This window comes from Archocentrus centrarchus, chromosome 7, assembly GCF_007364275.1.
Source record: "Archocentrus centrarchus isolate MPI-CPG fArcCen1 chromosome 7, fArcCen1, whole genome shotgun sequence".
Lineage (NCBI taxonomy): Eukaryota > Metazoa > Chordata > Actinopteri > Cichliformes > Cichlidae > Archocentrus > Archocentrus centrarchus.
Window position 1 is genome coordinate 16,885,373 of NC_044352.1, and position 57,260 is coordinate 16,942,632.

At 43.2% G+C, this 57,260-nt stretch overlaps 1 protein-coding gene across 1 annotated transcript; it reads right to left on the minus strand.

Annotated features, from left to right (window-relative positions):
• Positions 1 to 5,895: 5,895 nt before the first annotated feature.
• Positions 5,896 to 20,349, minus strand: LOC115783024 (deoxynucleoside triphosphate triphosphohydrolase SAMHD1-like). Its single transcript, XM_030733614.1, has 16 exons — positions 19,992 to 20,349; positions 19,801 to 19,867; positions 17,787 to 17,859; positions 16,927 to 17,087; positions 16,257 to 16,372; positions 15,846 to 15,916; positions 14,598 to 14,756; positions 13,488 to 13,588; positions 13,272 to 13,380; positions 13,097 to 13,188; positions 12,870 to 12,985; positions 11,616 to 11,755; positions 11,068 to 11,163; positions 10,770 to 10,874; positions 10,471 to 10,608; positions 5,896 to 7,353 (listed from the first exon to the last, which is right to left on the minus strand). The coding sequence occupies exons 1-16, from the start codon at positions 20,170 to 20,172 to the stop codon at positions 7,204 to 7,206; spliced, it is 1,875 nt and encodes a 624-aa protein (XP_030589474.1). The 5' UTR covers positions 20,173 to 20,349; the 3' UTR covers positions 5,896 to 7,203.
• Between the last annotated feature and the right edge of the window lie 36,911 nt (positions 20,350 to 57,260).

A 57,260-nucleotide genomic window follows, 5' to 3' on the forward strand; every position in this document is an offset into this window, starting at 1 on the left:
AAAGAAGCTATCATGCATTTCTTGGACTCTTCTTGGACTCTCACAACACAAAATGTATCATTTATTTTTTAATTGTTTTTTTTTTTACTTGAAATGTGTCTTCAGTGTGGTGAGGGCTGTTGTTCATGCATTTTTGTGGTCTGATTTTGTTCTTCTTTAAAAGATCTTCGCACGCATGTTAATTTGGTGCTTCTAAAAAAGGTTTATAATCTGTAGACATGTTTATAGTTTTCAGGAGACAGTAATGCTCATCTGTTGGGCCTCAAATGTAGAATTAACTTTCCTTAGTCAAGCATACCCACAGATCCCAAACAGCTGGGTAAATCTTGATCCCCTGTTGTGGGACAACAGACAGAAGCCAGAGGGCTTTCTGTGGGCCCCATAAGGTGCTCCACCTGGGGACAGAGACCATCATCCCCCCCTCTGGAGACATCAGTCAGACTACAATCAAATCACCGGAGGTCTCTGCTGCCACTTTGGTAAGAACGCACAGTGCTGAGCTCTGAGCAGATGGCACAGGTGTAATGTCACAGGTTGTGTTCTATTTACTTCACATCCAAGTAACCTTTTTTGCTTACAGGGGGTTTCCCATTTGCACTTTCACAAACATGCTCCTCTATCCCTCCCCCTTTTTGGCCTGACCTGCTATCAGGCACACAACTCATCAACACAGAAATAACACCTGATATAAAAAGTGGGAATAATGTGTGTGTGTGTGTGTGTGTGTGTGGGGGGGGGGGGGGGGGGGGGGGGGTAAAGTAGATAAAACATACTAGTTAAGTAATTACCCACAGACCCCCACTGTTTTTGGCATAGCTTTTCTTGGCTGAAGCTGCTTGGATAAAGCAGCATGATTCTTCGCACTTCAACAGGTGTGGAGAGAAGAAAGAGAGTGAAAGATGAAAAGAAAGGAAAAAAAAAAGAGAGCACCTGTTTTGGACTCCCATGCCTTCCCTCTGCGGGCTGGGGCTTGCTCTGCCCCGCCCTTAACAACACACTTAACGTCTCACTGCCTGCTCAGCAATGTGAAGTAATGCTGGGGTCAATTTTCAGGGGTTAGAGGAAAACACAAATGGGAAAATGGTCAAGTAAGACTGGCAATTATGGTCAGTAATCACCGCTGGTGAGGCAGTACAGAAGAACTGCAGGCCATTTGCTTTGTTTTGTCATGCAGTTGAATAGTAAGGCAATGTGAACAGGGGGAGGACATGCTGCAAATGTGTTTTACTTTAGCTTGAAAGCCAATCAGCTTCATTTGGTCGCTCTGAAAAGGTTTGATCATCTGCAACTGAAAAAAGTTTGCAGCAGCCCAAAGAGGCCACATGATTTGAGCACAATTTGCAGGTGTATCTATGGGAAAATACAGGTGTGATAATACTGTGATAGCTACAAAAAAGGGGGCCATCAATTTATTCATGATTGATTTGAAACATGTTCATGTCACAAGATACGAGAAGAAGTCTTTTAAATTAATAGATTTTCGTTTTTCAAACAATTTCTAACGCTTCTGACCATGTTGTTTGGCCTCAGCACAAAAAAATATTCACATTAACATTTTTAGCCAGACACTTACGCCTGCTACCTGCTCAAAATCTGATAAAAATGTTGAAGCAAAACAAATAATTACATATCCATCTCTAATGATGGTTAAATGTTGATGAAAAAAAATCAGATGCTGATCATTGACCACGGTGAGACATACAGTTCCTTACACATGACAAATACAACTGAGTGGGTGATATAAAAATGGGTGTGTACTTTAAAAGGTAACTCATTATTGATTAAAGTTTTATAAACATGATTGGACGGAGCCGCTGGTGCTAGTTTCACTGTTCGGGAATGATTCCAACATGCTGCTTCACCCAAACACACACAGGCTTGTCATGTGGTCTAAGCACTACAAACTAGGAAGTGTCCTTCTACCTCAAATCTAACAACACACACACACACACACACACACACACACACACACACACACACACACACACACACACACACACACACACACACATATTAACAGCATATTTTAGGAGCTCACTGAGGCTCATTAACCTCCTGGTGGGGAGTGTGGGGGTCAGGGGCATCAAAGTGGCAGGATCACTGCAGACTCACCCAGCAATCCTACCATGGGGGTCTGGAGCCACAGCGTCTCACCCCCTAATGAGAGGCCATGACACGCACACATCCCCACACAGTTTCACCCCTCAGGACCAGCTGGAAAAGAGAGTCTGACATGCCTGTTCCTACCACCCTTTCCTCACCCTCCTTCCTCCACTTGCCTCCTCCATTTCTCTGCCAAAATCCACACATTCCAGACACAGTGCAGCAGCTCCTCGTCACCACTGGGCCGGTTACATCCCACCTCTCTAACGTACCTCAATCCAGAGAACAGGAAGGATTATTTTAACTGGATATTTGTCTGCCAGTGACAGAAATCTGAATAGAGCATGCATGTCCATGAGGCTAAAACTATAACAATGTGATGAGCAAATATATCATTACAAGTCTTTTAAATCTGTTCATAAATTGGAGCATCGTTTTGAGTTTCAGGTGATTATTTCTTTTAGTTAAAAAAATACATTTTATTCCTTGAGTGGCATCGTCAACAAGACAGAAAAAAAAGAGCAAAACAAAACAAAATCACACCAATCTATCAATCAGCACAGCAACTGATGGTAAACTCACTCTGAGGCATGTGGGAGGAGGGGAGGGGGTGAGTAAAGCGAGAGAAAGGCAAGGAAGGGGAGGAGGGCTTTGGAATAGCTTTAAGCCAGAAAGGCAAGTGCAGCAGCAACAACAGCAGCAGCAGCAGCAGCAGCAGCAGCAGGGTGAAGGAAGGGTACGGGGTCAAGGGAAGAGGCACCTTGCAACAGCTGGTCTCAATTATACATGGAGGCACTGCTGAGTGTACAGGAGCATGTGTGTATATGTGTGTGTGTGTGTGTGTGTGTGTGTGTGTGTGTGGTGTGTGTGTGTGTGTGTGTGTGTGTGTGTGTGTGTGTGTGTGAGAGAGAGAGAGAGAGAGAGAAAGGTTGAGGCATCACAGGGGGGAGAGCTGAGCCCAGTGGCGCCAGGAGGGGTGCAACAGGTCAGGGAGGATGAAGATTATAAAAATACTAGCAGGCAGTTGGCCTTGGTCCTGCCGGTGCACAGTGTGAGTGTGTGTGGCAGATATTCCTTGCCTGCTGCAGTGCCACAGGATGTGAAAGAGTATGTGCCCATGGTGCATCAGGGCGGTGTGTTTCTGCATACATCCTGTGAGATAACCTTCCTGGTTGAGTAACAGGGGCTCATCCCATGTTTTCTTTTTTTTTAAATCAATTATTGTTGCAACATTTGAGGAATTTTTTCAAAACGGTTATCAGTCACTTCAATCACAGTGAGAACCCAGACTGACTGTGATTCAAATGATTTTTAGTGAATCAGTAAAGATTTGTTCTACTGGTTTAATAAAACAAGCAAATAAACAAATCCTTTATTTATTTTTCTGGCACAAAGAAAAAATGTACTTCTTACTCACATGAAATACAAATATTAAGAGAGATGTAAACCCCATATTTCTGAAATTTGAAGAAAAAGCACAGTTTTATTACATGCTACTTATATTACATTACAAGATTTTTTTTTTATGTTAAAAGAAGTTCAGCAGCATCTAATTTCCTGTTTAACAGCATTAGGACTTTCTGGCTTGGGACAAATGAGCCTATGAGACCCTCTGGTGTTCAACATGTGTTAATACAAGTGAACAAAAGCGTTTAATTTTCAAACAAGGAGACAAAAATCTATGATATTAATCCTCTCATTTATTTTTCATTGGTGTCTTTTAATTGCAACATCATTTGTACTGTACAATGTTCATTTACTTAAGTACTTACATACTAATACATAATATTCATTTTTAAAAATACTTTTACTTCAGTACAATTCATAGAACTACCTTAACCAAACAAGATTTATTACACACAAATATAATTACCTGCCTCTCTCCCAGTGAATTTTGTGGGAAGCAGTGGGAAGAGCCTTGAAGTTGTGGGTGCAGAAGAGACAATTCTGAGTTGTCGGGGGATGAAGCACCTTAATCTGCTGGGTTTTCTGCTGTGTTATATAAGCTGGTTGTTAAAAAAATGAATAAAAATTATTTTGTAGTACTGAGATAGCTTGTGATGTGAGGTTAGAGGCTGGAAAGTCTCACACCAGACTCAACCAAGGGATCCCACTTTTCTGACACCAAACTGGAAATCTGAACTAAATCGATCTGCACAAACAGGTTGTCTTCATGGGGGTTTAAATTACCTTTGCAAAGGGGTCAAACAACGGTCCCCGAATACAGAAGGTACCCGACAGTGAATAAAAACAAGCACAGAATCATTTATCGGAACCAGCTATCTACCCACCATGGTCACAGAATACAACCACAACATTCTGTGTGAAGGATAACATATACAGACGAGTATATCTTGTAATAGAGGAAACATGATACTATGGTGCCTTCCATTTGTGGCAGTGGGGCAGTGGGTAGGCGCTCGCCTTGCAGCCGGAAGGTTGCAGGTTCGAGCCCCTGTCCCTGTGCTGTGCTGTGTTGTGTCCTTGGGCAAGACACTTAAACCACTAACGGTACCTAACGGTAGCGCTGGTCTCTGGCTGCATGACTGTAAATGCTCGTCTCTGGATGTATGATCTGGAACGATCACTTCGTTGTGTGCCTTGTGCGCACAATGAGTTGAATCTATCCATCTAAATTTGTTTTTTTAAGAATATAGACAAAATGCAATGAAATTCAAGTTGGTCTTGTTAGGAGAGATAGCATCCATCCCATAGAAATCCGGCTGAATTTATGTTATGTGTTTTTGAGCTATAACATCTTGGTTTAGACTGTAGTCAACAGGATTTATGAAAGGCTTATAAATAAAATAATGACCTGTTTTGCAACAGTATGTTTATGACTGTGTTATTGTATCTACATTATAATCAAAACAGTCTTTCTGGCCACATCAACTAATCAACTATCTTTATAGAACTGTGATGTTATATTTGTTGCCCCCTTGGCCAGATCTCTCTGAAAAAAATGAGAGTTTTATCCTGATAAATAAAGAATATATAAAAGTCCCTTTGCCAAAATGTGATTACAGCTTCTACCTTTGACAGGTATTCATCCTCACTCAAAATGAATCAATAACATTCATGACAGAAATGTTTGACAGATTACAGGCCAAAGAGCCATTTACACTAGTTTAAATACATGAAAAAAATCACTTGTTTTGGCAAATGCCAAAAATCAGTTTTTGGCACGACAGATAAAAAAGTGCAAGAAAAAGATAATACATTTCTTATCATTTTGTTTGGGAGAACTGTGATTGCTTCTCTACTGTAGCAGGTGATACCATAGTAGACATTCATATATCCACAACTAATTTGAAATGTATAGTTATTTACAATTGTGCTAAAAATCTATTTAAAATGCTTGGAAATATATTGTAGAGCTGTGTGCATCAATGATTTGCGTGCATTATGTTCAGACTTGTTGAATGTATACAGCGTTTGAGAAATTACACTTGTTGACTGTCTGGCGGAGTTTGGTCGATGTGATGTTGTGAGCCACTAAAAACTGACAGAAGTTACTGTGCTTGCCATGAAATATCTGAAACGCTCCTGCAAACTGATAAAAATCTATTAAATTTTGTCTTTTTGCAGGTAAAAAAAAATACAGTTACTGATTTTGGATGCACTGACTAATGTCTGGAAGTGCCAAGTGTTTGTAGTGTGCTTCTGACAACACTGAATTCATGATAGAGTCCCTCCGAAAATTACTAAACCTACACAGAAATGTTCTGGAGAGTTTAATTGACGTGGAAGAAATTCTGAGCCTGTGTTTTTTTTTTAAACATTTCAACTGCTTTTATTATTAAATACCAACTCACATTGTGCATTTCTTTATAATTTGACTCTTGGTTTAAAAGATTTTCCAATGTGGAGTCATGTTTCTTCAAGGCTGAACATGTAAGTACAGAATTCTGAGATTGCTTTTCAGATTAATGATTTTTGCATTCCACAAAGAACCCACAAGAAATGAATGACAAAGCTCTTATAGTACGTAGTAAGTTTGGACACACCCTTTCAAATGAATGCATGAGTGTGTCCAAACTTTAGACTGGTACTGTACATGTATATGCGAATACCTCAAGCTGATCACATACTTAAAGGCTCCGACAGTCTTGTTTGAAGAAAAGAGGTAAAGCAACAATCAGGCCACAAAACAGCCGTTTACCCTGATATAAAGTCCTTGCCTTGACTGAATGAACAATGCCCTCTAGTGTTCAAAAAGATCACTTGCAGAAGGGCATGACTGAGAGAAAGCATTTATTTTGACAAGATTATCTCCACCACTTTGGTACTTTTATGATTCACATGTTTTATAAAATACATATGTATTTTTCAGCAAATTATTTCAAGCATATATTGAGCAAAGACCTGATGATGTCACCATATCCTGGCAAGACAAAATCTTTTTTAAAAGGCACCCCAAACACCACTTAAAATGTTGCATTGAAACGTTGAATTAAAGATGGCAGTCAGCAATCTGAGCTATAGTAAGAAGAAGAATAAATAAAACACTTCAAAACACTCAACAAAGAAAACATGCATTCAAAGTAAAAATCAAACCAACTGTCCAAACAATCCAATAAGTAAAAACAAATGCTCACTTTAAATATGATCAGAGGGTCATTTATAACATTTTGATGTGCTTCTTTTGAAAGCCTGAGAGTTCTGAAAAAAACAAACAAACCCTCAAACCTGAAAGTTCAATAAAATAACATAAAATGATAAACTTCAACACCAGCTGTACAAATACTGCCCTGAAATACAGTCTGTGTAACATTTTACCTGACTTGATTTATCAAATCATTTAACTACATGATGAGAGGCTTTTGGACAAGAGTTCAGTTTCCAGATAAGTAACTTAAAACCAGGCTTAAATGATTAAAACACAAAGATGTGTAGTGGTAACAAGAACCCAAACAAAACGAAACCAAACAAAACCCTGAGAACAAGTTCTTAAATGCTGCTTTGCTTCTTTTTTGAATATTTGAAGCCTTTTTGTTATAAAACAATTTGCTCTGCTCATCAACACACTTGACAAAATATGAAAAATATGACACACTGTCTCATCTGATCTGTCTCCAAATGTGAACCCTCACTCTCTTATTAGAACAGCTTAGTTTTGGCCTTCTTTTGTCCATTTACATTGACAGAGTTTGCTTCTGTGGATACACCCTCTTCACCATCCTCGCCTTCACTGGGGCTCGACCAGCTGGGTTTCAGAGGAGTCAGCTCAGGGGCTATTATGTCTCCATCCTGCGTGTGAACAGAAACAAAAGATACCGTTGTTGAGACGGGCAGTAAAGCAAACAAGTCATTGGTGAGAAGCACGGCACTGCAGTTCTTATCCAAACTCAGTAAGCTATGCTGTGGCTCTGCAACACAGTTCTTCTTTCAAGCCCAATGATGTAATGTGGATGTGTGTGTGTGTGTGTGTCTGTGTGTGTGTGGACCCTAACCACTAAATGGTAAAATAATTTGGACACGGGCTTACAGCCTTTAGCCCAGTGAGAGCAGCAGTAAGCAGGTTAAGCCTTTGTACATAAGCTTCATATGACAAAGTCAAAAACTGAACTGAGCTGCTTTCTTTCTGTTCAGACTTTTTCCCGTACACTTTGGCACCCTTCCTCCACTGCACACTATGTTTAAAGATCTCCTGAGTGGGTTCAAGAATGTGTGCCCTTACAGCAGGTTCTACATGACTGATACTGAATTTTAATTAAAGCCACTTTTATCTCCATCACTTCCTTCCTTTAATTCTCTCTGCTGTTAATCGGTATAAATGCAGCAACAAAACAACTGTTTTTTCCCCCCATGTCCCCTTTACTGTAATCCCACTGTGCCATGGAACTGCAAAGCATAAATGTATAATAAATAAATGAATATGTGCACATTTCTTATAGTTTTTTTTTCTATATAATTGTCTTTTTATTAGCTGCTAAATGCCAAGTTATTTACCATTTACTCATCAACTTCAGCCTCATTTGTATGTCTGTTACTTGTACAGTAAAAAATGCACCACAAATTACCAACTGTATTTCACACAGACACCCTGTGATATTAGCCCCATCTGAAATGGCATCTCCAGTGATGTTGAAGTCTTTTTGTTTCCAAGATTTTTGATCTTCTCTTTTCAATTAGAGAATTAGGGAGCTCATTTTAGTAATTACAATATTTTAATATGTGGACAGCATTTTGGGTGCAAATACAGGAGGTTTAAGTCCTTAGAAAACATGAGGACCCATTTATAGGAAAAGCGAGCTCAAATCCATCAGAGGACATTTCTAAATCAGATGAGAAACCCTGGAAATACCAGCCCCCATGGAAAAGGTGTTCGTCTGCTACTGTTACTGATTATGACTCATTTTCATTTCTGACTGAGCTGGATTTTCACTGTGGGGGTGGCTCCATCCACACACAGCGACATGAAAACCAGGTGAGGCAAACGTGATGTGTTATTTGAAGCTAACAAGTATTTTTTTGACAACAGAATAATTTATGCCACAAAGTTTTCCTAAAATCATAACACAGCATTTTAAGGATGGACTCTATAAATAAAAATTTATTTGATCTAAATTTAGTTAAGAACCTAAGAGAGAGTTATTGTTTTGTTTGTGCTTTTTTTTTGGTTTGACTTCTTTTTTATGCTGAAAAATGCGCTATTGTGAACCTATACCAAGGTCTTCTTATGCAGAAATAAAACACCTCCACCACCATGCCATACTGCAAAACTGGTAGTATCTTAAAAAATACTATCATACAAATATTTATTCATACAACACCTCCAGCTCTTCTGGAGGTCTCCAGGGATCTCCTCCCAGTGAATCAAACTCAGAACACACCACTTAGGAGGATCCATGAGGCATCCTAGACTTCAACCATCTCAGCCGGCTCCTTTTGATGTGGAGGAGCAGAGAAGCTGCTCTACTCTGAGCTCCTCGCCCATCTCTGTGGCTGAGTTCAGGTAACCTTCCTTCTTTGTCACCAAGAGATACTTGTTCTAGTCCACTTGTAGCAGCCACTCCTGCAACCCAGATTTAGCAATGCACCCTTTTCCAAGTGTACTGTGAACCACTGCCTTAGATTTGAAGGTACTAATTTTCATCCCGCTGCTTCACACTTGGCTGCAAACAGCTCTAGTATGAGCTGGAGGTCACTGCGCGATCAAGCCAGCAGGATCACATCATCCACAAAAAGCAAAGACATGATCCTGAAGTTACTGAAATGGAAGCCTTCCACCCCTCAGCTGTGCCTGGAAATTCTGTCCATATAAGTTAGGAACAGAATATATGACAAAGGAGCCCTGACACAATTCAGCACCCACAGGGAACAAGTCTAATTTAATGCCAACAATACAAACCAGTCTCGTACAGGGACTAAATAGCCCCTAGTGGGCCTTATACCCCATACTTGCCAAACCCACTCCCCTGAACATGGTCACATGCCTTTTCCAAGTCCAGAAAGAAAGCACTGATTGCTCCCACACACCCATCCCACGCAAGTTTCCTGGAGAGGGTACAGAGCTGGTCCAGTGTCCCAAAGCCAACATATAAAGCACTATAAATGTGATGGGGCTGCTGTTTGTTTTTTATTTTAAAACACTGTCATTTCATACAAGTGATAAAAATATTCATTATAGCGTGATTGAATCAGCTAATCATCTAATGTAACTTTCCTGTGCACACTGCAGGTATACCATGTCACTAATGGCCTGTAAAAGGACACGATACATATGATCCAGCTCATAAGCTGCATGCAGAGTGTTCAGAAACACAGATTTTATTCAAATTACCAGATAATCTGAGCTGACACTTGGAGGTAAACTGCATGCAGCCAGGAGAACATGATGAGATCTAGCAAGAGGTGATGTGCTCCCAACCCACTGTCAGACATTCCTTTATTCCAGTGGTTCTCAAATCCAGGCCTCGTGGCCCAGTGTCCTGCAGGTTTTAGATGTGTCTCTGCTTCAACACACCTGAGTCAAATATAGAAGTCATTAGCAGGACTCTGGAGAACCTGACTGCATACTGAGGAGGTAATTCAGCCATTTGATTGAGGTGTGTTGAATCAGGGACACATCTAAAACCTGCAGGACACTGGGCCACGAGGCCTGGATTTGAGAACCACTGCTTTATTCACACATAATAATGTACGGATAAAGGCAGTTTGGACTTAAGCCCACCCAACTCCAAAGACTCTCACATTGCCACTGCAAGGCTAGAAGGGGTTCCCGACACGGACCCATTCATTACATGATTCCATGCTGCTTGGTCTCAGCATTTACTGTTCTCATTCTTAAAGTCCTCTTTAGTACTCGAACCACTGTCACTGCATTCAGCTGTAATTCTTTACACTGCAGCAGACAAACGTTACCTGAGGCTTTGAGAAGTTCCTGTCCATGCACCACTGCACAAAGTGCTTCCTGGCAGCCTCCAGTGTCTTCTCATCCGTCTTCTTACAGTAGACCCTAATCAGCTGCTCCACAAAGTGCTCTGGGAGAAATTTAGACACCTGACAAGAACAGCAGCAGACAAATTATAGAAGCAGAGTCAATATGAGACTATGTCTATATAAGAATATATGAAAAACCCAAGAAGCATACACAAATTAAAGCTCAAGGAAAAATGTATATGTTAAGGCTTGAAACTTTTGCCTTTTGCTTCACTTCTGACCTGATTCTTGAGGATCTGGATGGCTTTAGTCACGTCGTTCTTGCAATAGAAACGCACATTGTTGATGGGGTTCTTCTCCTTCATCCCATAATCCATAACAATAACCTAAAAGAGATGAAGAATCTTTTAAATCAATAAGTGTCTTAAGACACAAAAGGACTGGCAACACCTTAATGTCAAACATAACTAAATCCAATGACAAGCAACAAAAAATATATTCACAATACAAAGAATCCTCCTCTTCAGGGTCACAGGTGATGGCCAATGTGAATGAGATTAACAGTAATTAAAAACTTACACTAACTATGAAGTCCTCTGGCTGCAGATTGACATCCTGGCTCCCACTCTGTGGGATGGCTCGAGCCAGATCTGCTTCCCAGCTCTTAATTGTTTCCTTATACAAAGTGAACAATGGCAGAATCAACACAAGCTACTCATTCCAGCTTTCCACCTTTAAGTGAATTTTAGGTTTTTGCATCATATTTTTTTTTTTCTGTTAAAACATCATAATTAGCAGAAAGTCTATAGATACACATGCACCGTATAAAGTCAGTGCACAACAGAATAACATGGAAGTATTTAAACACAAGCCAATCAGCTGATTGCAACACTTTTACAAAACATTTTGTTGCTGTATGCCTCACTGCACAGAGAAGATCGTTTAGTTTGGAATGTTTCGTTTCTTAATTGCGCAAAACAAGTAACTGTTAAAGCTCATCAGCTGTCATATTACATTCATTTCAATATTACCGTAGCTGAATATCTCAGGATATGTAATGTCTCCTCATCACCCCCCCCCCCCCCAAAAAAAACAAAAAAAAAAAAAAAAAAAAAAAACAAAATTACCTGGGTGACAGTTATGGGTTCTTCTGAGGTAGTTTGGCCCAGACACTTGTAGAGGCGTCGACAGACGATGTTGCGCAGTACCTGTCGCGCCTCTGCCAGCTCGGGTGAGGACGAGTTGAGTATTTGTTCAAACACATTATCTACAAGGCAAACAAGCAGGGTACAGGCAAACAGAGAGCCAAAAACATCAAAGTCTAAATCATTTCAAACTTTTAAAAAAAGCCCCTCAATAAAAAATGTGGTTTACCCAAAAAATTCGCCACAACTAGTCTATTAGTCAAATTTTTGACTCATCTGTGTTACTTAACGAGCACAGCGCATACTGTATTACAGTGCATAAGTGACAAAAATGTATTAGTTTGATCATAAATTGAAATCATAAATGTTTCAATTTTTTCATTGCAGGATTTAATAAGTGAGGCCACTCCTTGACGCAAACAGATGGTTACACAAGTTCACCACTTGTTTCCACGCTGTGCAGTGAGGTTAACTGAGAGGAAAAAAAAAACATTTACTTAGTTTACCAAGACTCCATAGTTACTACACCTGCATGTAGGCACATGAAAAAAAAGTCAGCTTGCTCTGCAGATTATTAACAACTAAAGCACTAGTAATTAATTAGTTGGGATTATCAATACCAAGAGATAAAGATCTTTACTAGATAGACATCTTTATTGATCCCACTAGGGGAAACTAATTTGTCGAGCAGCAGGGTATTTCAAGCAATTTACAGGTAGAGATGATGCTAAAGACTATATAGGACCCACTTACCACTAGGACACAAAGTTCAATACAAGAGCAGTCAATTTAGAGTATCACAAACTCACCACCTCCTATAACCAGTTTTAATTCATGCTTTATATAAATAAATACATTTATATAAAGATGTAACTGTACATACTAATTTCAAACTGAATTTCTGTTATTACTGCGGACCCCCCCTGCAGTACCTACAGCCCACCAGGGGGCAGCAGCCCACACTTTGGGAACCATTGCTCTATACTGTACTATGTTGTATTATACTATAAATCTTCTGAAAAACAAGTTTGAAAATTCTCTTGTTTAGCTTGAAAGAGAAACTGAACATTTTTTACTTTTAAAATGCAAAGATGAACGACTGTTTTTGATAGGCTGAAGACTTGACCTTGTCCACTGTTTTTGTCCAGACACACTACAGATATGTACTAGGAATGCCTTGTCATTACACAGAATGTACAATGAGATTGAAGTAATAACATCTCCTCATCCACTTACCAGTCAGCTTGGTGTAGGCCACCATGTCATCAATGGCTGTTGACAGAGTGAACATCTTTCCTTCTGATCCTTCAAACTGAAGGTGCGGGTCTGCTTTTAAAAAAGCTTCTGTGATCCTGGAGGAAAATGTTCAGCATATTTTTACTTGTGAGTACATTTTGCTGTGTACAGTAAGAGAACGTAAAGCATGAAGCAAAGTAAAACTGTCGGCGTGATCAGCTACTCACATAGTCTCTATGATGTTGCACACTTTGTGCTGGTAGGCTCTCCTGTGGAGACAGTTCCTGGTGTGGAACATGTCATATAGATTTCCTACTTCCTGTTGAAAGTGACCAAATAGCTTATAAAATTGGATTGCTGCTTAAAATGTATTAAACAAACGCACACAACAAAAGTTGGCACCTTTTCTCTAGTGCATATGTTCTTCTGCCCGTCCACTTCACACACTCTGGCAAAGTTTAGGAAGCGGCTGTAGTCAAAGTTGTTCTGGATACCCAGGTGGTAACAGTCCCTGAGTTAAGACAGAGAGAGAGATGCATATGGCAAGACAGGTAATTAACTTTAGTAGGAAATTAGCAAATGATCTTTTAATCAAACTACTAAATCAATAAGCCACACCTTGCAAAATAGTCCCACTTATCTACATCAATGCCGTTCTTTTTATTGGCCACAATTTCGTAGAGGAAGGACTTGTCTTTCTGACGGCCTTTGTATGGCCACTGGGGAGACAAATGATAACATCACAAGTATGATTAAACAGAGCGAGTGGGTAAAAATTGTTTAAGTTTTCAGACAACATGTTTTATATGGTAAAAGTAAACCAATAACTATTAATGTGATGACACCTATTTTTTTTTTAAATATTATTATTGGATTTTTTTGCCTTTATTAGACACTGTGGTAATGAAGAGCAGACAGGGAAGCAAGGAGAAAGAGTGGGAGAGGCCACAGCAAAAAGCTCAGGTCAGACTGCATTTCAGCACTGAAGCATACGGTCGCCTGCTCACTGTGAGCTAAACCAGCACCCAACGTTTTAACTTGCATTTGACACTAACAGAAGACCTTCCAGTTGCCTCAATACGTACATGCTGAAAATATGGTCATCAAAACAATCTAAGAAAATTCTTAAAAATAAAGTTAAGGTTTAAATAAAAACAAACAAAAAACTAAACGTCAACAAAATGTAATCAAGTCTTTTCTGGGCTGTTTTGAAACTGAAGACTTTGGGAGGATACGAAAAAGAAAAGCCACAAGTCTCAACCCCGAACCCTACACTGTAACCTGACGTGCACCTTCCCAAAATTTTACTACATGACATAACATGGCAACAGGATAGGATAAGAATGATGTATCGGGATGTAAAAGATGTAAAAAAGGCTGTAATTGTGTCTTGTTTGCTTATTATACTAAAAAAAATTCGCTTTGAATGCTGGAGTTTTTTTATGTCATAGTTTTGACAATACATGTAGAGTCGGTTAAAAAGTGTTCAGTGCATTTCAGTAATGGTAACTGCTGTTCAAAGTTTAACAGCCCCAGACTGAACATGAACTCTCAGTTTCACCTGTGATGATGGAGTAATGCATCACAGACACACAAGTGTGCAAGTAAGTGCAGATTAAGGAGTGGATTCAAAGCAGAGCTATAAACTCTGCTTTACTTCGTACAGAAATCAGATGTTGGAACATTGAAGTTACTGACATATGTCATATAGGCATAACTGATAGGTACCCTTTTGCTCTGAGCTGCATTAGTGTCTAATGGTCCAGCAATCTGCTCCTTAATGAAGTCCAGGTCCTCAGGCAGCACCAGCCCGTGCTGCTCCATCACAGGCTTCAGGCCATTGTCATCCACCAGATGGTCAAACATGGAGAGAGAGGCAGTCTCATGCTGAAAGATACACACACTGGATTAACTTTTATCACTTTTTAAAAATGAAACCACAATGACTCATTAGTCAAACTGAAAGTGCTGATTTCAGTTAAAGCATGACAGGAAACAAATGTGAATCCTCGTCTTATCTCACGTTTGCCAGACAGCAGGCCTGTGGTCACAAGTTACACAATGACCGTGTGCGCAGCGGGTCTTATCAGCTCTCCTTATCAGCCTGGACACTATAATCACCGTCTCTGCCATTAACTGAGAACGTATCAAGCCAGATAATGAAACCTGCTTTGTGCAGGTTGCAGTCATTTTAACAACCAATAAAAAAAAAAAGCTTCGGTAAATAAGATGCTGCATATTGCCACTGAAGTCACACCATGAGGTCAAGTGGGAAATCATTTCATAACTGTGGACTGCTTTTTAAAAAAACAGTTTCAACTGTATCCTTAGAATGAAGGTGGGCATTTTAAAAGGCTACATCACCAATTAAAGAGGATTTATTAGACATTTTTGATTTAAACAAAGTCATTAGTTTAAACAGTAAAGGCACTCAAACTTTATAATCCTCCAAAGTGTGATGACTTAAGAAGCAATTCAGGGCCTTTTCCACTAGCTTTCCAAAACAGCCATCTCAAAGAGTGTCTGCTGCCCTGATAGTAGTCATCATGTGTCTGGAAAAAGTTTCTCAGTTGTTTCCATAAACCGGATAAAGTCTTGTCTTATTTTTACAAACATGTTGCTGAAGTAGTAACTTCCTAATTTTAAAGAGCGCTGGAATGAAAAAGCTATTCTCTTTAGAAATCATATAATTAGCTTCACAATTTATGGTCCAGTGTGATGGATTCAGAAAACAAAATTATTCGAGCACGTTTAAAAATGCCCGTTCTGGCTTGTAGGCTGAAGATGTGAGTCATGGGATGCTCATTTTCATTTCCTTGGTTGCCAAATAGTTTTCTGAAGAGTCATAGGAGCAGAACCGAACACACCAACAACACACGGAGAGTTTTAGAGACAATAAATCTGAGCACAATGAGAGGCTGCAAACTGCAGCTGGAGCTAGAAAAACAAAACTAGATCCTTCAGAGAGTTCAATACCTTCCAGGTCTTTTTTGGACGTGCTTTGGGGAGGAACACAGCATCGAACATGTGGGAAAATGGTCCATGTCCTAAAAAAAGGAGAAGTACATAATGTCTTTATGTTAACTTTGCTCTACTCCAGTCTGGTAAACAAATTAAAGCAAGGGCACCTTGACTTTTTCTTTGAAACAGGTGAGCTGATAAAATAAAATGGTTTCACTTTCATTTTAACTTGTAATTAGACCCAGTAATTACGAGGCTGAATCACTGTGAACACAGTGTTAACACATCAAATCCTCTTTGCTCCATTTTTGAAATTTTGTTACCATCTTGTGACATGTTTTAAAAAGCTGCCGTCGCCTTAAACCAATTAAATATTTTTTGCGTCTCTGTTCTGAGCTCTAGGAGTTCTTCCACAGCACCACTCACCCAGGTCATGGCACAGCCCGGCAATCTGCACACACAGGACGTCTCTGCGGGAGATAAGGAGCTCTGGCTGCCTCTCGTTCAGAGCTTTTACAAGCTGTCCAGCCAAATAGCCCACTCTGTACCAGGACAAAACAAAACAACTCATTTCAGACAAGACATACAGTGAAAACCTGCAAAACAACTGATTATGTGATAAATTTCACCTCTAGTACTACTAACTGTTTTCAGTGATTTCAAGCAAGAAAGTAAATTTAAAAATTGGGAAGATTTAAAAACATATGCATTTATGTATGTCGTTTAACAGTCCTTTAAGGATTAACATGGTGTGTTGTTATTACACTTATTTTCTGCCACACCTCTCTCTGCACTGGTTTTATACTGTCAAAAATATTTGCACACCAGTATAACAGAAAGCTTTTATTATCCCTGAGGCAGTTACACATAAATGGTTTGTTTTGTCACTGTGGAATGAACCTGGAGCAGTTTCTTCTGTGTGACCAAACAACATCCACACATAGGTCTGTATTACTTGCTGAGTGAAAATACTCTTTGTATTAGTGAGACAGCTCCTACATCCTCGTCAGGATTACTTTGCAGCTTCATGTCTATTTACCAGCAAGACAGGTTAATGATTAAACCTTATCAATAGTCTATTTAATTAGGAACATACCCAAGCGAATGTTCAAACCGGTTGTGGGATGCTCCTGGAAAGACAAAGTAGGTTCCTCCCAACTGCTTGATGTTTCGTAATCTTTGGAACTGAGGTGTGTCGATGATTTTGATGAGAAGTGGGTGTAACACCACATGTCCATGGATAGGATCATTAAACACCTGGGAGCACAAAAAACAACAAACAGTATGAGTATACAACACTTATGTTACCATAAATATATTATATTCAACACAGAAGAGTGCAAATATGCTCATTTTACACTTTAGCAGAAGGTGGTTTGCAAACATTTCCTCAACTGAGACATTAGAACAGAAGAAACAAATGTATTTACATAATACAAGGAGTTACCTTCCAGAGGCAAACAGACTTTCTGAAAGTTTATTTTTTGGGGCAAAGTCAGCAAACATTTATGATTTGTGATAATTTTTAAGATTTAACGAAATAGACATAATTAATGCTTAAAATGACTGCCCAGATAATAGCCTAGAGGTGTTATCAAGATGGCTGCAGTGATAGGACAGATGGCTCCTTCCACCTCACTCTCTGAAAGCCCCATTAAAATTCACCTTCAGGGATCCAGTATCTAGTCTTTCTTCATTTCACACCACATAGCCTTATTTTCTTTTTTAAGCTTTCAACCCTTATTTTTCTCTTTTGATAGATGAGTTGAGAACAAACAGGAAAGAGAATGCCTTTCATTTAGAAACCTTGGTGTTGCTTCAAGTTTTCATCCATTCATCCATTTTCCTAACCACTTATCCGACTCAGGGTCTCAGTGCTTCACATTTCCTTTCCTCAGATTGTGCCTTACTTATCTCTACAGCCTTGGAAGTGCAATACAGTGAAACAACTGTTACCTTGCTTGGCTCAGTTTCAATCTGCCACAGCTTCCTGAGGCTGTGGAGGATTCGCAGACGGTCACCCAGACACCTTAGACAAATAAAATAGAAAAAGAAAAAAGAAGAAAGAAAGAAACAAAACTGTGAAATGTGCAGGAAAGTGGGGTGAGATGCATGAAAACATCTTGTACAATATAAAAATCCTCTCTCAGAATGATGCTGAAAGACTAGTCAATCAGGTTGCTCTAAAAGTTCCCTGAAATGCCTTCAGCTGATCCAAAACACCCACCAAGAGTCCTGACACTGCTGTCAGACTGCTGGCTTGTGGTTACCAAAGCTCAGAAGCAAATTGGGAAGCTGAGCTTTCAGGATGCTCTCCCGTTCAGGAGATGGACACCATCTCTGCTTCTAAGATGTGACTTAAAACTTTCATTTTTGATAAAGCTTATAGTGAGGGCTGGATCAGGTGACCCTGAACCATCACTTAGTTATGCTGCTTTTTACTATTGCCTGTTGTCTTGCCTCTCCCATAGTTTGTGTGTTGTTCACTCTATGCTCTCTTTTTTCCTCTTCACTGTCCCCTCACCCTCAACCACTGCAGCAGATGGCTGCCCCTCCCTGAGCCTGGTTCTGCTGGAGGTCTCTTCTTGTCAAAAAGATGAGTTCTTCCTTCCCACAATTCCCAGTTGCTGCTAATATTTTAAGCTCTGTACGGTACTACATAAAGTGCCTGGAGACAATTGTTTTTTTTTTTAACGGGGCTGTATAAATTCACACAACACTACAGCTGTTAGTTCTGCTTTAATGGGGAATCCGGTCATACCAAAAAGTAATTACTGATGTTTCTATGCAATTTTTAGGTCTAATATCTTGGCTTATATTGCTAAATGTGCTGTAGTCAACAGGATTTACAATGTGGTTATATATAAACTAGAGAATATGTGTAGGTTCTGTGACACAGGTCATAGTAGTCTCTGGAGCTTGAAAAAAGGCGACTGGACTTCTTTTTGTTTCTTGAAGACGTTTCACCTCTCATCCGAAAGGCTTCATCAGTTCTCAAACCAAAAGGTGGAGAGACCCAGGTATTAAAACCCCAGTGGGCGTAGTCTCCTGGAGGTGGTTGTGACCCTCTGTTGTTCATGTGCCTAATCACATGTGCCAAAGTGTGAAAGGAGGTATGGGTCATTATAATCGGTAGTTTCAGATGAAACCAATTTGGGACTTTGCTCCACTGCTTCATGTGACCTACTGAGGTCACTGGAACAAAGGATATATTACGATGCTGGTCTTGTGTTTGGGTGGTTTGTCCTTGGAATGAACCAGTTTTTACCTTGGGGTGTGACTTAGTTTGAAGTATACTGGGATGTCATGCTTGGAGAAAATTCTTCTGAGTTTCTCTGACAAGCCTGCTGCACAAGGTATGACAATGTTGCTCCGCTTGTCATTCTTACTCTCCATAGTTTGTGTTTGACCTTCTTTCCTGTGCATCTTGGCTGATTTGATGAAAGCCCAGTTGGAATAGCCACATTTTTTGAGGGCTTTCTTTAAATGTGTGTGCTCTTTTTGTTTCCCTTCTGCCTTAGAGGGAACGCTTTCCGCCTGGTGTTGCAGGGTACTGATCACCCCAGGTTTGTGTTTCTGTGGGTGGTGGGAGTCAGAGTAGATACTAGTCTCTGTGTGTGTGTGTGTGTGTGTGTGTGTGTGTGTGTGTGTGTGTGGTGGTGGTGGGATGGGCTTCCAGTAAACTTCAATGCCAAGCTCTCTATTCAAAAATACATTTTGAATCTCAGTGACACTTTTTTACTGGGATAAATAAAATATATATATATAAAAGTCACTTTGCCAAAATTGACTGCAGCTTATACATTTGACTTTATATTCATGCTAGACGGGTCAACAAGCCCTTTACAGCAGTTTAAATATCAGTCATTCTCTGGCAAATACCGGAAATTACTTTGACAGGCGACCACATTTCGGCATGACACAGACTTGCTCTGGTCAACAGTGCACAACCCAAGATCTACACACTTACTGTACGCCAATCTTCTCCAGGTCAGCATCCTTGAGGTCCCGAACCCCGACACCAGTGATTTTTTGCGCTGCACAACAAAGCAGTTTCGATGTTAGCTTAAGTGTTACAATAAAAACAGAACTCCACAGATTAGCACTGCTAACAGAAAGCTTTCGGTGCCTATTTCAAGCAGACAAAAGCAGAAAACCAACCCCTAAATGATTCCTCCCATTCTCCGAGACCTTCTCTTCGCAGGTACAGAGACATTTCCTCCACTCCCCACTGCATGTAGTCCGAATCCGACACCCGGACCGCGGACACTCTCTTCTCCGGCGTTTTGAAGCTCTCACCGGGGCTCGAAACTGCCTCGAATGGTCGCTTTCGGTTCTCCATGTTGAACTGACTAACAGGCACTTTTTAGCTTTAGACACACGAGTTTGAAGACGACAAATCAAAGCCGATCACCGCTCTCCCGTCGACTGCTACAGCTGATCTGACAACTGTGCAGAAAGCAGTGAAAAATGCCGGGGTTTTGACTTTCCCCCGGAATCCACAAATCACACCCAAACACCAAAGGTGTTTCCGGTGATGCTTTTCAAAATAAATCTGTTGACCGTTTGGTCAGCAAAATTGATAGGTACATTGTTTTCTTTTACATTATGCTCACATATAGTGAGTCTATTTTTTATAATGGCCATCGGGATTTAATATAAAATGTGTGTGCCCCCAAAAAATGTTTTCAGTGTGTTATTTTTTTTGGGATATCGCAGCACAAAATATAGGCCCTGCCTAGATCACACTTTTTGGGTATCATAACCAAAAAGTAAAAGCACACATATTTATTATACATTCAGAAGATCTCCAAAAACTATAATCTATGCATACTTCTATCTCTCTTTTTTCAGGGTACTGTTATTGCTGTGAAGTTTTCAATATTACTTGCAGAGCAGACAAATGTGAGCCTAATCTGGGCTATTTTGGGCACTGATCGCTTAGTATCGGCACTGGAAATTTTTTGTGTGGGCCAAATGTGGCCCAGAAGTTATGAGCTGGGCTTGGCATAGGTAATGGCAACTGCTATCTGGATCTGATATGACCCAAATGCCACAACACACCTGACATCGCTGGTATCTGACTCATACTGCATAAGGCAGACATGTGGCAGACCTGAGGTGGCCAAACTCAGCCTGGGTCACACCATCACTCAAGGAAGGCCAGGTTTGGCTCACAGAAATGGCCCATTTGGGACACCTAATTGATCAAAGCATTGATTTTTGGTATTAATAATGAACTGCGGCATAGAATTAGGTAGGGATTTTAGGGAGATGTCCCCACCAATGTTGAAGGATGACAATTATGTCCTACCAATATTTCTGAAGTACTGCATCAGAGCCTGATTGGCCACACATCCCTACCAATGCTGGACCAAAACCAACTTTTAACCAACTTCCTACCACTTTTCACACCAGCCTGATGTTGGTACAGCATGATATGGCATGGAGTTGCAGTAATACAGTGTATTTACAAAAACGTGCATATTTTCACAGCATTACCATCAAAGGCACGGCCTGTTTGGCTGTTCATTCTATTATTTTGCAAGTTGCTTCCGGCCTATGCAGACAGCTCGATGCACATGTCGGGGACAGGGGGCGGAGCAAAATGTGGCAGCGCGAATGAACCCCGAACGTGGCACGGTGACGTAAACGCGCCAAAAGGAGGCGTTTTGTACAGTAGCTTCCTATCAAGTCATTGTAATTAAAGAGGGGTTATGTCTTTAAATCTGTAACTGCTGTCAATAGAGACAGCCATTATTATCCGAATGGATCTGGCAAGACGCACTCATTATACAACACTATAAAATAGTGTGGTCTTTTAAAAGTAAAAGTCCTGCACCGAAGATGATTTATTAAATAACAGTACAAATGTATTTCATGCATTGAGTAGGCTATGCGATGTTAATGATTGAGCAGGTTTTTTGCTGTTGTTGGACTGTGAAAACTTTAGGCAATTTTGGATATGACTTGAACTGATTTTTTTTTATTTTTTATTAATCTATGGCAGTGGTCACCAACTTTTTTGAGATCCTTGAACTTGATCCTGGACAAGGCAAGATCTACCTGTTGCACTGAACATAAAAAAAACAAAACAAAAAACAAATTCTAAATCTGTGATCAATGTGATGGTTGGGAATGAACACTTTCTGTAAGTTTTTTGTGGCATGGTCCTGGGCCGGTGGCCCAGTGTTTTGTGTTCTTTTGATTCTATTTCAGTTATTTCTCTGATTATGTTTATTAGTTCTCTTTTGTATTCCTGTTTATTTCTAGTCCCTTGTGTTTCCCTGTGTCAAGTCTACGTGTACCTTGTCTAGTCACTTCCTGTTTTATTTTGACAGTCTTGTGTTCCCCGTGCTTTGTGTTTAGTTTTGCTTCCTCCGTTATTAGTTTAATTTGCTTCACCTGCTGTACCCTGGTGTTTCCTCTTGCCCTGATTACCTAATGTGTATTTAAGCCCTCAGTTTTCTTCTGTTCTTTGTCGTGTCGTCGTCTATTATTCGTTGTGTGTGTTCTCCGTCCTTTGTGTCCCGTAGTTTAGTTCTGGCCTCAGCCCAGTTTATTTGTTTATGATCCTCATTTCATTAAAAATACATTAAGTTAATCACTTCCGAGTCCTGCATTTTGAGGTCTTCCTGCTCCTGCCACACACCGACATGACATTTTGTAGTTTGGCTCATAGGTGCAGACAGCCAGTCTGTGAGGTGTCAGTCAGTGAGGGAGCTCCTATACTTTGATTTAATTGTTTTCATCTGTGAAAATGCCACTTCACAGAGGTAAGTGGAGCCAAAGTAGGCACTCAATTTCAGTACACAAGTAGTGAGAAGAGGAAATTTCTCTCTGCTTACAAGTTCCCAAAAGTCATTGTCCTTTGATCTGGCGTTCAGTTCTTTTATTTTGCAAATTATCTCCATGTCCACACTAGTTTGTAACGTAATTGCATGATGAAATTTTGCTGCTGTCTGCTCTAGATCAGTGTGCTGAAAGGTTTGAAACAAATGCAACAATGTCCTCCGTGACATTTAACTCACCAAAACGCGAACCGAACTCCGCTGTCACTTTGTCCAGATGTGCGCAGTACTCTTCTGGGTGGAAAGCATCCTGGTCTTTGATTGTTTTTGGATAATTTTTCCAGGTTCAGAAAATATGTTAGCTTCCTGGTGTTCAGATGTATCTTCCAAACGCAAAGTTTAGATTTGAATACATTTACTGCACTTATCATGTGGTACAGGTGTTTGGTGTTTTTTTTCCCTGGAGTTTGCGTGGAGAATTAGGTCTTGCTCTAATAGAGTTGATCAGTTTGGCTACCAAGCTCATGACATGAGAAAAGCCCAAGGCTTTCCCATCCAAGGCCTGTTGATGAATCATACAGTGGTAGCTCATAAAGTCTGGGAAATCGGGATCATTGCGGCACAGCGCTATATACCCCAAGCGCACACCCCGCATCGCCGGCACTCCATCAGTAGTGATCGCTACCAGTTTATGGATGGGAATGCAATTTTAACGAACATATTTTTTAAACATGTTGAAAATATCCTCTACTCTTGTTCTGTTCCTCAAGTGCAAAAGATTAAGAAAGTCCTCCTGTGTTGTAAAATCCTGGAGAGCATTCTCACAAATACAACGAGTTGCGCTGTGTCGGTTACATCCAAAGATTAATCCAGTTGTAGAGAAAAATATTCACAAAGTGAATAGTCCAAGACATTTTTGAACTGGATTTTACAGAAATATTTTTCGAGGTGACACAGGTTTTTAACCTGGTTCCCACTCTGCTTGATCTCCATTTTTACCTCTGGTGACTCAGGTTGCACCTCAGATTCAGAGCCGGCCCAAGCCTTGAAGGGGCCCTAAGCAAAATTTGATTTGGGGCCCCCCCCTCATTCCACTTCATTGTCCCCTGAACCTAACTGTTATTAATGCTGAAAGGTTGAAGTTGAATAGTAATTTTTTGGGATGCATCGCTGTTTCAGTCTCAGCCCATTGAAAAACAATGTATTTTAATATGATACACATTGTAAAACTATGTCCATGACATAGTTGAATGCATTCCATATCCAATCTAGAGGGCATAGACTTTTTAGGAAATATGTGATTTAAGGTGTTTGACCTGCTTTTGGGTATGTTGGACATGCTCTTTTCATCTAAAAGATGTATATTTTTGCATAACTGTGCAAATGCACCTAATTACAGACTAGTAAATAAGCCATTTGTAATATATAAATAATAATTATGCAGCATACAGAATTGCCAGGCATCAATAGAATAATATCAAACACAAGTGGTCAACAATTGGGCCCACAACTGTAAATGTTATTACGCTGCTATACCACAAAATGGCATGGTGGCACCCCAAGAGCACAAATGGGGCATAAAAGTGAGGTCCAATAGTCTATCCATGCAACATGACCACAGTGTGAAAACAACAAAACGCTGTCACCACAGGAACAATGATTGAACCAGGATAAACCACCACAGTAGTGATGGTGAGATGAAGCTTCATGAAGCTTTGAAGCTTTCCATCCAATCAGCGAACCCATGAATCGAAGCTTCACGGTGCTTCATTTGCTCTATTGCGCCATCAAGTGGACAGTCAATGTAAAACAGTGTGATTATAATCTAGTGACGGTGAGATGAAGCTTCATGAAGCATTTAAGCTTTTCAGTCAATCGGTGAGCCCATGGGTCGAAACTGCGCCATCAAGAGGACAGTCAATGTAAAACAGACAGACTGATTACAATCAGACCAAGGCTTTGGTGCGTGAAGCTTTGAACAGAATAAACGATTTTTGTGATGACAATAAATAAATCCTGAACTAATATGGTGTCTGTCCTTATGATACAATGTTGGGAAATAAATTGGGGAGAGAGTTGTGATGTGATTGTGTTACTTGGTAAGTGTGCTCACTAGGGACATTTTACTTAAGATAAGATAAGATAAGATAAAACTTTAATGATCCCACGACGGGGAAATTTGCGCATTACAGCAGCTCAGTACAGAAAACTAAAAATAGAATAGAATAAAATAAAATAAAATAAAATAGAAAAACACTATACACATATACATACAGATGCAGCCACCTAAAGTTGCCGCATCCAGCCAGACGTCGGCCAGCTGAAGTCCCGCCCCCAGCTGGCCGACGTCTGGCTGTCGTCGGGCTGGAAGTCCCCCTCCTTCTCCTGGGCGTATCTACTTTCCAGCATGAACACACCCCTTTCCCTCAATTGTAGACTGTCACCAAAAGGTGGCGCCTTCTTAACAAAAATGTTGAGTTCTGTGATTCAAAAAAGTTTTGGTGAAGTATCAAGTTTTGAAAACCTAAAATAGATGCCTAAAATTTTTGTCAGTATGACCTTTCACACATTTCCATTGCGAATCACCAAAAGATTCCTTTGTTTCACTTCATCTTTTAACTAAATAAGTAAATAAATACAGTAGGTTAAAAAAGAAGCGGTGCTGCGCTGAGCCAACCCGGTCTCACGGCAGTTCGTGCAGTAGTCACGAAATTTAATCTATTGATTCGTGCTCATGAACACGAATTCCCTCTTTTTTTCGTGTTACTCGGCACGACTTCTATTCTGCCTGAAATGCAGTGGGATAAAGTTCGTGCCTCTGAGCACGGCTTCTAAGCTGCAGTATAGTTGTTTTTTTTTGGCCCTGTCCCCCTTTTTTCCCCCCTTTTCTTTTGAACCGGAAGCTCAGAAGCTGAATTATGCCTTTAATTGCGATCCTTAAGCGCCACTTTTCCTTTTGACATGAATTTCTCCTTGTTTCATTTAATGTGGGGTGCTGCTTATGGTTGTAACGATGACATTTGTGGGGCTTTTTAGGTCTAAATTTATATTTACGTGTTTATGGTTAGTGCTATATTCGGTGTCCAATTTTTTCTTTGAGTTCCGTGGTCTGAAGCCGTTTTTCTTCTGTGTTAAATCCATGAACCAACGATGAATAAATAAATGAACTACAGTACCCATCACCCCATCGGCCGTGACCACGGTCACGCGTATTCCCGTTGCTGTCCAGGTAAATTGCATTCGTTCACCCGCTTCGGATGTTATCAGGTAATTACTGACTTTATTAGCGGTTTTCAGGCCTCTAAATATGGGCCAGCAAGGGCCGTCTGCACCTCGTAGTCAGTCGAGAAGATAGTTATCGTTCTAACGGAGGATCACTGACAAAGAAGGACTACAGAAGAAGGACTACAGAAGCCATGCTCGCTGACTTCCGGCGGATGCTGCAGTGTTCAGGTAAGAGGATTTCAATGGACAGCGTTTTTATAGTGATATTATTAAGGCAGTGAGTTCAATAAGCACTTGAAATTAGATTAATGTGGTGTAAGAGAGCGCTGATATCCCAACTCTGAGATGCATTTGTAGAGATTATTGCGGGTTTTGCCGTCTTTTGTGCAAATGTTAGCGGATATCGTAGGAAAGCGTTCACTATTAAACAATGTTATGACAGAAATATGAGCTTCTGGACTTACTAGTTAAGTAAAATGATTATTTTCAGCCACAGATTCCAAATAAATATCCTGATGAGCTTCACTGCATCCATATTCAATATCTGCGAGTACAGTGCTTCATTTAATCTGCACTGAACTGACCCAGGGTTATCACAATGTAAAATAAAATGATACTGGTCTGAACACATTTGCTGGATCAGGTGACCCTGAAGCCTCTCTTAGTTATGCTGCTATAGGCCTAGGCTGCTGGGGAGGTTCCCGTGATTTCTTTATATTCACTGTAAACAAACCTTATATTAGCAAGTTTCTTATATTCACTATTTAAACAAAGAGCAGTCTGTTTATACTTCAGACTGCTGGCTTACTTGTGGTTCCTATGATACTTAAGAGTAGAATGGGATGCAGAGCCTTCAGCTCTTCTGTGGAAAGAGCCTTGAGGTGACTGTTGTGATTTGGCGCTATACACATAAAACTGAAAGTCTGGCTGCCTTTAATCCTCTGTGACAAACCTGGGGATCCATGAAACCTGCCAGCACCTGAGAATGAGCTGAAACTTACAGTGTATTACCCATCATGGAGAAGCTTCCAGACTCTGGAAATCCTGTCAGTGAGCAGGGACTGAGTCACTGTCCTCAGCTTTAAACAAACCCAGTCTCCATCTCAGGTTTTGACTCAGCCTGCTTTGGAGTCACTAATCTAGAAGCATCAGGCTACTTACTTTCAACACCATAATTTTGTTACTGATTCATTAATATGTTTTACATTGTTGCTGTTTATCAGTGGAGGGAGCAGATTTGAGAACAGCAATAAGAAGCACTAAATCTTTTTTTTTTTTTTTTTTGTGGAAGAGGAGGTTCATCTTTAATACTTCAGGCTATATCAGCTACCAGTTTATAAACCTGTTTTGTGCTGCAGCAACAATCAAACATTTCCGCTTCATACATCATTGTAGTTTGTGTCTTTGCTCTTTCAGAACTGAATTGGAAATCCAAAGGTGCTGGAAAGCTTCTTCTCCAACCCTCAAAGCCAAACTTCACCCATGAGAGCTGACAGCATGCAATCATTTTGAGAAGTGACATTCTCATAAATAAAGGTGAGCAATGATACTTAATGTGTACTTTTTGATTATCATGTTTAAAGGTTTGTCATTGCTCACAGTGGCCTTGTATTCATTAGGCATTTCCAGAATAGTATCCAGCAGTTTCTTGTGAGCTGAGCTGAATCATTTTTCTTTTAATACATGTTTAACATTCACTTGAGTATTACTTGTTGTACATAACTGTGGCTCTGAAACAAAGGCTCTCCTGAAGGAGAAGAAGAGAGCCTTTAGATCATGAAATAAGGAGGAGCTGAGAGCTGTGCAGAAGGATCTCAGAAGGAAAATCAGGGATGGAAAACACACCTACAGAAAGAAGATGGAGGACCAGCTACTGCAGATCAACACCAGTGGAGTTTGGAGAAGCTTGAACTCAAGTTCAGGCCACAAACCAAGCCCACTCTGAGACTTAGAGTAGAGTGGGTGAACAACTTGGACCACTAGAACTACCAGCATTTTCACACTACTCCTTTTTCTACCAAGCGCCTCCAAATGGCAGTTTACATCTCATTAGGCCACCTTTTGTTATGTACACGGGGCCAGTAGATCGGAATGTGTGTGGGGGTGGGGATGGGTTACCAATGATGACCCAGGGTCGCCAGGTGTATAAAAACCAGGTCACAACACATATTTCACCTTTAATAAGAACATATTTGTAATTGTGATCCCAGATTTGGAAGAGATGTTTTGTGTTCTCCGTGCTTCAGGTTCACAGCAGATGGAAGGAAACTCAAACAGCCACTAATGTAGCCATTGTGCTGACTGTAGACTGAGGGATCTCTTCAAATTGTTGTATTCCTCCTCTTCCTCGTCACCCACTGCTTCAGATCTTGCTGACACCATCAGACTGCAGCAGTTATGTTATTTAGCCATGAAACATGTCGTCACCCTCCCAAAATTATGGTCTACTTTATTTTTTCAGGCTTTTCAGAAAACACAAAAACTGAACCGAATGTTGAAAATTTAATTTAGACAAAAATAAAATAAAAAAAATGTCTTTGACCATTTTTTTTAGGAGGGTGACGATATATAACCTTGTTCAGCCTGTTTAGGAATGCACTGAGATCAATAACCTAATTTCCAACGCAGATCTGGAGAAACAGCAAAAACCAACGGGACCCTACACAGCCACAGATGCTGCTCCAGAGCTAGAAGTTCTAAACCATAAACACCAACCTGGGAAACTTGCTAAGTGTGACAGGTCCAACGTAACCCCAGATACAGCCCAGCCACAGGGTGAACCAAATCTTTCAGATAATGACAACAGAGAACCAAACGCACCTCCCTCCTAAACTCACCAGCCTGCACCAACCTGACATTTCTCCTCCCTGAGTTAAATAGATGAATGGAAGTTAAGTGGTTACAAACATAAAAACCACGGGTCCACAGACAGGAGCAGTGAGCTGAAATCAACACAAAGCTACCTGAGAGGCTGTATTGAACTACTATATATAATTTAATCATTTGTCCTGACTGGTTTCACCTCAGATGTTCTTTCTCCTTTTGGTAGATTTCTCCCACCTCTGTTTTGATGCCAAGAAGAAGAAGAAGCTGCTTCAGAGAAGTGGGCTTCATGGTCTCAGTGCACAGGCTGCCAGTCACACTCACACAGCAACATGTGTTTTCACTGCCACAATCAAAACATTGAACAAAATCTATGTATTGTTGTTTGGAAATGTGTCATATTACTGCATGCTAAGGTGTGTTATTAAAGAAAAAAATGAGTTCTATTTTTCTGGTTTGATGATATCCCAAGCTTTTGTTTCAAAACGATTATTTTCCACTGGACAAAATATTTACTGTTACACATTTATTTCTCATAGGGATTTTTTTTTTTTCCATATTTCAGTCTCTGGTTCTTGAGAGTCATGGCTCTGTCTGGTCTCTGACAGAGATCCTTAAAAATATTATTGGAAAGTACCTATAAATTTTACTTTCAAACAGCTTTATGTGAATGTTATCTTTTCATTTATAATTTTTAGTATATTGATCACAGTGTAGTGTACAGTAGAGGCATCCAAAAATGATGAGACTGGGCTGCTTGTGTGTGATTTGGAAGGTTTGTGTCTGTCTGTGACTCTGCAGAGGTTAAAGCTGTGATCCAGTCTCAGTCTCTGACTGAAGGTTGCTGAGACTGATTAGATACACAATGTGAAGTTCACAATTCTCTAAACAAATAAAATGGTAATGACAAACATGAACATCTGTACTTATTTCAGAGACATGAATGTTTACAAACATAATATTTATTTTAAGGATTGGACTTCATAAAGCGCACTGATGTTAGAGTGTATGTTCATATTTAAATCATTTTGTAGGCTGAAATTGTAACGGTGGACCTGAGATGGTCCAGAGAAAGTAAACACATGTTAATTGGAGTAATATCAACAACAGACTGAGACAGACAGCTGTGAAATGCGCACACAATGACGTCACCTCATTCACTGCTAGCTACACTGCTAGCTACATCGTATCATTCATGATCATCTATGTAAACAACGTTTAAAGAAGCCGCCACAGCTCTGCAGCTGTAATTGTTTCAAATCATATATTTTTGTTCGTTTGAACTCTGAGGATGTTTTTAAAACGGTCTTAAAAGGCTGTTGCTATGGTGGTTGTCATGGACGCCTCAGTAGCTTATTAGGCTAACCTGGCGCGTCCGGTTCCTGCTGCTAGCTGTCTGCCGCAGGAAGGCTGCGTCCCATTTCAAGGAGCCGCCGCTCCGCCGTAACTGTGGCTCAAACACCACTTTATCCTTTAAGAAAAGGCCTTTTATAGCCACTGATGACACACACACACTAATGCACGTCACTGTCACAGTGTGACTTCACGAAAACCTCTAAAGTATTGTTTATAAAATGGAAAATGAACCGGGCATTGATCTGATGATGGAGACTGAGGGCTCTGCAGCTGACGTTTCACAATCCTGATTGACTCGCTGTACATTCCTATAATTAATCAGAGCAGAGTTTAGACTGCACAGTGCGCTGCGCTCACTGTTACTGTGTCAGCTGCTGCCTTCATATATGTTACTGCTGAGGTTTGATGAAGCAGGTGGAGGAGAGTCAAAGAAGTAAATAATCCACTTATTATGCAATTACTAACCCTAACCCTAGCTCAGCATACAATGACGACTGCCGGTATTATTAGTTTGAGAAGGAGTCATTTTGGTCGCAGTTTTGATTATAAAATAAAAGGGAAAATATAAACAAACAAAAAGCTTAACATTGTGAAGACTTGGAAGAACAATGTGACACTGATGAGAGGATTAGGCTTCCCAGGTCATTCCCAGGCCAAACCGGCTGGTGATCAGAATTATTATATTTATTTTTTTACCCAGTTTCGCTCACAGCCTGTCCGAGGTCACGGGCTGAACTTCAAGTCCAGCCCGTCCCTCCAGACAATACTCACTGCTCCACTATAATGACCGCTTTACTCTCATCTTTCTATTGTTTTTAATGGACAGTTCCGCTTACAATTACAGTTCAATGATGTGAGGATCCTTGGTACAGTATACAGCGGGCTGTAAATGAATGCGCTTCCACTATTACTGCTCCTCCTGGTGGATAAACAAGACATTACCACCATTTTCCCCAAATGCTGCTTAGGGGCGTTCCCACCAGTGGCCGGAATTCCTACGTCATTAGCGGGGGATCGCGTTTAGGCCGAGGTTCGGCCACGAATCGGCCAAGGACCGGCCAAGGTCGCGTCACGGATCGGCCGGAAATTTTCGGTGGCTGCATCTGTAAGCACTATATACAGAAAATATATAGCCAATACACACATGTACATATACACACATATACACACACATCAAAACACTATATACAGATATCAAAATATTATATACATTTGTAGCCGGTAAGATACACAGCATACACGGTATGCATTATATGGGTGAGTGTAATAAATAAAATGTATCTGACTGTATGGATAAAGTGATGGCAGTGTAGTAAAGTGTCCAAGTGACTCAAGACATTATGATGTGTTATACAGTCTAACTACTGTTGGGATGAATGACCTGCGAAAGTGCTCCTTCCTGCAGCGAGGATGTTTCAGTCTCTGACTGAAGGAGCTCCTCAGCTCACCCACGGTCTCATGCAGAGGGTGATGGGGGTTGTTCATGATGGATGTCAGCTTTGCTAACATCCTCCTCTCACCCATCACCATCACAGACTCCAGAGGACATCCCAACACAGAGCTAGACCTCCGCACCAGTTTGTCGATCCTGCTCCTGTCCCTTTCGGTGCATCCACCCCCCCAGCAGGCCACTGCATAGAAAAGGGCAGATGCTACCACTGTGTCATAAAAGGTCTTTAACAGAGTCCTGCAGACACCAAAGGACCTCAGTCTCCTCAGCAGGTGGAGTCGACTCTGGCCCTTCTTATACAGGACGTCTGTGTTTGTAGTCCAGTCCAACTTGTTATTGAGATGAACACCCAGGTACTTGTAAGAGACCACTGTCTCAATATCCTTTCCCTGGATGTTCACCGGTGCTGTAGGGGGTGGCTTCCTCCTGAAGTCTTTGACCATCTCCTTCGTCTTGCTGGTGTTGATTTGGAGTGTGTTGTTCTCACACCAGCCGACAAAGTCACTGATGACACCCCTGTATTCCTGGTCGTTCCCATCTGATACACATCCAATGATGGCCGTATCATCTGAGAACTTCTCGAGGTGGCAGTGGTCCGAGTTGTACCTGAAGTCTGAGGTGTACAGACTGAACAGAAAGGGTGAGAGGACCGTGCCCTGTGGCGCCCCCATGCTGCAGACTACCACATCAGACATACAGTCATGGCACCTCACATTTGTGGTCTGTTGGTGAGGTAGTCGATGGTCCATGCCATCAGCTGACTGTCCACTCCGGCTCCCTCCATCTTCCCTCTCAACAGTGCAGGCTGGATGGTGTTGAAAGTGTAACACACGCGACGTTTTTACAGTAACAAGACTCACCACTGGGCCAATGCTAGGTTCGACTACTGGAGCAGGAAGAAGTGTAAGTGTATTAAAGACCACAGACCAGGAAAATAAGGTTAAACTGCCGGCTTATTATTAGTTGAAAGAGAAAATAACAATATTACAAACAGTTGACATAGAATGACACACACAAAAAAAAATAGTTTCCCTAAGTAATTCAGAACATCTTCTTTAATCCCTGTTTTGGAACTTTATCCTATTGTTAAGTACTAGAGGATACTATTTAAATCAACCTAGGTTATGGTTCTATTTGAGTTCAAGTCAATACTGTTAATCTATTTTAATTTACAGTTAGTTCTAATCCCTAAACTCTAGTTTAGCTATTTGGTGTTCAATTTAAGAAGTTAAGGCTTTTAATCTCCTGTTTTAAACACCTCTCGTTTCTATTTTAACCCAACAACAATTTCAATTCCACACACTGTAACGGCCACTGGTACAGATATGTAGATGACACCTGGGTCAAAATCAAAACCCAAGAAGTAGAAGCCTTCACTCGTCACATTAACTCAGTGGATAAATACATACGTTTTACCAGGGAGGACACCAGAGATAACAAGTTACCATTCCTGGACTGTGCGGTGCTTATCGAGGAAGATGGAAGCCTCAACATTGAAGTTTACCGGAAGCCCACACACACAGACCAGTATCTCCTCTTTGACTCCCACCACCCTCTGGAACACAAACTTGGGGTGATCAGGACCCTACAACACCGTGCGGAAAGTGTTCCCTCTAAGGCAGAAGGGAAGCATAAGGAACACACACACATTAAGAAAGCCCTCAAAACATGCGGTTACCCCAACTGGGCCTTCATCAAATCAGCTAAGATGCACAGGAATGAAGGCCAAACACAAACTACAGAGAATGGGAAGGACAAGAGGAACAACATTGTCATCCCATATGTGTCAGGCTTGTCAGAGAAACTCAGAAGAATTTTCTCCAAGCATGACATCTCAGTATACTTCAAACCAAGTCACACCCTAAGACAAAAACTGGTTCATCCCAAGGACAAACCCGCCAAACACAAGATCAGCGATGTAGTGTATGCTGTTCAGTGCAGTGAAGAGTGCTCGGACCTCTACATTGGTGAAACCAAACAGCCTCTTCACAAACGAATGGCACAACATAGAAGAGCCACCTCGACAGGACAAGATTCAGCAGTACATCTGCATCTGAAGGAAAAAGGGCACTCTTTTGAGGATGCCAATGTTCACATTTTGGACAGGGAAAACAGATGGTTTGAAAGAGGAGTGAAAGAAGCCATCTATGTCCACTGTGAACAACCATCATTGAACAGAGGAGGTGGATTACGTCACCAACTTTCCCCCGCTTACAGTGCTGTCCTGAGCTCCCTTCCCAGACGTCTCAACCCCCATTCACACCTTTGTTCCAGTGACCTCAATAGGCCACAGGAAACAATGGAGCGGAGTCCTAAATTGGTTTCAACTGAAACCACTGATTAAATATGACCCACGCCCCCTTCACACCTGGGCACATGTGTTCACGCACATGATCAATAGAGGGTCATAACCACCTCCAGGGGACTACGCCCACAGGGGTTTAAATACCTGGGTCTCTCCACCATTTGGTTGAGAACTGAAGAAGCCTTTCGGATGAGAGGTGAAACGTCTTCAAGAAACAAAAAGAAGTCCAGTCGCCTTTTTCAAGCTCCAGAGACCACTGTAACGGAGATACTGAATGTGAATTGAGGAAAACAAAACACACAGAAATAATCCAGCAAAAGACTGAATAACTTGTGCGTCAAATCAATGTCCTGTCTTTTTTTTTTGATGATCCTGAAGGGTTGATTCCTGTTCTCTGAATCCAGTGCTATTTCAGCAGGATAACATGTGCAGGTCATACCAGTTTGGATGAGTTGCAATATCCAGCAGAGGGCGTAGCTCCTGCTAGACAGTTACAAGGTTCCTGGGTTACGGCTCGCCATCTTGTTTCTCACCAGCGGAATCCAACTCAGCAATCGACTGGAGTTTCCCCGGTCTAATTTCCAGCGGAACCTTAAAAGGCCTGGTTTAATAACCAGCAAAGCATAACAAAAGTCCTTTTAACTTTGCTTTGTGCTGAAAGAAGTAATGTACTCGCCATTATGGCGGCTGAGCGGCCCGTGTCTGTGTGGGGGAAACCCCGTGCTCCGCCCACACCTGCTCATCTGTTACTCCATGGGTTTTGAACATAAAACCACATAAATGCGCTACTTTAGCTTTCCGTTTCAATGAAATAAACATATCTTACAAATACATTCTTCTCAGGAAATAAAATACACTTTTTTAACTCACCAAGTCCAGTTCTGTAGCATATTTTTTTTTTTTTTTTTTTTTTTACTTCCGGCGCCGTGCGAGCAGGCAGCCAGTTTCAGCAGCTCCGCACTAATTCCGTGTTTTTTCTCATTTTGTTTAGTATTAGATGTGTTTTTGTGTTTCTGTATCTTCTGCTCTTTTTCCTCATGATGGAGCAGACTTTTTTCTGGAAAACTTTGTTTTTATTTACCCTTTTTATGGTGTTTATGTTTGGAGACTGCGAGAGTGGCCACACTCCTATTGTTTACTCTCGGGACCAGCTGATCTCCATTGGGCGCTCCGCTGTGCCTACTCCTGCAGAACGACTCGATATTCCCCGCGAACTGAGAAGGAAGAGACGCGGGAGACGTGCGGGCATAGGTCGTCGTTGCCAGGGGAGAAGGTACAGGCCCGTCATCCCGTCCATCATCATGGGAAACGTGAGATCTCTTCCCAACAAAGTGGACGAGCTGGCGGCGCTAACGCGACATCAAAGGAGCTACCGGGAGAGCAGCCTCATGTGCCTGACGGAGACGTGGCTAACCGAGCTAACCCCGGACTCACACATAAACATGGACGGCTTTCATTTGATCCGTGCCGACAGAACCAAGGAGAGTGGTAAGAAGAGGGGCGGGGGTCTGGCTGTGTTTGTGAACGATAGATGGTGCAACTCCAGACATCTAACCATCAAAGAGACGCTCTGCAGTAAGGACATTGAACTGCTCGCTGTTGATATGAGACCGCACTATCTTCCTCGGGAGTTTTCACATGTTATTGTGATAACTGTGTATGTGCCGCCCTCTGCTAACGCTGCTGCAGCCTGCGATGTCCTCCATGCTACTACCAGCAGACTCCAAACACAGCACCCACAGGCCCTCTTTCTGATCTCAGGGGACTTTAACCACGTCTCCCTGTCCTCCACTCTCCCCACCTTCACCCAGTATGTCACCTGCCACACCAGGAATACCAACACACTGGATCTACTGTATGCCAACATCAAGGAGGCATACAGCTCATCACCTCTGCCTCCCCTGGGGGGCCTCAGATCACAACCTGGTTCATCTCCAGCCTGTGTACAAACCCTTGGTACACAGAGAACCAGTTGTGACACACACAGTGAAGAAATGGTCTGAGGAGACTGAAGAAGCTCTGAGAGACTGCTTTAGCTCCACTGTGTGGGAAGAGCTTTGTGCCCCTCATGGGGAGGACATCGACAGCATCACGGACTGCATCACTGATTACATCAATTTCTGCGTGGAAAACACTGTGCCCACCAGGAGGGTACGGTGTTTTTCAAACAACAAACCCTGGATCAACTCTGAAATAAAGGCTCTCCTGAAGGAGAAGAAGAGAGCCTTTAGATCAGGAAATAAGGAGGAGCTGAGAGCCGTGCAGAAGGATCTGAGAAGGAAAATCAGGGATGGAAAAAACATCTACAGGAAGAAGATGGAGGACCAGCTACAGCAGAGCAACATCAGTGGGGTTTGGAGGAGTTTGAACTCAATTTCAGGCCACAAACCAAGCCCTAGGGTTGTGGGAGACTTAGAGTGGGTTAACAACCTGAACCAGTTCTTTAACAGGTTTGACCAGCCACCCACCCCTCCCCCAGCCCAGTCCCCCCTGCTGTCAGCCCCACCATCTTTAATGACTGCCAACCTTTCTTCTTCTTGGGACCTCACACCTCTCAGCTCTCAGCCATCACCCACCCCCTTCACTTCTGAGGACTCCATCTCACAACCCCCATCCCCCACCTCCATCTTGTCCCTCTCAACTCATCATGTGAGGAAGGAGCTACGTAAGATCAAGGTGCGAAAGGCTGCTGGTCCAGACGGCATCAGCTCCAGGCTCCTGAGGTGCTGAGCAGATCAGCTGTGTGGCATCATGGGATACATGTTCAACCTGAGCTTGAAGCTGGGGAAAGTACCACAACTGTGGAAGACCTCCTGTGTGGTACCGGTACCAAAGACCAAACATCCAAAGGATCTTAGCAGCTACAGGCCGGTAGCCCTGACATCGCATCTAATGAAGACCCTCGAGAGGCTGGTCCTCAACCATCTACGCCTCATGGTGTCGTCTTCGTTGGACCCGCTGCAGTTCGCCTACCGGCCTGGCATCAGGGTGGATGACGCCATCATCTACCTCCTGCACCGAGCTCTGACCCACCTGGAGAAGCCTGGAAGCACTGTGAGGATCATGTTCTTTGATTTCTCCAGTGCTTTTAACACCATCCAGCCAGGACTTCTGAGAGACAAGCTGGAACTGTCAGGAGTGGACCACCACATCTCCGAGTGGATACTGGACTACCTCACTGACCGCCCACAGTACGTGAGGACACAGGGCTGTGTCTCTGACAGGCTGGTCTGCAGTACGGGGGCCCCACAGGGAACTGTGCTGGCACCGTTCCTCTTCACCCTCTACACTGCAGACTTCTCCATCAACTCCCCACGCTGCCATCTGCAGAAGTTCTCTGACGACTCTGCCATAGTTGGCCTCATCACAGGTGAGGATGACTCAGAGTACAGACAGTGGACTCAGGACTTTGTGGACTGGTGCCAGCGGAACCACCTCCTGATCAACGCCGCTAAAACCAAGGAGCTGGTGGTGGATTTCCGCAGGCGCAGACCCACCACACGGACACCGGTGAACATCCAGGGAGTGGACATTGAGATAGTGGACTCTTATAAGTACCTGGGTGTTCACCTAAACAATAAACTGGACTGGACTCATAACACTGATGCGCTCTACAGGAAGGGTCAGAGCAGACTCTACCTGCTGAGAAGGCTGAGGTCTTTTGGAGTGCAGGGGACACTCCTGAAGACCTTCTATGACTCTGTGGTGGCATCAGCCATCTTCTATGCAGCAGTATGTTGGAGCAGCAGCTTGTCTACAGCTGAGAGGAAGAGGATAGACAAGCTCATCAGGAAAGCCAGCTCTGTCCTAGGATGTCCTCTCGACTCAGTGCAGGTGGTGGGAGACAGAAGGACTCTGACCAAAATAACATCACTGATGGACAAGGTCTCCCATCCCATGCATGAAACTGTTGCTGAGCTGGAGAGCTCCTTCAGTGACAGACTGCTGCATCCTAAATGCACAAAGGAGCGTTACCGCAGATCCTTCCTCCCAGCAGCTGTAAGACTTTATAACCATCACTGCTCCCAACAAAAACCACAATAGCCTACACAATGTAGGATAATATATAATATACTGTAAATAGTCCGGCCTGTTAAGGTTCAACACACAGGCACATCATGTACATTGTATATAGTGTTATTATTATTAGTAGTATTAAGGTTAATATTGTTTGTTGATTTTATATATATTCTTTTCTTAATAGTGTGAATTATTATATCTTTATTTATATTTATAATAACTGCGGCTGCTGTTACACCCAAATTTCCCCTCTGTGGGACAATAAAGGCTGTTTCTTCTTCTTCTTCTTCTTCATATAACACTCCCGAACACAGTCGGGTTGGAAAAGAAAATAAATATGCGGGAAGCTCCTTCCCCAAAAGTGGAAAAATATTTTAAACAGGTAGACTTTCAATCGTCAATTTTTCTTATCTTTCTCTCTTTCACAGCACCTTCGTTCTCTGCTTTTCTGCTTCTTCTCCCCAGCGAATGTAACAACCCGGTTGGCTGGAGGTGATCACATGGGGTCACACACATCAATGTGGCTCTTCAGAATAAGAGATTTTACTCACACTTGACCGTTTAGCTGGTGGCAAAATAAAAGTTGTTTTATATCCAAATAAAATATCATAACATGAAATACAACATTCCTATTGTCTGTAATTCTGACCTTTTACATTCTATACTTTTTTTTTTAAAGACCTATTTATTCTCCATTCATTTATTTATTTCCTATTTATCCAGTTGAGAACTATTTTTTACGAAAAGGCTTATTTTTATTTTTATTTTTTTAGGGTTATCTTAACCTGGGTTACACCCTCCCCACTTAATCTATGCAAGTCCCTTTGCATAATACCTAAGTTAAACTAACTGGATCTCAGGGATTTCAATAGAACCTGTGACAGCTTCACTTAAACTTTGGAATAGAGATTGAACCACACTAACAAGGGGGTTCCCTAATTTCGGGTAGGTTAAGATTTTTGGCTTGATTTTCTGTCGGCAAGGTCTTCTAGAAGCTTGTTCCATCTCAGGATCACTTTCTTTGTCCTCATTGGTCGTAAGTTCAGTCTCAGTCACTTCAGTCTGAGTCACTTCCCCAGCATTAGCTTGACTAAGGTCTGAAGCATTGTCCATCTCATCAAGGTGAGCTTCCGGTTCCCTAACTATTTTAGGTTCAGATACACTCTGTGTATCCACTGAGTTGCCCATTTCAGGTAAGTTGTCAATTTCCTTTACATTGTTATCCTCTGGAACATTATCAGGCAATGTGTTATGTTCTGGGACATCAGTATTGTCTGATTGAGGCTGCTCAACAACAGGTTTCAGAAAAGATTTGGAAGGAAAGACTACCTCATATTCCTCGACCACCCTAGAAACTTCTTGCAGAGGGCCTGGAGTGTCATGCATAGGATAGTTCTCTTCCTCCTCTGAGGCATACTCAAGTTCAAGTTCATCATGATCAGTACTGTGATACTGGCGCGTGCTTGGCCGGCTGGGTTTTTCTCGGGCTACAGCAAGATTTCCAGGGATAGCTGGCAAAAACCCACAAGCTAGCAAAAGGTCTCTGTGGAGAGTTCTGGTTGGACCATCCTGGTTTTCAGGTTTAACTGTATATACAGGCAAGTTGTCTTTTTGACTTACAACCACATGGACAACAGAGTCCCACCTGTCAGATAACTTGTGTTTACCCCTAATCCTAACATTCCTTACCAACACGCGATCACCAACATCCAAGACAGATTCGGTTACATGTTGGTCATATCTGATTTTGTTCCGTTCAGCCACTTTAGCAGCATTTTTACTAGCCAGTTGGTAACTCTCTTGAAGGTGAGATTTGAGGGCCTGAACATACTGCGAGTGGGACTGTTGCTGGCGACGGTTCAAAGTGACATTGAAAGCAAGGTCTATAGGTAGCCTAGGCTGCCTACCAAACATTAGCTCGTATGGTGTAAACCCAGTACTTTCATGTTTGGTACAGTTGTACGCATGTACAAGAGGCTTCACAAAGTCACGCCAGTGTTTTTTGTTCTCGTCAGTGAGTGTACCCAGCATGTTTAGTAAGGTTCTGTTAAACCTCTCTACTGGGTTTCCCCTGGGGTGGTAGGGTGACGTTCTGACTTTCTGTATTCCAGCTAAGTTACATAGCTCTTTAATAGTTTTTGATTCAAAGTCTGCACCTTGATCGCTGTGTAATTTTTCTGGGAAACCATAGTGGATGATAAAGTTTTCCCACAGGGTTTTGGCTACAGTACGAGCCTTTTGGTTCGGTGTAGGGATTGCTACAGCATACTTTGTAAAGAAATCAGTGATGACAAGGACATCCTTAGTATTACTGCAATCTGGTTCGATCGTCAAAAAGTCAATGCACAGTAACTCTAGAGGTCTGGTTACCTGAATGTTTACTAGAGGCGCTGCCTTCTCGGGCAGGGTCTTTCTGCAAACACACCGGCTACAGGTTTTGATTTTTTGTTCAATATCTGAGGCCATTTTTGGCCAGAAAAACCTGTTTCGGATCAAGTTGAGGGTTCTGTCAAGGCCAAGATGACCCATGTCATCGTGGAGGCTTTTCAACACCATAGATCTTAGACTTTCAGGGAGAATAAGTTGATACTGGATCTCTTCACCCACTCGCCTTTTCCTGTACAAAATCCCATTCTGCAGCTCGAGTTTGTCCAGCTCACGCAGAAGGATGGCAAGTTGTGGAATTTCTTTTCGCACCACAGGAGAAGGTGTTTCACCTGTTTCCAGCTGGAGTATAATTTCATTGATAGCAGGATCGCCTCTTTGACTTTGGCTCAATTCTTCTTCTGACATCCTTGGAATGACAGGAAAACCGCTGCACTGATCAAAACTGTCAGGGACCGCATTAGCAGTCATAGACAAAGATGTTACAAGGGGGCAAGGAAGATCACAATGATCTGCCTCGAAAGGTTGGAACACTAGATGTTTTTCGCAGATCGCATTTACAGCAGGAGAAGAAATATGAGTGAAAATGTTGGAGTTATGGTATAAATTCCATTCTGTTTATTATAAATTATCATATCTTCTGTTTGTATATTTTCTATAAGTTGTTTTATGTGCATATGATACTGTTGTTTTTATGTTTGAAATGGGAATACGTGGTGGTATTTCTTACAAAGGAAGTTGTAGTTACCTGCAGGCTGCTCTCAGCCTGCAGAGAACACATATAGGATACGTGTCTCGTATACGCCATGTTACATGCGCACATGTCACAGTATGCTTACGACCATATATGGTAAGGAAAAAGCCAAGAATGTTGTTTATTACATGCTGTAAACTGTGTTTGATGTAACCCACGTGATCTTATTGTGAAAATCCGAATAAAAGCGCTGCGCAGGAAGCAGTTCGCCGGGACAGATAACTTCCGCTCAGCTGAGAGCTGAGTTCAAGGAACGGATCTCTCCTCCTTGCGCAAGTTGAAATGAGTTGTGTGTTTGTTCTCTGAGTTTTTAAAATGATCTGAACCTATCATTTTTTGGTCCTTCGAGCCGGATCGGGACAGTTGCTGACTGACGCTGGAGGAGACGAACACCGAAGACTGTCTGACAGCCAGGATCATCAGTTGACCTGAAGAGAAGTCCTGAACCGTGAATTCGTCTTCAGGCTGGTGATTAGCTTCGCTCCTCCAGCGCCGTTCATCGCTCTCCCGGAGTCCGAGGGGACGTAACACCAACTGTAACACAGGTATGTGAAAGCCGCGCGTTATAAATTAGGTAGGCTCGCCGAAAGGAGTCCGTTTTATCCGATAGTTACCGCTGTGGTTTTCGGTTCAGAAACGCACAGGTCTGCTCAGGTTGGAAGAACGTAAAAAAAGAACTCCAGTGGTTACCGCTATACTTCTGAACCTTGGTCCAGATTTCTGGACCAGTGAGGTATAGGTTTGCTTCGGGCTGGAGAAAATTGGTTATCCTCAGTGGTTACGCTGCATTGGGAATGGCAGGCTGCACACGCTGAGAAGACGGTACTGTGGGGTTTACTTTTGGTAATAAAAAGAAAGTAAATAGGCAACTCTCGCCAGGAAGAGAGGTTTCCCAAATTCGGATTTTAGAGATTTAAAATAGGCGCCGAAAATACGCGTATGTGTGTGTGAATGTGAGTGAATGAGAGCTTGAACGCCGCCTTTTGACGTGGAAGCAGCAGCGTGAAGGGATACCCTACGGGTGCCAACGAACTTTACGGCCTGTTGAATACACAGTGACGGGCGGATTTGTTATTAGGTCCCAGAAGGACACGTGGTCCGATCGGGACAAAGCACGGGAAGTAAAATGGGGATTATGAACAGTAAACTGAGTAAGCCTGCCCTAGAGGGGGATTTAAAATATATGGAGAGATACTCCCCAGGCAGCACAACGTTCTGCAATAAATGGAAGAAAAAGTATGGTTTTAGTGGAAAGTTAGAGTTGAGGGGATGTGAAGATTTGGTAAGAAATTTAAAAATCAGTGTGGCAACACAAGAAGGGAAGTGTAAAGTTGAAAAAGAAAGAGTTAATGGGGCAAAAACGTGGTTGGAGCAGGCAGAAAAAAGGCAGCGTGTAGAGACAAAAGAAGGTAAAACAAAGAAAACTTGCTGCTTTGTTAAGGGCTGAGGATGTAGGGTGCAACCCCCACCTCAACCATCTCCCCCAGCTCAAGCACTTCCCCTGCAGTTACAGGGGGCAGATGGTAATTTACAGGTTGAGGTTGAGGGGGAGTTAGTGCAGTAATAAAATTTAACAGCAGGAAGGATGAGGCGATATCTATCTTTTAGGAAAAAAAAAAAAAAAAAACCAACAAAAAAAACAACTGTAGCATTATTGAGCCATGGGCCTTACCATGCCTCAACAGGGGGGAATGGTAAAGATAAGTAAATATTTAAATGTAAAAGGTTTTAATAAATATTTTAAAAAAATAAATAAAAAATAAAATTTTTAGAGCATGTTTAATTTGCTATAAAAATAATCCACATGCATTCTATAGAATTGAATCAATGTAGGTTGTAAAAACTGTCCAGATGAGCATTCCCTTATCTGTAACCTACACACACCCTTCCTCCCTCAGGATCTCCTGTGTTAATGGGGGTCACATTTGTTAGTTTTATTGTCCTTTGGTTAGTCTTTTATGTAGGGACATGTAACTGGGGGAGGATCTCCTCTTCTTTATGGAAGGGTTAAGGAGGGGGAGAACAGGGGGGTGTAAAAAGATATAGGTGCATTGTGTTTCTCTGTAACAGGCAGAATTCATATACATACTCAGGAATGTATGTATGTGACTAATCCTTGCACGAGTGATAAAGTATGTAAAGGAATCTTCTCTCCCTCATTTGATAAATACATTTCTATAACAATTTTGGTGATTGTTGGTAAGATCCAGTGAGTTTTTCCACAAAGAGTGACGAGTCTCTGGCCCAGCTGAAGAAAAAAAAAAAAAGCTTCAGTCCTCTTGCATTTGCAAATTGAGGAACTCGAATTTTCACTTCTTTGTTGGACAGCTGCCTGGATTCAACAACCCTGCCTTAGAGGCACGGCCGTAACACCCACCAGCAAGTGGGTGGCTCGCAGACTGAGGCACGTGTAAAAGAGGTTAAAGATAAGTTGTTTAACTTAAGGTGATTAGGCCTCATTGAATGTGATCTTTTTCTTTGTTTTCTAGACATTGAAGAAAACTTGTGAGAGACGTCTCACTAGGAAAAATGGGATCTTAGAGCAGTGATGTTAACCCTTCCCCTGACAGTGCCACATGAAAATGAGATAAAGAGATATGGATCCAAATATTTGGGATCTGTAAATTTTTGGGTTAGAGTGTGCAGAAAAAAGTGAAAATTTGTAAAATGGCTGAATATGAAAGATAAATGAAATGTTTGGGAAAATGGAAATGGGAACGTAGGAATAGAAAATTAATAGTTAAAGAACTCGGCGGAGAGCGAGATCTTAGCAGAACTTGAGCGGCAGAACAGCTGATGCTCTAATTAATGGAGTGGCGGTTTTGGGGCCACCTCCATTTGGTGTTACTTGTGATACCTCATCTCTCTATGCCCTTTTTGCAGGCAAATTTATAAGCGCTGAAAATCTCTGACCCAGATCTGGACTCCTGCCCTCTGATCAGACATCGTCTGGACCAGAATGATTGTTGGTAAAAACGAGACCCACCACCTCCACCTCTTCATTGAGTCGCTACTGCACCACAACCTGCAGACAAGCAGTACAGCTCCACCTCAGAAGAGCCCTCAATACTGCTCTCTCCTGTATGGAGACAGACCAGATCGGCTGCTCAGAGCAAAGACCTGAAGTGTGACAGCCGTCACACTGAACTGAGCAGCATGCGCAGGAGATGGTTAATGAGAAGAAGAACCACCAGAAGAAAAAGGACAAATAAGATGCTGACAGAGAACAGCAACATTGACTCTGTACTGAATCGTTGTCACTAGGTAAAGTGTTGCCCGTGGAAGAAGAAGGGGTGACTTTTCCAGGTGCGTCGAGATGACAGATGTTACAACTGCAGCCTGATGGGTCATTGGTGAAACGAATGCCCAAGACTGGTGAAGGGAACACGGACTAACCAGACTGTGTCACACTGATCGGAGAGGAGGACTTCAGACAAGTCAGATGAAGGCGAGTTGCCTGATCAGCAGAAAAGGGAAATTACCTGATGGTGTCAACCATGTTGGCTCTGATCCTCTGTTTCAGGGATTCAAGCCTTTGCTACTCTGGAGGAGTGTCGTTTTTGAGCTAAGTGTACCTCCACCCTTCGTGGATGGTTTCTTCAAAGAAAGAAAGAGAAAAAAAAAACCTTGTCTGCCTTCCCTTGGTTTGCAAAAATGGAGTCATGGGTCAGACCATGTCTCCAAAGGGGGGATACTAAGAATGATACTTTGAAAAACAAACTGGCCAAATGTTATGAGGAGACGGGACTTTCTTGGGTTAAAGTTTTGTTATTAGTGGAAATGTACATGCGCATAACACCATCAGAATTAGGACTTACTCCGTATGAAATAGAATAGAATGGTTTTACTGTCATTATATAGGATATACAATGAGATTGGAGGGTCACTCCTGTTTAGTGCCATATAATACAAAGTCAAAACTTACTAAAATGAAAATAACATAATCTAATATAATCAAATATATAGAAAATAAAATGTATATTAAAACTAAAGAAAATAAGAGATGTATAAAGTATACACTGGTGCATATATACATTCATAAGAAATATATTCATTGTAATAGAAAGCAGAAGAGAGCTGTGATTTGAGTGAGTGGATGAGGAAATTTTTATAAAGCAAACAACTGATGCTAACAAGCTGCCAGAAGCATCTTCTCTCTCTTCACAGGTGCCACTGATACAGCCAGGAGACTGGGTGCTGGTCAAGGTCATCAAATGGAAGTGCTGGTCGAACCCGAGGTGGGACGGCCCATATCAAGTTCTACTGACCACACTAACAGCAGTGAAAATCGCTGAAAGATCTACGTGGATTCATCTGAGTCACTGCAAGAAGGTGGAGCCAATTACTTCGGAGTAAAGGTGGAAGTCTGGTTACAAAGGGGGAAATTCCTTATAGTGGTTTTTTCGTCTCAACCCAGTGAAGAAAACAACTGATCCCTACTCCTTTAGAATGGCGCCCTTCTGCAGCTTCATAATTATTCTCAGCGTGAGCACACTGCTAGTTTTAGGAGAAACATCTTCATTAAATTACACCCAGTACCCACATGAATATGCAACCAATGAGTGGTGGCAGTTAATGAATGTCACAGCTCATGTTAATAATTGGACAAATTGTTATGTGTGTGCACATATGCCAGTGGCAGGACACAATACTGGACTGAGGCCTTATAATGTTAGCTGGGAGCGCTCGTGGTGCCTCTATGGGTTGGCTACACATCCAGGGAGAAGAGCTAAATGGAGTGAAGCAAATCTTATTATAATTTTACCACAATTCTTAATGTAAAGGGGATAAGTTCTCCTATTAATAGAAACTGTTCTATGTTAACAGATTTGCTCACTTGGCCCCAGTTAGCTAACCCCTTCCTGAGGTACTGATGTTGACTCATTTGCCAGAGAAAGCTTTTCCAGCATGTGTTATAGCAAATGGAACCATCAAGGTGGGTAGGTTACCAGCCACTCTCTGTAATGCTACCTATTCGTACTGTCCACCAACAAATGAGAGACAATGCCTGACCTGCCTCAAAAATATTGCTTGTTATAATAATCTAACTGTACGGAGGAAGGAATGTCAGTCTGACCTGGCCTACAGAATACAGATGGACACTGGAGAGCTGAGTCAGTGCTCACGAGTAGCACCAGGACCCAAGGGAACAAGAGTGTTAGCGGATTGGTATTTCATCTGTGGTCACAAAGCATACGTGTCCCTTCCCCCAGATTGGGGAGGCCTGTGTAGTGTTGCATATGTGTCAGATCATGTCTTTTTCATGCAGTACCAGGCCAGTCATCCACATCACAAGACGAAGCGACAGGTTGGAGAGTGGCTCACGAGCCATTCAGAAGTCCCAGAGGAGCTCCGGATTTGGGGAGTCGGAGCGAAGATTGCCCAGTCTATCTTTCCAGGAATTGGACTGGGATTTGTGCGTGACCAAGTGGAAATAAATCGCTATGCACTATTACGTCTGGTAAATACAACTATAGCTCTAGGACAAGGAACTTTAAAAGAGTTAAGTTCACTCAGAGCAATGGTGATGCAAAATAGGATAGTATTAGATCTTTTGACAGCGTCCCAGGGTGGCGTGTGTAAGATTATTGGTAAGACATGTTGTACTTACATCCCAGATGAAGATAATGCTGGTGGAGCCATAAGGGAGGCACTCGACAGACTGACTGAATTACAAAAATATGTACAACAGCACACTCAGGAAAGCCAGAGTGATTGGTTTTCCTGGCTAAATGCGGGAACTTGGTGGCAGGTATTGTTGAAATGCCTGACTCCTGTTTTGTGTGTGTTAGTGTTGATTTGTGTGTTTACAATGTGTATTCTGCCCTGCATCAGATCCATGATAACAAAGATTTTTACTGGTTATGTTGTGTCATATTTGCAGCTTCAGATGGTCGACCAAGACGCTGAAATGACTGCAGATATTTTGTAAATATGTAAATATTTGGCAATGAATGAAACCCACACTGAAAATGTGCAAGCAAGTGGTGTGGCGTGGAAAAAAGATGCCAGTGAAGTTATGATAAACAGGGGGGAAATGTTGGAGTTATGGTATAAATTCCATTCTGTTTATTATAAATTATCATATCTTCTGTTTGTATATTTTCTATAAGTTGTTTTATGTGCATATGATACTGTTGTTTTTATGTTTGAAATGGGAACACGTGGTGGTATTTCTTACAAAGGAAGTTGTAGTTACCTGCAGGCTGCTCTCAGCCTGCAGAGAACACATATAGGATACGTGTCTCGTATACGCCATGTTACATGCGCACATGTCACAGTATGCTTACGACCATATATGGTAAGGAAAAAGCCAAGAATGTTGTTTATTACATGCTGTAAACTGTGTTTGATGTAACCCACGTGATCTTATTGTGAAAATCCGAATAAAAGCATTGCGCAGGAAGCAGTTCGCCGGGACAGATAACTTCCGCTCAGCTGAGAGCTGAGTTCAAGGAACGGATCTCTCCTCCTTGCGCAAGTTGAAATGAGTTGTGTGTTTGTTCTCTGAGTTTTTAAAATGATCTGAACCTATCAGAAAGGATCTGTACCAGGTAGGTGACGTTGTACGAACTGGCGGATCCGCTCCTGTTCTTTCAGGGAAACGAGATCGTTTACTGGTTCAGGATGCGGACGGCGAGACAACCCGTCTGCATCCGTATTCTGTTTCCAGCTCTGTACCGAAGCTGGAACTCAAATGTCGATAAAGCAGACAACCAGCGATAACTTGTTGCATCTAGCTTAGCGGTGGTCAATATATAAGTTAGAGGATTGCTGTCAGTTATCACTGTGAAGGAACTGCAATACAAGTAGTCACAAAACTTTTCTGTTACCGCCCACTTGAGGGCAAGAAACTCAAGTTTGTGAGCGGGATACCAGCTTTCGCTTCTCGACAACCCTCTGCTCGCGTATGCTATAACACGCATCTCTCCCTCTTGCTCCTGATACAGGGCTGCCCCTAGTCCAGTTGTACTGGCATCTGTATGTAACACATACTGCAACTTGGGATCGGCAAAACCCAACACCGGGGCAGTAGTTAGTTTGTGTATTATTGTTTCAAATGCACGTTGACAGCTCTCTGTCCATCTCTCCCCAAAGGGAGCTTTTGGCTGAAAATACTGGTCACTCTTTAGCCTAAAGCTACCTTTCTTGCGCATAGGGGGATATCCTGCAGTTAAGTTGGTAAGGGGTTTGACGATTTTAGAGAAATCTTTAATAAACCGCCTATAATACCCTGCAAAACCTAAGAAGGAACGAAGTTCTTTTAGGTTTGTAGGACTTGGCCAGGTTGTTAAGGCAGAAACTTTTTCAGGGTCTGTTTCAACACCGCGCTGAGAAACTATGTGTCCCAAATACCTCACAGAGGTCTGAAAAAACTTGCACTTCTCGAGTGATAGTTTTAAACCATATTCTTGGAGGCGACTGAGCACACTGAGGAGACGTGTTTCATGTTGTTCGAGGGTTTCAGAAAAAACTATAAGGTCGTCCAAAAAGACCAAGACTTCCTTAAGGTTTATGTCGCCCATACATCTCTCCATCAGTCGTTGAAACGTGCTGGGAGCATTAGTTACCCCCTGCGGCATACGGTTGAACTCGAAAAACCCCAGTGGGCATACAAAAGCCGTCTTGTGCTTATCTATCTCCTCGACTTCGACCTGGTAATAACCACTTTTGAGGTCAAGGACCGAAAACCATTTCGACCCAGTGAGGGCCGAAAAAGTTTCTTCCAGATTAGGAAGTGCATAAGCGTCTTTGATCGTGCTCTGGTTTAGCTTCCGATAATCGACGCAAAGCTGTACATCTCCATTTTTCTTCCTTACCACCAAAATGGGTGAGGAAAAAGCTGACTCGGATTGGCGGATTACCCCTGCCTCTAACAGTTCCTGCAAATGACGACGCACAGCGTCAACATCTTGCGGTTGTATTGGGTGAGGCCTGTGTTTAAAAGTGGTCTCATCGCTCAGTTTAATCTGGTGCTTTACTTTACTAGTACATCCAAAATCAGTATCCTGCTGCGCAAATACCTCTGGCATAGCATTCAACTTCTGCCTAATCCGCTCTTTCCATTCGGTGGGGACTGGAGAATCTGCAAAGTTTAAATTAAGCTCAGCAGGCTGTGAACTAGAAGTTTGTTTTGACTCATCGGAAATATGAGGATGTGACAAAATCTCCTGCATGGCATGAATTTCAGCAATGACACTGTTTCCGGGGATAACTATGTCATGCTTACTTTCATTTCGCAGGACCACTGGAAGCTTCTGCGATCGTTTCTCCGGGAGAGTGAGTAAACAGTTAGTGACCAAAACACCACCTGGTAAGGAAGATGTTTCGGGAGACTCGACTACAACCCACTTATCTGGAGTGTCAACGGTCACATGAACTGACCCCTCCAAGACTTTACTTTGGCCCGCAGGAATGATTTCAGGCTCACTTCCTGACAGTCTGACAAGACCAAGATTGCTGGTCTCTTTCTGCCTGTGCCTCTTTTGCAACACGCTCAGCATCACTCTGTAACTATAAGGAAGGGCACTGGAATCCGTGTTAGCAAGAGAAAAACTCTCAAAGAGAAGGTCAAGGGTATTAGTACCAATCAAGAGAGACGATCGGACACTAGAGCGCGTGTCTGGGACAACCAATGCAAGAGAGGACGTGGTAAGTTCGTATCCAAAACCGTTCTTTGGGAATGTGATGTCAACACAAATATAGCCTGAATATGGAATATTCTGACCATTTGCGGCTTCAACTTCAAGAAGGTCATGTATGGAATGGATCTCCAGATGTGAGAGGTAACTGTCATAAAATGATTGTGATACAGTTGTCACTTGTGACCCCGTGTCGAGAAGACAATTACAAGCCTGTCCGTTTATTAGTACCTCAGCAGTGTACTTGGCCCCAACTAGGCCTTTGGGTAACCTCACACTAGCTGATTTGTTGTGAAGGAACCGTTTTCTGGGTTTTCTTAAACGTTTAGTGGGACTGGTTTCGTTAACAGCACCCATTTGTCCCGCAATGAGGGCTTCCTCTAGTTTAAAGACTGTGTTTGATTGTTCTGTTGGTCCCAAAGTAACTGTTTTGCTTTTAGCTGGTTTCTCTTACCAGCAACAAGGGATGGATTTGGTTCGTTGGAGCAAGCTGAAACAATATGGCCATCCTCACCGCATCGAAAGCAATACCAAGGCTTCGGCCTATTCTTTACAGTTTGGATTGTCGCGGTTTGTTCAGGTGCATTAGGCTTAGTTTGTGTCTTAGCTTTAGGTGCACTAGCACTTTTCTTAATGAGGTTTGGTGGTTTTAGTTTAGCCAGATGACTCTGGAGCTCAGTAATTTGTGCTTTTAGCTCCGTGACCAGATCACTTTGGGGAACCACAGGTTGGACTACCTTCTGGCGTTTACATTTTGTCAGTTGACCCTGCAGCTGAGCTACCTGGGCCCGCATCTCAGTGAGATTGTCTTGCACTGTGGGCTCAGAGAGGTCAGAAGTGGCAGTAATAGCATGGGCGGCTACTTTCGGTCTCGCAGCAGCGAAGTGTTTTTTCATTCTGCTCTCTTTTGCAATGTGCTTGTCTTCTTCAACTCTTAACTGCAACAATAGTTCAGTGAATGAAGGTGGTTTATCTTTTTTCCTTTCAAGCTGGAGCTCTGCTAGTAAGGCATTATCCCAACACCCACGGCAGAACTGACGCAGGAGGTGTCGGTCTGCTTCAGTAGGGACTGCTCCGCCTCTGCTCAAAGCTTTAGAGAGGACTGTCTGCAAGCGATGAAGGTAGTGTGATGGCTTTTCACCAGGGTCTTGGAGGGTGTTAAGAAATTTAGCGAAAAGTTCATCGCCATCCTCCACTGTGCCAAAGGCTGAATTTAACAGTTCAAGATAAGCTGAGGGTAATGCTGTAGGGCCCAAGGGTTTTACCACATTGGACGCAGGTGGCACAAGACTGTCTAAAATCCTTCGCGAGCATTGCAAGACAGACAGATCCGGATCCGTAAGTATGAGCTCAACACTGTTGCGCCATGTATCAAAATCAGCCTCGTGGCTAGGACAAGGTAGTTTGCCTGAAAACTGCCTCAGCCGAAAAGCGGCACTCATCTGTGAGACTGGAGCTTCATTTCGCACTATATGCTCTACAATTACTTTTTGCACCTCAGGGTGAGTGACAAGGTTCTGTGATAGGTTTGAGGCTAGACTGGGTCGAGGTCGGTTGACTGAGTCAGAGTCAGAGTTGCTCAGAGTAGTTTTAGACTGCTCTGCATTATCACTTTGGAAAAGCTGGTCATTTTCTTGGGTCGGTCTGACAATTGGGTCCATTAGGTCACTTTGTGTCTTGAGAGTAAAACTCTCAGTTTCAGGCGTCTCAGAGCGGCCTGTGACTGATTGAGAGCATTTGGATAGATGCTCATGCAGGACAGCTTCAAAGGACTCTCCACCTAATTTAGCAATTTCTTTCAGTTCACAGAAAAACAACTGGCTCTGTCGGTGACGTCAGACACATACTCTCTAGATAGGGCTCTGATCTGGCAAGAGACTTTGTTTGAGCTCTCAAGTGTGTAAGGGAGTAAAGGTTCCAGTGCTGCCAGGGCAGTTCCACTCTCGTACTCTACAATAGCATTTTGGTGGTAAGAAGACTGCGGGTTATCTATTTTCAAGATTCTCATTATTTTCCCATACCTGTTCAGGAAGTCTGCTGCATTCTCATCAACCTCAATGTCAGTAATACCACTAACAATGACTGAGTTCGGAACTTTAATGTTTTCTTTGTGGACTATATCCATTTTTGCTGAACTTGGCCTCTTTTTTCTCTTTTTTGATCTGGGTCAGAAATAAAGTTTTAGGCTTCTATTTCCTGCTCCTGCCCTGGCTCGCCACTTTCTGTAACACACGCGACGTTTTTACAGTAACAAGACTCACCACTGGGCCAATGCTAGGTTCGACTACTGGAGCAGGAAGAAGTGTAAGTGTATTAAAGACCACAGACCAGGAAAATAAGGTTAAACTGCCGGCCTATTATTAGTTGAAAGAGAAAATAACAATATTACAAACAGTTGACATAGAATGACACACACAAAAAAAAATAGTTTCCCTAAGTAATTCAGAACATCTTCTTTAATCCCTGTTTTGGAACTTTATCCTATTGTTAAGTACTAGAGGATTGTAGGAGTCGGTGGAAGGAGACACGAGCAGGTATGTAGTCTCAGCTTTATTCGGTAAAACACACAACAACTAGAACTCCAAATATAACTCCTGCAACAGGAGGAGTCAAGCCCTTTTATATCAGGCCTCTCTCTCCCGCCTTTTCCAGATCTATTCCGGTCTCTCTCTTCGCAATAAGAGCTTGGGGCATTCTGGTGTGAAATGTGCATATATGTGGCCACCACACAGGCCCCCCCTGAACACACAGAATGGCAAACAATACAATAATAAAAACAGCAACCATTTTCAACTCAACATAGCAAAAATAAAATACCACATCAAGAGTATCTCCTAGGGGGTTTAACAAGGCGGCCGCTACGGCTGTGCTTGGCGACCACAGGTGGTGAAAACGAGGGAGGGGCATAGCCCCGACCACGGCGAGACTGCCCCCTCGCAGGGGAAAAAACAGCAGCTGGGGGCAGGTCCTCCGAGTGAGGCATAGAAACGGGAGGACGACCGCGGCGCGGAGGTTGGGCCAACTCAATAGGACCATCCGGAAACATGTGAGCAGGCTTAAGGCGATCCACCGAAACCCGCTCCTGACGACCTCCCAGCTCAACCAAAAAATCCTTAGGTCCCACCTCTAGCACACGGAATGGACCATCATAAGGAGGTCGAAGTGGAGAACGGTGCGCGTCATGGCGGATAAAAATGTACTTGGCAGACATCAGGTCCTTTGGCACATATGACTGTGGAAGGCAGTGATGCGCCGCTACTGGGGCCAAAAACCTATCATTCCCCGGGAAAACCGGCCCGCTCCTTTTGTCGGCCCCCGAAGCAGATGCACCAGGAAGGAATTCCCCTGGAACCCTCAAAGGCTGGCCCAGGACCAGCTCGGCTGAAGAGACTGCAGGTCCTCCTTAGGTGTCGCACGCAGGCCCAGCAGGACCCAAGGAAGGCGGTCAACCCAGCTGCTGTCCACCAGCGCAGCCCGTAAGGCAGCCTTCATGGTACGGTGGAACCTCTCGCAAAGGCCATTGGCCTGCGGGTGGTACGCGGTAGTGCGATGGAGTCTGACGCCAAGGTTCTCCGCCACAGCAGTCCACAGCTCAGACGTGAACTGAGGACCCCTGTCAGATGTCAAGTCAAGCGGTACGCCACCCCGAGATACCCAGGAGGAGACGAACGCACGAGCAACATCTGCTGAGGTGGTTGACGCCAAAGGAACTGCTTCAGGCCACCGAGTCGTCCTGTCCACCATTGTCAGGAGATGGGTGAAACCCCGGGAAGGGGGAAATGGACCTACCAGGTCTACATGGACATGTTCGAACCTTCTCTGGGGTATGGGAAAGTGCTCCAGAGGGGATTTGGTGTGTCGTTGCACTTTGGCGCGCTGACAAGCAACACATGAGGAAGCCCACGCCCTGACCTCTTTCCGGAGGCCGGGCCACACAAACTTGGCCCCTACCAACTTAACTGAGGCTTTAACTCCTGGGTGCGAAAGAGAATGAACTGCCTCAAAAACCCGCCGACGCCAGCAAGCAGGAACCAAGGGGCGAGGCCTGCCCAATGAGACGTCGCAAAGTAGGGTTACGCCACTATCCTGAAATGAGACATCTTCCAAACGCAAACTGGACTCGGCCACCTTAAAAGCCTGAATCTCCGTATCCGTAAGTTGGTCGGCAGCCATGGCAGAGTAGTCCACTCCCAAATGCACAGAACTAACCTGCGCCCTGGACAGACAGTCAGCCACCCGATTACACTTGCCGGCGACGTGCTGAATGTCAGTGGTAAACTCTGAAATAGCAGAAAGCTGCCGTTGCTGCCGTGCAGTCCATGGTTCTGAAACCTTTGCCATGGCAAATGTGAGAGGTTTGTGGTCTACAAAAGCGGTAAAGTCACGGCCCTCAAGCAGGAACCGGAAATGACGCGTCGCGAGAAAAAGGGCAAGGAGCTCCCTGTCAAACGTACTGTACTTTCTCTCCGCATCCCGAAGCTTCCTGCTAAAAAAGGCGAGGGGGCTGCCAAGCACCACCCACCCATTGTTCGCACACGGCCCCGACTGCAAAATCGGAGGCATCGGTAGTAAGGGCAACAGGCACCTCGGGAGACGGGTGGGCCAGCAGGGCAGCGTTGGCAAGAGCAGCTTTGGCACTGTCAAATGCCTGCACCCGCTCAGGTGTCCACTCTATCTCTTGGTTGCCTTTCTTGCCCTGAAGTGCACTGTACAGAGGGTGCATGAGGTGAGCAGCCCGGGGGATGAAACGGTTATAAAAGTTCACCATCCCCAAAAACTCCTGCAGGGGCTTCACTGAGGAAGGGCGCGGAAAAGCAGAAACTGCCTCCACCTTAGCGGGCAGGGGAAACGCCCCTTGGGGCGAAACGAGGTGTCCCAAAAACTCTATGGCCGGCAGACCGAACTGGCATTTAGCTGGATTCACAATCAAACCGTGCTCACTGAGACGCTCAAACAACTGGCGGAGGTGCACTGAATGCTCCGCGGCGGAAGGGCTGGCAACCAGTATGTCATCCAGATAGACGAACAAAAATGGCATACCACGCAAAACGGAGTCCATGAGGCGCTGAAACGTCTGTGCCGCGCCCTTCAGACCGAAGGGCATTCGCAAAAACTCGAAAAGGCCAAAAGGAGTGATAACCGCGGTCTTGGGCACATCACGCGGATGGACAGGAACCTGATGGTATCCCCTCACCAAATCCACCTTTGAAAAATAGTTGCCCCCGCAAGATGAACCGAAAAATCTTGAATGTGGGGAACCGGGTACCTGTCATTAGTCGTCGCATTATTAAGGCGCCTAAAATCCCCACAAGGGCGCCACCCACCGTCAGCTTTAGGGACCATGTGCAACGGGGACGCCCACGGGCTGTTTGAGCGGCGCACAATACCAAGGCGCTCCATGTTTGCAAACTCCTCCCTGGCTATCGCTAACTTCGCGGCATCGAGACGGCGTGCACGCGCAAAAACCGGCGGACCCACAGTGGTAATGTAATGCTCCACACCATGTTTAGCTACGGCTGCAGAGAAGGTGGGAACCGTGAGGGTGGGAAACTCTGCAAGCAAACGCTGGTACTCATCACCTGTGGCAAGCATGTTAGCGAGGGGCAGGGGGCCAGGACTACCAAGTGTACAGGGGTAGATATCAAAAGACACAGCATCTATCAAGCACCTATTAGCTACATCGACCAACAACCTGAAAGCACACAAGAAATCAGCGCCGAGTATAGGTACTGACACAGACGCTATCACAAAGTCCCAGTTAAACTGACGTCCCTTGAAACACACAGTCACCAACCTCATTCCATATGTGCGAATGGGGGTACCGTTCGCCGCGTCCAGCAGGGGTCCGTGACATTGTCCCAAGGCGTCCGCAGCTGAAGCCGGCATGATGCTACGCTGAGCACCCGAGTCCACAAGCAGACGGCGTCCCAAAGCAGTGTCCTCAATGAAGAGCAGCTTGTCCGAGCTGCCAGCGCACACAGCTGCTAGTGAGCACCGGCCCTCTCGTTTCCCTGGTGCTGGAAGGTACACGGCGGAATGCAGCGCTTCGCCTTCACTCCGAACCGGCGATGATAGAAGCAGAGCACGCTCTCCTTCCTCCGGCGCTCTGCGACGGCGGCCACAGCACCAGCTTCTCTCGTCTCCGCCCCTTGTAGAGCCGCACTCGGTAAAAGTGCATGCACACCGGAATGCCTGGATGCCAGCAAAATCTTGTCCGCCTCTTCAGCTAGCCCGCGGTAATCCTTGGCCCGTATCAGAGCGGAGCTGGCTAGCGCGGTGCGCACGGGAGGGGGGAGCTGGCGCAGGAACAGATGCGTAAAGAGAAACGAAGCGTCGCCCGGGCCGAGCAGAGCCAGCATGTGCTCCATCAGCTCGGAGGGTTTACCATCTCCCAAGCCATTCAGGGATAACAGGCGATCAGCCCGCTCTTCGTCTGAAAGCTGATAAATCCGCAGCAGATTCTCCTTCAGCGCTCCATACTTGTTAGCAGGCGGCGGGTCCCGGAGCAGTCCCATCAGCCGGCGGGTAGAAGCAGAGTCCAGCGCCGCGACGACATGGTAATACTTGGTGTCGTCTGAGGTGATCCCGCGGAGGTGAAACTGGGCCTCCACATGCTGGAACCAAGGCTCTGGATCGTGCTGCCAGAACTCCGGGAGCTTGACCGTGGCCGCAAAAATAGCGGGAGAAACGGCGGTGGCTGGTGAGGAAACGGCGGCGGCTGGTGAGGAAACAGCGGCCGCGGCCGTTGAGCTGTCGTCAGCAGACATGTTCTGTAGTCGGGGTCACCAATGTAGGAGTCGGTGGAAGGAGACACGAGCAGGTATGTAGTCTCAGCTTTATTCGGTAAAACACACAACAACTAGAACTCCAAATATAACTCCTGCAACAGGAGGAGTCAAGCCCTTTTATATCAGGCCTCTCTCTCCCGCCTTTTCCAGATCTATTCCGGTCTCTCTCTTCGCAATAAGAGCTTGGGGCATTCTGGTGTGAAATGTGCATATATGTGGCCACCACAGGATACTATTTAAATCAACCTAGGTTATGGTTCTATTTGAGTTCAAGTCAATACTGTTAATCTATTTTAATTTACAGTTAGTTCTAATCCCTAAACTCTATTTTAGCTATTTGGTGTTCAATTTAAGAAGTTAAGGCTTTTAATCTCCTGTTTTAAACACCTCTCGTTTCTATTTTAACCCAACAACAATTTCAATTCCACACACTGTAACGGAGATACTGAATGTGAATTGAGGAAAACAAAACACACAGAAATAATCCAGCAAAAGACTGAATAACTTGTGCGTCAAATCAATGTCCTGTCTTTTTTTTTTGATGATCCTGAAGGGTTGATTCCTGTTCTCTGAATCCAGTGCTATTTCAGCAGGATAACATGTGCAGGTCATACCAGTTTGGATGAGTTGCAATATCCAGCAGAGGGCGTAGCTCCTGCTAGACAGTTACAAGGTTCCTGGGTTACGGCTCGCCATCTTGTTTCTCACCAGCGGAATCCAGCTCAGCAATCGACTGGAGTTTCCCCGGTCTAATTTCCAGCGGAACCTTAAAAGGCCTGGTTTAATAACCAGCAAAGCATAACAAAAGTCCTTTTAACTTTGCTTTGTGCTGAAAGAAGTAATGTACTCGCCATTATGGCGGCTGAGCGGCCCGTGTCTGTGTGGGGGAAA

Bases quoted from the DNA above. Each gene is read 5' to 3' on its own strand.
- LOC115783024 (XM_030733614.1), bottom strand. From the start codon at position 20,172: ATGGAGAACCGAAAGCGACCATTCGAGGCAGTTTCGAGCCCCGGTGAG. The intron at 13,189-13,271 runs GTGCCAACTTTT...CACTTTCAACAG, and splicing joins ACATATGCACTAGAGAAAAG to GAAGTAGGAAATCTATATGA. The intron at 12,986-13,096 runs GTGAGTAGCTGA...ATTTTCCTCCAG, and splicing joins TGCAACATCATAGAGACTAT to GATCACAGAAGCTTTTTTAA.